Source organism: Carex rostrata, chromosome 17 (assembly GCF_964058835.1).
Source record: "Carex rostrata chromosome 17, lpCarRost1.2, whole genome shotgun sequence".
NCBI lineage: Eukaryota > Viridiplantae > Streptophyta > Magnoliopsida > Poales > Cyperaceae > Carex > Carex rostrata.
Window position 1 is genome coordinate 6,678,430 of NC_135934.1, and position 60,948 is coordinate 6,739,377.

General features: G+C 32.8%; 4 protein-coding genes, 1 long non-coding RNA gene and 2 pseudogenes across 8 annotated transcripts; 2 read left to right on the forward strand and 5 right to left on the reverse strand.

The window, feature by feature from the left end:
* Positions 1–14,757: 14,757 nt before the first annotated feature.
* Positions 14,758–18,811, reverse strand: LOC144568017 (cysteine-rich receptor-like protein kinase 44). The gene is made up of 5 exons (XM_078318235.1): positions 18,436–18,811; positions 17,521–17,731; positions 16,402–16,639; positions 15,789–15,939; positions 14,758–15,348 (listed from the first exon to the last, which is right to left on the reverse strand). Exons 1-5 carry the CDS (start codon positions 18,622–18,624, stop codon positions 14,968–14,970), a joined length of 1,170 nt encoding a protein of 389 aa, XP_078174361.1. The 5' UTR covers positions 18,625–18,811; the 3' UTR covers positions 14,758–14,967.
* A 6,760-nt stretch (positions 18,812–25,571) lies between these two features.
* Positions 25,572–29,014, forward strand: LOC144568012 (protein FAR1-RELATED SEQUENCE 5-like). Its single transcript, XM_078318227.1, has 5 exons — positions 25,572–26,006; positions 26,240–28,236; positions 28,585–28,686; positions 28,757–28,816; positions 28,903–29,014. The coding sequence occupies exons 2-5, from the start codon at positions 26,266–26,268 to the stop codon at positions 28,984–28,986; spliced, it is 2,217 nt and encodes a 738-aa protein (XP_078174353.1). The 5' UTR covers positions 25,572–26,006; positions 26,240–26,265; the 3' UTR covers positions 28,987–29,014.
* A 4,100-nt stretch (positions 29,015–33,114) lies between these two features.
* On the reverse strand, positions 33,115–35,794 carry RUXF (small nuclear ribonucleoprotein F). Its single transcript, XM_078318240.1, has 5 exons — positions 35,612–35,794; positions 35,076–35,163; positions 34,709–34,746; positions 34,175–34,239; positions 33,115–33,432 (listed from the first exon to the last, which is right to left on the reverse strand). Exons 1-5 carry the CDS (start codon positions 35,615–35,617, stop codon positions 33,369–33,371), a joined length of 261 nt encoding a protein of 86 aa, XP_078174366.1. The 5' UTR covers positions 35,618–35,794; the 3' UTR covers positions 33,115–33,368.
* Positions 35,795–44,430: 8,636 nt separating this feature from the next.
* Positions 44,431–54,683, forward strand: LOC144568015 (serine/threonine-protein kinase GRIK1-like). Of its 2 annotated transcripts, none has more exons than XM_078318233.1 (11): positions 44,431–44,799; positions 44,903–45,251; positions 45,836–45,910; positions 47,310–47,429; positions 51,585–51,672; positions 52,011–52,135; positions 52,750–52,845; positions 52,931–52,997; positions 53,093–53,208; positions 53,327–53,405; positions 54,266–54,683. In XM_078318233.1, exons 2-11 carry the CDS (start codon positions 44,913–44,915, stop codon positions 54,391–54,393), a joined length of 1,233 nt encoding a protein of 410 aa, XP_078174359.1. In that variant the 5' UTR covers positions 44,431–44,799; positions 44,903–44,912; the 3' UTR covers positions 54,394–54,683. The 2 variants fall into 2 exon arrangements, with proteins under 2 accessions (XP_078174359.1, XP_078174360.1); XM_078318234.1 differs by having other exon boundaries at positions 44,449–44,794.
* Positions 45,375–45,719, reverse strand: LOC144568024 (uncharacterized). Its single transcript, XR_013515581.1, has 2 exons — positions 45,649–45,719; positions 45,375–45,601 (listed from the first exon to the last, which is right to left on the reverse strand). It is a non-coding gene; the product is annotated as an uncharacterized LOC144568024 (long non-coding RNA).
* LOC144568023 (zinc finger BED domain-containing protein RICESLEEPER 2-like) lies at positions 47,995–50,663 on the reverse strand (annotated as a pseudogene). The gene is made up of 2 exons (XR_013515580.1): positions 48,866–50,663; positions 47,995–48,373 (listed from the first exon to the last, which is right to left on the reverse strand). The product of XR_013515580.1 is annotated as a zinc finger BED domain-containing protein RICESLEEPER 2-like (transcript).
* Positions 54,684–57,203: 2,520 nt separating the features above from the next.
* LOC144568018 (glucan endo-1,3-beta-glucosidase pseudogene) lies at positions 57,204–58,374 on the reverse strand (annotated as a pseudogene). The gene has a single exon (XR_013515579.1). The product of XR_013515579.1 is annotated as a glucan endo-1,3-beta-glucosidase pseudogene (transcript).
* Positions 58,375–60,948: the final 2,574 nt, after the last annotated feature.

A 60,948-nucleotide genomic window follows, 5' to 3' on the forward strand; every position in this document is an offset into this window, starting at 1 on the left:
TCAAATTCCCTATAAATGTTGAATTGTTGATTTTTTTCAAGTAATTTAGGATTTTTATTATATTGATTGGTATTTTTTTTTGTTATGTTGAACTGTACCCGATAAGTTATTGGGTTTGAACCCGATAAGCTATTTGCATCCGATTATTGCCCCGCCCTGACAAAAATCATGTGTCCGCCCCTGTCAACATCTCTAATTTTTTTCTTTCTAAAAATGCGATTGGATTTTTCAAGTTTTATTTTATTTCATCTACCACTAATAAAAGGGTTCACACCACAATAATGAAATTATAATAACGGACCGATTGTTTCTCTAAATATACAATAATTTAATATCTTCTGCTTCTTATAAGACCATTATTTAAAAAAATATATGTTTTCTGCTCACACCTGCATTTTAATATTTCTCCTTTATTTATTTAAATAAATGTATTAGATTATTTTTCACGTAATGATTTCTTTTATTTCCACTATCCAGTAGTAAAACGTTCATATTACAAGAAAAAAATAATAAAAGTGGACCGATTTTTTCTCTTACTGTACAACAATTTATATTACATATTTCTTACTTGTTCATTTCTTTAAAAAAAAACTATGGGTAGTGCTAATCTGAGGGTTCACTTTCAAATATTGAGGGCATAATGAAATTTTTTTCTATGTTCTAAAGTTAATTATTCTTTACAAGGAAAAAATATTTAATAAGGGGAAAGAAATAACTGTCAGATTTAAGCCTCTTTATTTATAGAAATAAGTAAATTGGTTTGGATAAACTTTATCTTCCATGGCTTACATTCATTTGGTCGTAATAAGTATAAATCATAACAAACAAATTGTAATGCATCATGTTAACAAATTGAAAACTAATTGAGTTGAACCAAACCAATAACTGAACCTAAATTTAAAACATAGCCTACTTAACTAGCACTTGTGTAATATAAATTTTTTTTTCAAAAATACATTTAATTTATATTTTCAGCATTATTCAAAGTGGAAAACTAAATTTGTAGATGTATTTTTATTTATTTTCTAAACCACATCTACTACATTATGATCGATTTCAAAGATGTTTACACCTTCATCAAATGTTTTCAAATTTCTAACAATGTATTTTTAATGATTTTATGATAAATTACAAATTAATTTCAAATTTACTCAAATATCAAAATGATTTTAATTTTTAAATTTAAAATAGCAGCCTCCTAAAATATTCTATATGAATAGTAATAATTAAAAATCTTTGATCTACTCAAATTAGAAAACCAAAATCGTTGTTTATTTGCTTTAATATTGAGATCAAACAACTCTTGTGATGTCTTCTAATGAAACAAATCTCTGATTATGCCACATAAATAGTTTCTAAAACGGATGGACCTTGAATCATTTGTGAATATGGAAGGAAATGATATATTTGATAAGAACCATGTATTGTTCATACTATTACTTTTAATGCATTACTAGTATCATACCCGTGCGTTGCAATTGAGACATATTATAAGAAACAAATATATCAATAAAAAATAATAATTACTAAAAATCAAGACACATGTTAATAAAAAATTTATATGATTCTGTATTTTTAATTAACTTTAATTGTGACATCTGATAACAATTTGATGATGTGATGATTCTTTATTTTTAAGTACCAATGATATCAAATAATAGCTCGATTCGAATCTAATATCAAATATCATATAAACAATTCAATATCGACATATAATATGATATCAAAAAACATAAATAAAAAGTGTTATCGTGTGTATGTATATGATATATATACATATACACACACATATTATAAGAGAAATATATATTCACACACACGTTCCAATTTATATTATTCTTTGTTTCCAATTTATATTATTCTCCTTCTTTGTTTCCAATTTAGAATACACACACACACACACACACATTGATATATTATATATTGAAAATATATTCTAAATTGCTCACACCAATATGTATAGAAACAAAGAAAGAGAAATAAGAAAAAAAAATTGATTTCCATTGTGATCCGTATAGAAACGAAAAAGAAGTTAGGAAACAAAGAAATAAGAAAATGGAAGGTAGAGTCTTCTCAATTGAAGAAGAGATATATGGAAACAAAGAAATAAGAAAACGGATAAATATATCGCTAAATTTCAGAATTTGTTCAATTTTAATTGTAACGTATCGTGTGGCAGCACATGTAGTGAGTATGTTTTTTAACTAAATTTAGACTTCTATACATAAAACAGATGCATTTAATCAAAAGAAGACAAATTATGTAATTGGAGGACTGAGATCAAATCCGAAGTTTCATTTTTCAATCGTAGCCGTTGGCGGATCGGACACCCAACGTGCTTAATAATAGAATGGAGATTACAAATTAATTAACTTTTTTTTAATGACAATACGAAGCAAAGATAGAAGACAATATCGAGGGCAAAATTGGTATTAAGATAAAAATAGATTCCTAAGCACTGAATATAGTGTTTTTAGACATGAAAATATCACTGCCCAAAAATTATTTATTGCTCATACTTGCGTTACTTTTATTATTTCTCCTTTCTTATTTAAACAAATTTATTAGTTATTTTTCATGTACTAACTTGTTTTATATCCACTATCCACTAAATGAAAGGTTCATACCACATGAAAAGAATAACAAAAGAGGACCAATTATTTCTTTTTTTGTGAAAGCTACTATTATTGTTTGATTATTATGCTAGAAATCAAAATTTTAAATGTTCTCTATGCACCCTACATGGAAATGCATGGCTACTCGCCCATACAATATAACAATTAAATATTTTCTATTTCTTACTTGCCCATCCGATAAAAAAGAAAATTGTTCATGCCTGACATCTATCCTTTTTTATTTAAACAAATGTATTAGATTTCTTCATGCAGTAATTAATATATTTCTACTATTTACTGAAAGAAAGATTCACACCACAAGAAAAGAATAATGAAAAAAAAAACACTTATTTTTTAAAGATGCCTACATTATTGTTTTAAATGCAAGAAGTCACATTGAAAAATTAAAAAATGCAACACTACGCAATCTACATTTAAAAATACGTCACCGTTGTTTTACAAAAACCACATACAATATAATAACTTAATATCAACCTTTATACTATTGGAACAGCACACTCTTACGTTCAATTAATATCAAACGAAATCTAAACAACCATTTGAAGCAGCATGAAATCGCATTACATGGTTGAAATAAAAAAATTGGGTGAATCTGAAAATATGACCAAGGAGGAGCCAGAGAAATCCCGTATTTTGTGACAGTGGGTTTGTTCCAAATTATGCAAAACCCGGGGGCTTTAGGTCAAATTCCACGGGTCGCTACTCACTTTAACGGTTGGCTAAGCAACGGCTGTCGTCAAAGTTAACGGTGTGAGATGAACGGCTCAGATTTAGCGGTGACTACTAGGATCCACGCTGACCTCACGTGATTAACGAGACGAGACGTGTCTCTAGGCCTACGGGCCATGTAAGACACAGTAGGGAAAGAAAGGATTTCTAAAGTAACTTAAATTTTGTTTTTAGATGAAGACCGTTGGATCAGAACACGGGCAAATCTGATCCGAGTTATAATGCACAGTTCCTTTAAAATTCGTGTTTCTTTAGATCGAACGGCCTTATCCAAATGCAAATTATGGTTTACTTTACGGAATCTCAAATCTGGGGTCGCGGAGTAGATCATGCCGCACAGCCGCTTTGAAGAGAGTACGATAAGTACTGCCTGTTTGCTTAGATACCCTGGAATTTTACTTTATTATGTTATACTCTGCTTTGCGCGTAAATGGTGCTTTGGTCAAGTTCATTTATTTATTTATTTTTATTTTTTTGTCAAGTTCAAATTGTTATCAGACTATCAGAGTATATTCTTTACACAGACAACATATCTTCTGGGAAATCGGCTATTGTGCATAGAAATTTTAATTTTGAAAATAATATTTTATAAATTTTGAATAAAAATTTCGCCTATTTGAATTCAAACAAAAGTCTGGATTAAAAAGGAAAATTGTGCCACCCCGTATCACTTTCGAATTTGCATCTATGGGATATCTCAAACTTTGAGTTGATACTTGAAAAATTTGGACTCTTCAAAACATAAAAATACTGATTCATGCATTTTAAATAGACATCGAACAAAATTTGATTCGGCATTGGATAAACTACAAATTTGAGATATCAAAGAATACAGACTTGTCACTTACTGTATGTTTGCTCGATTTTATGTTATGTATAATCAGATCATCTTGATACGCACTTTTAATGATATATTACGAAAATACATTAATATTGTACATGATGTGTTGTGTTAAGGGACGGAAACAACCTATCAATCAGAAGTGAGCAAATATTTTCTTTTAAAATTATTTTAATTTTAACAAAATTTACCACTCGTCATTCATGTCATTTGTCACCCTATTCTCTACTCACCACTCGGCACTCATTGAGCTCGACTGTCATTTTTCACTTGATAATTGCTATTATAGTCTTCCCTTCTTTCTTTTTTATGTTAATATGCGATTAATAGTGTTTTTTGAACCTACAAATTCGCAATCTGCAAACTCAACGATACATAAATAATTGATTTTTCATTTTTTATTAACGATTTCAATAATTAGATTCCAACACATACAAATTACTAATGAAACATGATGCCTAATTCAGACATAGATAATTTACATGTTTAAAGATAAATAATAGTCCAGACAATTAAAATTTCAGGAAAATTTCAGGTATACTTCTCAAAAACTTCAAAATTACGTATTTCGATCTTTCTCTAAAATTTGAAATTACGCATGTTTTTCTCCAAATTTTCAAAACTCACAAATTTACTCATTTTATATCTTTTATAAAAGAACTCATTTTAGATTTATAAAATAACTATTTTAGCCTTTATTTAAAGTATAATAAAATTTGTAGCTTGTTTAGAAAAGATACCGATCTTATATTTTATCGATTTTTTGAGAGCAAAATGGATATTTATAGAGTGTAAAGGATATAATGAGTATTCAGTATTCGAAGACAAAATAAGTATTTTATAAAGGTAAGAGTATGATGGGTATCTTATAAGATTGATATTTTTTTTAAACAAACTATAATTTTTTATTATTTTAGTAAAAGATAAAATGGGTATTTTATTAATTTAAAATAAATTTTAATATCAAAGACAATAAAATAAGTACATTTGTGAATTTTGAAAGTTTAAAGGAGTGAATATGTAATTTAAGTTTAAAGGAGACTGCGTAATTTTTGAAGTTTAGAGGGGGCAAACACAAATATTTTCATTAAAAATACTGCCCACAACTTTGTTAGTGTATAAAAAATTCTCGTCATACCTTGGCTTCTATTGGTTTCTACTTTCAAACGTTGACCATTCTAGATCAAACTCAATGTCAAGTTTTTTAAATCAAAACAGGACCCACAAGATTTATATTATATAAAAAAGTTCACGTCATACGCTTGCTCCTATTGGTTCTTGATCAAACTTAAATATGCATTAAAGAGCTCCCTATTATTTAGGCTTTACATATCATTTTCAGAGTATGTAAGCTACTATTTAATCAATTATTCCTTTCTTTCAACAAGCATTAATTACTATTTTAGTGCTTAATTTAGGTCATCTTCAAACCTAACCTCATTAAAGTTGTACTTCAAAACAGTTAAAAAAAATATCATGAAAAATATTACTTGGAAAAAAAGTTCCTTCATTCCTAATAAGTTCATCATCAAAGAGTTCCAAAACTTCAGTGATGAACACTTTATGAATTAATTAATTAATTTTGTAAATTAATTTTTTATTTGATCTCTTTGATGGTGATATTATATGATAATCTCGACAATAATTTAAATTTCTATAATTAAGAATAAAAAACAAGTTTATAAGTATGTCGTTAGTCATATCAATAACCTATCTTTCAAATGTCTTGCAATTAGAAATTGTTTACCTTTTGTCATTAAACATCTAAATTCTTTCATAAACAACAAATATGCATAAAATCTCATTGTTTTATATAGATGTGTTCTGAATTTTTAATTAAGGCGAGTATAAAATTTGAGTCAATTTAAAATTTGATTGATCATTCATCATAAAAATAGTTTAAAAAATTCCATCAAAATTTTAAGTTAGTTGATGTAGGCCTAACTAACTTTCCAATCAATATTAAATGTATTACACACAAAATTTAAGAAATTAAGATCGTATCTACAATTTTAACTTTGTAAACAGTATTTCTCAATATATTAAATGAATACACATAATAGCTGAATGTATGCTAAAACTATCCTAAAAAACAATCCTGAATTTAAAACATGAATACCAGCATATACAAGATCCTAACTTGTTAGAAATCAAGGTAAATAGGAAATTTAATGAGCTCCAAAATGTGATGTGAAAATTATTTTAATATTGATTATTCCGAATTTTTTTATCAGTAGCATAAATGAATAACAAAATTTTCATCCATTGCAATCGTTTTCGGACGATTTTATTTTACATCAAAATCGTTGTTTTATTTAGTGATATTTAGCGTTTAAATTTGCGTTATCATATTTAGAAAAACCGGTTCTCTCATAACACATAATAATTCAACTGTTGTGATATAAAACAAAATTGTCCGAAATCAATGGTATAATTCAACTAAAAACATAAAAAAGAAGAAGAAGAGAATAGTATAATTCTATTCCCCTTCTTAAATTCTGAAAAAAAAAAAATACCATTAGAAAGAATATAATTCTTGGATAATGAAACAATGCTCCAGACTTTGTCCCAAATTGGTCCCTTTATAGAATAAGCGCAAGCATTTAAGTATTAGATTTGCAACAATTTTTTGTATTATAATATTTGTCAATACGAGCTGAGGAAAAATTAATTAGAGTGCTTTCTAGAAGTTGAATTTACTGTTATTTATCATCTATTAATTTTGTACGAGAGTACCTCTAGTATGAATTATACTAATTTAATTTTAGGAAGTTGAAGTACTTGAATAAAGCTAATATTATAATATTATAAGTATTTTTACTTCAGAAGAATCTTATTCAAATTATTATATGTTTTATTAATATTAGTATATTAGTCTATTAATTTTAAATATAAATTTATTAAGTTTTATGTAATTAGAAATATACCATTAATAATATGGATGTTCTAAAAATTGCACATAATTCTAGATAATATATCTGTATCAATAACAATGGCTTATTTTATCATGCTAAGAACACTTGAAAGTTAAATTACCGTCTGATTGCTAAAAATCACAAAATGTTAGTTAAAATCTTGTTTATCCCAAGTTCAGATCTGAACTGTTTAATTTAAGTTAGTGCGAAATTAAGAGTGAAAATAGCTAGGCTATAAAAAAAAAATAACATACGATTGGATACGCAAAGAATATTCTTTTTAGTAACTCTGAATATTACCTTAAAACAATTTTAATATATATAAGTTATTAGATTATATACGCCATGATTCATGAATGCATCGAGAAAGATGATATCATTCACTTGCACGCTATTGACTTGAACATTTCTTTTGAAACATGACTTTAACTTTCATTTTCTTTCATCTATATTTTAAACACAAATACAGCTAGTTAGTTCAATTTGGTCCCTCGCTACAAATAAATAATACACCTTTGAAGGTGACACATGCTAATTATACAAAAAACCACGCCATTCAAAAGTCTAAACTAAGTTATTCCTAGTTTATTCGTCAACTTGCGAGAATATGGATCTATAATATGGATCTTTTTTTTTTTTTCCTGGAATAAGGATATGGATGTATATGTTTAAAAGAATTGCAATATCTTTGTTATGGATGATTTGGAATTGAGATCCCTACACGTATCTAATTCAGTGTTGTAAAAAACGTTCATTTATACTGATTAATCAGCTGATTAGTTATTGGCAGTGATCAAACCATCATGGATTTTTTCAATTAGTTTGACGATTATTTTTTATTATTCTCGATTAATTATTTGACGATATCTTATCAATCTGACGACCACATACTATTATTTACACCAGTGCTAATTATCTAAGATTAAATTCAAATAATTTATTACAAATTGACACGAATCTTCGTTTTTTACTCAAAAGTTCCGTGAAGTTCGAATTTTTTAACTGATTCAAATTTTGAATTCGTATTCCCTCAGATAAGAACGGTCTGAATTTAATTCCAGCTGGGTTAAAAAGAAATTCAGTGTTAATACAAGATATCCGTTTTGAGATTTGTGCCTAAGTTAAAAGAACGATCCAGATTTCTCCATTGCACATCAGGTAACCTGAGACTTAAGACCATACAATAGAACCGAAAATATTTAATTAAACCGTTCGATTTTACAAAGAGTACTAAATCAAAATAAATCCGGTTTTGCATTGGTTTTGGTGTCCAGCTATTTATTTCAAATTTTTATGAGAAAAGGTAGTAACTTTTTAGGAGAAATTTTTTTAACATAGTATTATTCTGTGGCCAATTTTGTATAGCCATTTATGTTTTATAACATATTTTTTTTGTTAATAATTATGTGTTTGAGAATAATTCAATATTTATTGCAACATTATTTAAAAAAAATACAAAATATTAAAATTCTAATATGGATCATTACTCATTAGAGGTTCGTTGATCACAAAAAAAGTAAAGAATTTTTATGTAGTTATTCAATTTTAATATGAAGTAGAAAACTATATAATCTCTTTAATGAAAAAATAATTACATAATATTTTATTTTAATAATTCTAAGAATGAGTTCTAGAACTACAATAAATATATTATTTGTAATATATAAATTAATTTTTTAGTACATTGACCTACAATAAATATATTATTTGTAATATATAAATTTACTTTCATAGTACATTGTTTAATATGTATATTAGAATTTTTATTACAATAAAACATAATTATTTATAATAGTACTTAAATCTTATAACTACGTAAGTATTTGAAAAATAAGCGGTTAAACTGGTTGATCCATTGGTCTGATCAGTGAACCGTCAAATTAAACTTTCACCGGATCGATGTCCGAGCCAATTCTGATAACATTGGTTTAAATAGACACCGAACTATATTGATAGGACCCCTAGATGGTTAGCCTGATCTCCAACAGGTTGATTGATATCTCTTAGGGCGTGTTTGGCAGACGGACAGGAATAGGAGTAAAATCCGAACATGCCCTTAGTAACCTTTGAGTACTGATACTTTTCTCTTCCATTTTGGAGGATCATGTTACTCTCCAATCATTCACGCATAATTGAATAATATTATGCACATTTAAATTGTCTTTTAAAAACTAAATTGTACTAGATGGGAGTAGATCTGGCAAATTTGTCAGATAATTAGGTTGTCCGACAAATCAAGTGGATCAGATTGTTTGTGTTCGAATCGGGTCAAGTTGGGTTCGGATCACTTTTGAATTTAAATAAATATCTCATTTTTTTTTAGAGAATAAATATCTCATTGATTAGATCGTATCTAAGTCAACTTAACATGTACAGTAAATTACAATATTGACTGCAAATCAATTAATCATGTGGTTTCAAATCAATTTAAAATGTCGGATTTATTAAAGAGTTATTTCCATCGAATTTGATTTGTCAGGTAACATGAAATGATCCCAATTAATAATTAATATAAACTGTCCTCACGTTTATTTCAGTCTGATAAAATTATTGGCCCACTACAAAATGAGATCTAGAATAAAATAAATGCTCGAATGTTCCTTTTGCTCTTAAGAAAGTATAGTATATTCGCATTTATTTATTTCAATTATGAAATGCAAGTAGTTTATTTTTATGCTTGTTCTTAACGCTGGCCGTTTCATAGCAGATTTTTTATTTATAAAAAATATTTAAAATAATATAGGGTAATAGATGGATAGTCTTGAGATTTTTTTAGACAATTTTAAATGAATCGAATTTTTTTTTTTTTGAAAATAGAATTTTCTGTGACATATTTTTATATATTTATATAAATAAAAATTTATGGTTCCGTAGTTATTATGGGATGAGCAATGGACTAAGTCAATTTGGTTTGAATTAGAAATTTATGGATCTTTTATGTCAATACAGAACAGACGGTTCGATTTTTTTTCAGAGATAACTCAAAATGTTATTACCTCTAGAAAAAACTCAAAATGTTATTAAATACTACAAGAGGAGGGATCCACTTGCAATATTTGTACATTACAACATCTTTCAATAATTTGGTTTTACAATTTTCAAAGTTCAAACAGTCGAGTCAAACCGCTCAGCATGATTTGTAGATTAAAATGTGATTGGAGATTAAATTTTTCATTTTTTATTTTTTATTATTTATTAAATATTTTACAAATCGGTTGTTTTTAGATAATTCTGGATCATTGAAAACAACAATTTTGTAAAATAATAAGTAAATATTAAAAAATTAAAAAAAAATGTAAAATTTCATCTCCAAACACATTTTAATATAGAGATCATGTTGAACAGTTTGGATCAACTGTTTGAACTTTGAAAATTACAAAATCAAATTGTTATCAAATACTGTAACTTACAAATATTTACTCCTCTAAATACAAACATATCAAGAAAACAATATAACAAATGTGGTGGCAAATTCAATTTCAGTGTTAATAAAATACCAACTTATAACATAAGGCTTCTCATAACATTATACGGCGCAACATGACTAGATGCCAAATGACACTGACTCCAAAGCTAAGATTTGCAAAATGCAATAAACAGACATGTTTGGATTGGAATGGGATGGCCTATGGGCATATATAAAAGGAAACAAAAATGGGATGGGAAATTGGGAATAAGGACAAAGGTGCTGATCCTGATTCCTGATAAAGCCATAAAGGGGTGATGAGAGAGAGACTGCTTGCGTTGAGAAGTGGGACTTGAAGGATATGATATGGCATCTTCATCTCATCTCAATATCACACGCTCTCATCCATCAATGCTCAATGCCAATGGCTAACTTATCCTGTTCCTCATGCAACTACATCAATGCATCAATGCCAATGGCTAACTTATCCTGTTCCTCATGCAACTCACAAAGTTCATGTTTGATTGACTGATTGTTACGCAAATTTAATTTAAGAAGGATTAAGTTTCTTACTTACTAACTTATATTTTATATTTTATTTAACAGTTTTAATTATAATAAATTATCGATTAATAAGAAGAAGAAAAAAAAAATCAGAAAATCAATGTCCATCTACGATAGAGTTTTGGATTCCCCAAAGTAACCCAAAATTTGAGTTTGCATCAGGATTGTCTAATTAGAATTCGGGTGGAATGTACGTAGTCCTTTTAATATTTGTGTCAAAAAAAATCAGGCGGTTCATATCCAAATTAAAAATTAGAGTTATTCACATGATAACGAGTCTTACAAGCAGAGGCGGATCCAAGTTAATTGAATGGGATCAATTGATCCCCATTCATTTTCAATTTTATGAAATTATACTTGATTTTCTTTATAATTTAGAATAAAATGCTGCGGTACTGTAAAATTGACCCCATATGCCGTATATAAGTTTGATATGATTGATCCCTATTCACATTTGATCTCCATAACTTGAAAGTCTACCTCCGTCCTTGAGAGCAAGTGTGAATTAAATTAATTTATTTGAAGATATAGTTTAACTTTGACATAATTTCATCTTATTCTTCCTGTTAAATGTCTCGTTCGACAGCTTAAATGTAAAATAAAGAGTTTATTTTACTTCTTATTCGAGGACCAAACATAGTTCAAAAAAAAAAAAAAAAAAAATCAACAGCATCTAAGTCATTTGTTTTGAAATTATCCTATTCCTTGAGAACAATCAACTTATACTATTCCTTATGAATTCGGATATTGACCGTGTCAAGTTAAATTCTAATCGCTCGTTATATCTTAGTATGAATTTTAAGATAGTTCCGTAAATCTAATTAAATAGGTCCGAGTTCTTTACTTTGAATCTTTGATTCGGTTGGGAGTTAAAATCTAATGTGGTCGGAATATCAGATACATGAAAGAATCAAGACTTCTTCCTCATTCAACTTCCAAAAAGCTAATTTTGGAGACCAAAAATTAATTTGACAAGATTCAAATAATTCGGCATTGAAGCAATCAAAGTTGGATCAAAACCCACCAAACAAAACCAACCATATCCATAATTTATAGGGGCTGATGATAAGAATAAGAGAAGCTGCCATTGCCCTTTTGTAATATTTCTATTAAGAGTGTTTGCGAGTAGAGTCCGTATCCCCTCAGGTACTGGAATTCTTTTTTTTTTTTTTTGTAAGAAAAACAAGTACTGGAATTTGTATCCTCTACGTTAATGGAACATCCATTAATAGTTATGGACCATCCGATTGAAATCCACACTAATATTAAAGGGCCCCGTGATGTGGGCCGGATTGGTTCCGATTCTGATTTGATGGTCGAGATACATTAAATTCAAAAAAATTCTCTTTTGAGTTAATGCAGAAAATGCAAACTTCAAATGCTGGACTAAGTACAGTACTCGGGCATGTCTAAGAGCTTTTCATCAAAAAAAAAAGAAAAAAATTACAATACTCAGCCAGACCAACAAAAGTAATACAGTATTTATTTTGACATAGGATATCCATTTTTAAATTTGTGTCAGATTTAAAACTGACAACTCAGATCTCATTCTAGTTTGTCAGGTAGTGCACTCGATATGAATTGCTGTGAGTCAAGAGTTCGTCCGACATCCAATCAAAACTGTTCGATTTGCGTTAAAATTTGTGACAATTTTAATACATATGAATATTAAAATTGTCTGCACAACTCTTAATACGGATTTTTTTTTGATTAAAAAGGCCGAAGCCCATCTTCTATTGAAGAGAACAGTTAAATTACACCCTTCAACGGAAGTTCAAATCAGCTAGGTCCACAAACAATAAACCCTTACAAAACTCACAAGGAAGGAGATCATCAACATGACAAGCACAACCAAAAAAGCTAGAGCAGACAGCAGCTGCCTAGCACAACCAAAAAAGCGAAGCCACACAATGGGGCTGTGAAAAGTATATGTAACTACAAAATTTGGTAAGGTGTCCACATTCATTTTGAAAGGGCTATGCTCCATAAAGCATCAGCTGGATTCTTGGGCGTCAGTAACGGTGGAGGAAGCAACCGCATCATTTGGAAGCCAACTTGCCAAAGGGAGAACATCTAGGTCAGAGGGAAGCCAAAACGCTGTAGCAGCAGCCACCGGCTGTGTCACCCGACCTGTCCAATAGTGTACAAGAGAAAGAATTAGAAAAATGAGATGTCTAATTGATTTTTGTTTACCTTGTTCAAAGCATAAGTCGTTACGGTGCTTCCAAATAGACCAGCATATGGCACTGCAAACTAAGAGAAAAGCAGATCTTTGTTTATTAGGGAGTTGGTTAGCAAACTGGATTACATCTACAAAGCTGGTCCAGGTTATGCTGGCATCTTGGCACGATCCCATATAGAACCATATTTGTTTGGTATAAGAACATGTGACAAACAGGTGGTTAATGGATTCATCTTGGTCACAAAATTGACATTTAGTTGGACCTGGCCAGCCTTTCTTCTTCAGGTTGTCGGTTGTTAAAATCCTATTTTTATGAGTAAGCCACATAAAGATGCGAATCTTAAGAGGTATTGGAACCTGCCACCACAACATTGCATTTCTAGGGAGAATACCGCAAAAGTTAAGAATTTTGTACATGGAGCTAACCGTATACTTCCCATGAGTTTCCCAACGCCAACTAAGCTTATCATTAAGATGAGTATACGACAGGTGGCTGATGATTTCAAGTATTTCTAACCATTCTAGATATTGAATATTATCTAATGCCCTACGAAAAGCAAGTGCAGCTCCTTGTGTATTGATGACAGTTTGCAAGAGAACATCAGTGTTAGAACATATATTGAATAAAAAGGAAAATCTCGAAGCCAAAGCACAGTTTTGATACCAAATGTCAGTCCAAAATAGGACGTTAGTATTGAGGCCAGGGGTATAAGAGACACTAATATTACCTAAAGAAGACAAAGCTACAATATAACTCTTAATACGGATTGAACGATTATGATAAGACATCTAACTAAATTTGATCATATTACATTGGACTGCCCCTATTTTATGCGTGTTTCTTTTGCTTTCAGATTCACAATGCATATTCGATTTTTTGTTTTTTTTTAACAAGGTTACAATGCATATTCGATATTCCCACCTAACACCTTTCTCTCTCTCTCTCTCTCTCTCTCTCAGAATTTACAAACCAAAGTGGGCCCAGTTGACTTATTTATAGGCCTCAATCCGATCCACGTATTAATATATAGTTCAGTTCAACCGCACGTTCTTTGGAGCGCAACGTACAACACTTCCCCTTCCAATTGGGTTTTTTTATTAGGCGCTGTGTCACTAACTGCAACTCATATTTTATTGGGTTATTGGGTTTATACATCCCGTGCTGCTCCGTAAGGGCCCTAATTATTTGGACTCTTATAAATTTAAAAAAGAAAGTTGCAATTTCTTAACGGGCTGAACAGCTCAGCAATCATTTGCATGCAAATTTTCAATTGGGTGTTTCTTTTCTTGCTAGAGGAAAACAAAAACAAAAAAAAGATGAAAAATAATAAGATGAGACTTCAATATTCAATTGTTCGGGAAAATAAAATTCAGAAAGTGAAAAGACATTTTCATCCCTCCCACCAGATCCTCAAATCAGCTACTACCCTAAGAAACATACTATATGGAAAAAAAAAATACTTATACTATACTTGACTACAATATTAAGTAAATAAAAGAAAGGCATATACCATATATACTGGCCATGTTTGTTCTTTTCTTTCATCTTTTATATGTAACAGAAACAAAACTGATTATTTTATTATATATGACACTACAAGCGATTTTTGCGAGAAGACTATAAAAGAAAAGCCATCTTTACAAGAAAAATGTAACAAAAACAAAAATCTATAGCATTCTAACAGACCAGAAATCTATCGGCCTTCGTTAGTAAATGAAATCGAAATAGAGTTTCTCGAGTACTCTTCAGCAATACTGTGCAGATTCGTCGACGTCCTTGTGGTCGTATCAGTGGTACCAAAAGTGGTACCAGTATTATTTGAAAGGCTAGCAGTAGAGCTAGTCCATCGGCCAACCCGGCCATAAACCCCAGGTTTACCGGGAATCGGTAAGGTGAAAGAGTCACTAGAGAGAATTAAATGAATGGTGTTCATGTCAGGTCGATCTGACACAATAGATTGACAGCATAATAGACCGAGCTGGATACACAACTGGACCTGTTCAGTGTAGTTGCAACTGGAGAGTGTCGGGTCGATAATTTCCAGTGCTCTTCCTTCTTTATACAGCTTCCATGTCTAAAAAGGAATAATAAGGTATAAGTTGCACTTTTTTTTATTAGTTAAAAATATTTTCACTAATACTAATAAGGTAGAAAAGAGTTGACCAAATTATTTGACGGAGACACTTGGAAAATTGATATATTTGTTGAGGTTAATGTTTTTGGGTCCAAAATGGGTATTTCTAAATTTTTAGGGACCACAATGTTCTACATCACACTCGTCATACTAAAACAGCAATGGACTGGGTACTAATCAAATTTGATTTTATTGGCTTTTATTTTTCCTTCCTGCTTTTCCCATACTTTTTACTGGCTAATTGAGGTTCTCTGTGCAAAAATACGCTCATTTAAGAACTAAATATAAAGTTTACAGAAGTAACAGTGCTATAAAGATCTGTTGGAATAGAATTTGTTAAAAATATTGCACCAACTAACAAAATATATTCTAGAACTTACATAACTAAGAAGGTCGCTTTTTTCTTCATCCAAATATTTTTCCATATTTTTTCGGCCACTGACAATTTCCAGTACTAAAATTCCAAAGCTGAAGACATCTGTCTTTGCTGATAAATATCCATTCATTGCATATTCAGGAGCCATGTAACCACTGGTACAAAAAGAAAGAAAGATAAATTGAATTACATACAGGACTTTGATATTGAAATTATTTTAAATATAAGCCCCTGCAATTTATTTTAATTCCTTTACAGAAGGCAAATTTGCAAAAGCTGAGAGACATAAAAGATTGCCTTTCAAAATACCAGTAGTGCACTAAAAGTGAAAATTGGAGAGTTATTTTTCTAATAATATGTTAAAGCAACTACAGTAAGCAACTCTTAATATGTATAATGTAGTTTTTTTCTTCTTCTTAGGTTGTTATTGGTAATTTAAAAAACAGTAAAGGTTTTTGATGTAGGTGCCACATTTATCTAAAATTATAACAAAACCAGTATCAGTTGCAAATATTATAAGAAACACCAAAAAAAAAATTAAGCAGAGCAAGAGTGAATTCAATTTTAATGAGTCAATTCAATGTTCAAAAAAGGAAAATTAGAAAATAAAAACTTACTATGTGCCGGAAATTCTGAAAGTTTCAACATGGGTATCATCATCTAAAAATAGTCTTGCCATGCCGAAATCAGATATTTTTGGATTCAACTTCTCATCTAATAAAATATTACTGGCCTTAATGTCTCTATGTATGATCTTCACTGGAGACTCCTCGTGAAGGTAAAGCAAACCCTTTGCAATTCCCACTATTATTTCAAATCTCTTCGCCCAATCTAAGACTGTACTTTTTTTCTTATCTGTGAATAAAAAATAAGATCTTGATATCTCAGATTTTAAGTAGGATTTATAAAGCAAGTTGATATGGAGCTAACTTCAGCTATGCGTTGTGTTCTCATACCCAGCTATACTAAAGTTTTAGAATAAGGGGAATTACATGTACACCCCTCAAAAATCTCGAAATTACATATCCCTACCCTCTAAAATTCATAATATCATATTTACCCTTTTAAATTTCAAAAACTCACAACTTTACCCAATTTATTCACTTTTCTATTAAAACCCATTTTACCCTTTATTAAGAAATAAAATATGCAGTATGTGTAAGAAATATTCGGATGGGTAAATACTTGATAAAATGATGGTTGGTACCAGATCTATACAATAATGGACTGGAAAGATTTGGAATAAACTTTTTACTGATAAATAATTTTTTGATGTATGTTAGACAGTTTAGGAGCTTAAAATGACTCTCTGGCACTCAATTTCAGCTCTAGATAATAAGAAGGGATAAACTAATTAGTGGGCCACAGGTACCAATAGTCAACTACCCCCAAAATAAGACAACAGCACCATATATTTTTTAATTTTTTTTTTTTTACTATTTTTCAGATAGGTAGAAAATTACTTGATCTAAAGATTCTAGACCATTTAAAAGTAGTGATTTTCTAACTATCTAAAAAAATAGTAAAAAAATATTAAAAAATGTAAAATTTAGTCTGCAGGGACATTTACATATGTAGATCATGTTGAACGGTTCAGATCAACCGTTTGAACTTTGAAAATGGAGATATTGAGCCATAGTACGGACCAATATGCACTATGCATAGTACCATAGCCTCACTCCTATTTAATTATCGTTTCATATTTGAGGGAAAGAGGGGGAGATGGGGATATGTACCAAAGAGGAAGCAGTCGAGGGAGCGGTTCGGAAGGTAGGGGTAGACGAGCATTTTCTGGCCTGACGTGACGCAACAGCCGAGAAGCGACACAAGATTCCTGTGCTGCACCCTCAGTAGCAGTCTCACTTCAGTCATGAACTGCTGCACACCCTGCCGAGATTCCAGCGAGAGCTTCTTCACTGCAATCTCATCCCCATTTTCTAACACACCCTTCACCAAAAATATATATAATTCATTAATGCAACAAAATTATTATCCTAAAGTATAAATTACAACCACATGTATAATTCATACAAAAATGTGCAGGGGATTTGAATGTTGATATCTGATTAAACTTGCCCAATTTTGTTTAGTTAGTTGACAAATCCCCAAGTTAACATAAAGAGAAAGCAACTATTCTTGTGGCATATTGGCATGTAACCATTAAATAAAGAGTAAAACCTATTTTTGACTAAAGTGCATTTGTTTACTGTCATAAATCACAGGTTTTGAATTTTTATTTCTACTCTTCATGTTTAATAGAAATATCTCTTGTGGCTTACTTATTTAGGAAAACAAAATGTATATATCTCTGTATTTCATGAAGGAGAAATCAAATGCTAATTTCTTCAAATCAATCCAGCTGCCCAAAAAGATAATTTATCCATGTAATCACCCGCTAAACTACAGTTGTTAAAGAACATAATCCACCAAATTCACAGCATGAAAGGCAAAGAACAGGTGAAAGCAGCTGGCACGTAGTAAAAGCTGTCCAGTATCTCAGTACATTTGTCTTTTCTTTTAATTTGTTGTAGTACAGTACATGTTACAAAGTAAAACAATAATTTAATCTAACAACCCATGCGCCACAACTTAAACAAATTTAGGCCAAAATAAGCAAATAATTAAAAAATTATAAACACGAAGGGTTTTACCTTGTAAACGGGACCGAATCCACCTCGGCCGAGGAGATTAGCCTCAGAGAAATTACCAGTAGCCATCTCCAGTGTCTCTAGCTCCATGAACAGGGTCCACGAGGCCGACTCCTGAGGCCGCTCATCGACTCTATCTCCGGCGCTCCTGCTCGATGTCCAGCAACCACACAGCCACACCGGGACATGCATCAATTGATCAATTGATAAATTGAAGCATAAACAAGTTCGTTTTTTTTTTCCCCGTAAATTCACCGATTGAATATTAAGACAAGACTAACAATTATTCATCGAATAATAATAATATTTTTTAGCAAGTAAGCAGAGGCGATCTATAAAAAGCGGAAATCAAAGCGCGGGTTGATTACTCAATGGAGAAATCCTATCAACCAGAGGTAACCGAAATTTGAATCCAGATCTTGACGGTCCGATCTACTTTGGCACGAATATTAAAGTGACTTGTGCATTCCACTTGTGCCGGTTTGTCACAGTTTCTGATCGGACGGTCCGGATTTAAACTCAAATATTCTGTTACCTCAGAGGATGGGGACTCATTAAATAAATGAATGGAACTTCCAAGAGGCAAAGGTCTATTTGTTTACGCAATCAGGTGAACTTGTCTGATTGACCGATTCTATTTGGAGGACGATCTTGACTTGTCAGTCAAGTCAACGATACGGTGATGTGAAGTGACATAATTATGAGGTCTAATGATATAGTTATTTGACTATTTGTTGGCATCATAGAAAACTAAATTTGACTAAAAAATCCGGAAATTTTTTATCCATAAAAATTATTAAATTCGGAAAAATAAAAAAGAATATTTTATTTCTAACAAATATAGAAAGATCTGACTCATTGAGCCCAATTCAAAATATATTGATCTGACTCAATGGTTTATATTTAAATATTATGCTTTTCTAGAATCATCTGTAGATCAGAGTTTGATTCTTCTCTAATCGGATGGTCCAGATTTGAACTTAAAGAAAAGAAAAATAAAATGAATCTGAATCATTGAGTCTGGTCCATAATATTTGAATCAGACTCGATAAACTAAATCTTTCTATATTTGTTAAAAACAAGACATTCTTTATATTTTTATACGTCTAATTTTAATATTTTCTACGGATAAGAAATTCCAAAAACTCGTTACATTTCCTAAAAGTGAAAACTATATAATTTATGGGGCTAATATTTTGAGAGCTTAAATTACAACATTGAGAACATAGATAGTTTTTTTGTTACATAAGCCGAATTTGTTCTTAAAGATATTTCAATATTCTATTTGAACTCAAATGCACGTTAATAGAAAGTAGTCAATGCACTTATAATAAACTCAAATGGCCTTTTTTCTCTTATGATTATCAATAGTATTCGATATATTTTGTATGAGAAGGGTTGAAATGCTATTTTTTGTGCCTCCATTTTTAAAAACTTTAATAACTCAAAATTTAAATCTTAAAATTCAAAATAAAACTGTTGAATATGAACTACATCATTTTATCTATGCACGTGTAAAAAATTATGACATTTTAACTTTGTTTTAGTTATCATCTTGAGCTTGTAAAAATATATATTAATGTGGATAATTTTTAGACGTTGATTTTTCAACTTATTGATTCATATAAAAGCAAAATCAAATTGTAATAATTTTTTATGGGCACAAAGAGAAAACTAGTATCGTGCCCGTGCGTTGCGACGGGGCCATATTATATAATTGAATAGAATATGAAAAGATTTTGTTATTGATATTTGCACAAAATTAAGAAAAAAACAGAGATCCAAATAATAAATAACAGTAAAAGAAACAACAATAAATGAAAAAAAAAGAAAGATAAAATATAACATGAATTTTTTTTTTAAGTATTATTGTCATTGATCCTCTTCGATATAGTCAAACATTTTTGAAAATAAATAAATAAAATATAAAAAATATATTATAATTGTCCAAATTGAAAAAAATATAATAAAATACTATTTTCAGTTTTGACAAATTAACATAGATTGATGAAAACACATAGCATTAACTTGTTGACAATGCAAGCTGCTGAAACCCAAGATGTTGCTAAGTTGCCTGAAAAACCAATACGTAATAGACTCCTTTATAGAATAATTAAGAAATAGTACAGACAGAAACACTTTCACCAAGTTAAATGTTCAAAGGGGACATGAACCAACGTAGGATGATATTGAGAATGTAAAGCAAAATAAATTTATTGAATAAGCAAACTAAATTTATTGAACAGACACCAGTTCAGGACAACAAAATAGAAAATCCATCCAGGTGAACAGAACCCCCAAGAAAGAGTAAGAAGCACATACAGCTTACAATTTATTTTATTGGAAGAAAAATCATGTATAAAATATGAAATTGACTGTATTGGGGCAGAAATTCTTAGTCACGTTTCAATTTATTTTATTGGATGAAAATTTCATAAAATTGAGTGTATTGGGGCAAAAATCACGAATGTTTTGATGAAATTTATTGTTTATCTTGTTAGATGTAAAATTGGAGAAATTTTATAAAATTGCCTTACAAGTGAAGTAGATGAAATGAAAGTATACTCATAATCGGATGAAGATCTTTTAAATAATAATTAATTCTGAGTTTGTAATTAATTTTTGAGTTTATAAATATTGTTGGAATGGAAGTATATTCATTATCCCTTGCTTCAACTCTAGCATCCAATTTTCATTTTTCTCCTCGTTCTCACTTTCTGCACTTAATGTTCATTTACAGGAGCAGAGAAGATATACTCATCTATTTTGGTATGATGATGTTCATTTAGTTTTTGAGAAAGAGGAGCATGAAAGATAATCTAATGAAGATCTCTTGAATAATAATTAATTTTGAGTTTTGAAATTTTGAAGTTGTAATTAAATTTCATTTAATTAGTTGATATAGTTAATGGATTTTGATGATTGACTTTGTCGTTAATGGATTTTGATTTAGCATGTAATTCGATTTTTTTTTTTTTAAATTACATGTAATGTGGTTAATGGATTTTGATGTAATGACCTTTTCTTTTTATGTACTTGATATAATGGTTCTATACGTATTAATGGTTCTACATCAAGTAGCATGTAATTCGATCATTTTTGTTCCACTGCTCAAGTTCATTTAAATTGAAGCAAAGTGGCATGTAATGGATTTTGATGCAAACCCAAATCTTTATATATCATTGAATTTGCATGTGATTCTAAACACAAATTGAAGCAGGTATCTTAATTTATATTGCGCAAGTACTACTAAAATTCAAAAGCATGTGTTGTTAACTATTAGAGATGACAACCTTAGGTAGCTTTAGTATAGCCAAGAAAAGTCTATTCTTAACAATTTGATCTGATAATCCAAGAAGAGAGAGCACTTAGTTTCTCCAAAATCTTTATAAAATCACTTCAGATGCTATAATTTTGTATTTTATTCTACTGGTACGGGCCAATAGGAATGGCGCAGGTAGGTGTGCTCATCAGTGCTATGGTTGTTAGATAAAATACTACCACACTATTGTAGCAAAATAGAACTGTAGTCTTCACACAAATGATTATCCAAGTATCATTTTTAGTATTTAAATGAAAATGGAACTTATTAATTAGAACTCCCTAAAGAGCTGGCATCACAATCGCACTCATCATGGCCCCTGATTAGAACTCCTTAAAACAACCAAGTACAACACACACTAAATATGACGATATCCTTATTAGCGCAAGAATGAAATAGAACCATAGACACATAGTGCATTAGAGGGCTGCTGGAGAGAGAGAGGGAGAGGGCGCTGGAGGGCTGCTGGAGGCAGTGGGTTGGGATGGAGTGGGCGGGGTCGGGTCGGAGCAGAGGAGAAGAGCACGAGAGCTCATCTGATCTGGTCGAAGGAGAAGAGAACGAGAGAGAGAGAGAGAGAGAGAGAGAGAGAGAGTCACGCAAATCGGTCAGGTTAGAGGTTTATGGGCAGCACTAATAAATTAGGTTGTGATTCTTATCCGTTGGATTTACTGAACGATTGAGATTAAGTCACGCAAAATATGAGATATCAGAGGATACAGATTCGGATCAGGGAGGGAGGCGCACACAGCGAAATTTTTTTACGGGTAAATTTCGCTAGAGGTCACTAAACTTTGTTATTTGTCACGAATTGGTCACTCAACTTTGATTTGTCCCTTTTGAGTCACTCAACTTTGTTATTTGTTCCAATCAAGTCACTCAACGTTTTCCATCCAAATTTTTAACGGAATATTCCTATTCCGTCCAAAAAATTAACGGAATATACCCATTCCATCCAAAATTTTAACGGAATTAGCATATTCCATCCAAAAAACTAACGGAATTAGCATATTCCGTTAAAAATTTGGATTGAAAACGTTGAGTGACTTGATTGGAACAAATAACAAAGTTGAGTGACTCAAAAGGGACAAGTCAAAGTTGAGTGACCAATTCGTGACAAATAACAAAGTTTAGTGACCTCCAGCAAAATTTACCCTTTTTTTACAGATCTTAGAATCGAAATGGTGCGCAGTAAGTATGGCATTACGTGTAGCGGGTAAATATTTAACTAAATATAGACTTCTACACATAAGAAAAAAAAATTAATAAAAAAAAAAAAGTTATGTGATTGTAGGGCTGATATTCAATCCGAAAATTCAACTTTTAATCACAACCCTTGCAGGATCTAGACATTAAGCTTCTTAATAAGGAGGAGAGATTCTTAATAAGGAGGAGAGATAACATAGATCACATCTAACGGTATTATTTTGACGTTTAAGTTTTAAATTTTGAATTATTTAAATTTAAAAAAATGGAGGCATTCAAACCCTCGTCATTTTGTATTTGTAAAATTTTAAATTTAGTTCTATTGCTATGACAATTGTTTTCTTATAAATGCACATTAATTTAAAAAAAATAGTAGATTCAACATTAAAATTGAGTGACAAACTAAGCTATTATCAAATAATTGTTTGGAAATCATATAAATTTCATTATTTTTCTAAATTACATGTTATCGTCAAATTAAATAATATTCTATATATTAATCATATCATTACACAAACCAAAAACATTGCAGTCGCCTTCAGAAGAAAGAAAATAGAAAATATCAAACATCAACAGACTAATAATCAATTTCAAGAATACTAAATCAATTTAAGTTATGAAAATTCAGTTTTTGTGTTGTAAAAAAAATATTTTCATTTCACATAATTGGAACTAGCGCACAGGATCAAACTATAATCAATTTACATTTAATTGGAAAAAAAACTCTAGCATCTTTAATCCACTAATTAAATATATATTTTTTGGAACTTACTCTTTAATTAAATGTTTTCATTTTTCATCTTTCATTTAAAATTAATGATACATTGGTTAAATATATTATCTACTAATTAAGATAAAAGTCATTAACAAATTAGAAATAGTCTTAAATAGACCAAATCTTATAATCTTAAGCAAAACAAGTAACAAGTACACAACATGTTTTGAGAAAAAAAGCCTCCAATCAACACTCTCTCATTATTTTCAAATTTCAAATTTCTTATTTATTGTGGCATTAATTAAATAATTGAAATTTAACATATTTAAAGCTTTAAATTAGGTTATAAGAAAATTTCCACTCAATTTTCAATAATAAAATTTAAGCTTTTAAAGAAACCAAATTTATTTATAAAGATTTTGACAATGATCTAATTTTTAACCATATTGGTTTTATTGTTGATTTTCTCTATTATCTCAACTAAAGATAATTTATATTGATATTTTTTTTATCATCTCAAATGAAGAACATCGTAAAACAGAAGCGCATAACTATATACTTCCCCAAAAACCAGAATGTCATATATATATTTTTTTTCATAACAATATATATAAGATGAAAAGTATTTGCGCAAGTACTGAATTTCAAGTCACACGCAAGTCATATTGTATTGCAACACTTTAGTCATGACAAGAGCAATAATTGTATGATTATTACAATTAACCTTCATGTTTACTTTAATTCGTCAAAAAAAAAATGACTTACATAGTACTATATTTGTAACTGTTAATTTACTTCTTCTTTTTTTTTTTTTTAAAGAAGTTAAGTTACTTATTAAGATACTATATTTTCTTTGGAGCGACTTTTTTCTTTTGATATACAAGATAGAGTCAAACTTCTTAATTTTAAATATTCAGGATGAATCTTTCAACATATTTTAACTACAGCTTGTTTCCCAAAAATGCTCTTGAATTACAAATAATAATCAGCCAATAACCATTCTCTAACTCATTTCGAAATGAAAAAAAAAAACATTCTCTAACTATCATTATCCATCCACCACCACAGGGAAAAAAAATTTATAATTGTCTAAGCTCCCAATATATTTTTATACATATTACGATAATAAATTAAAAAGGCCAAGCAACAAAAAACTCATTATTAGATGCTACAGAAAAATTATCCACAGACTTTGGTGTGGGCTCCGTCTCTTTACGGAGAAACACTAGTTTAATTTTCAAAAATAGCATCTAAAAATTGTTGAAGTATACCAGAACTTTTTAATAAAATAATATATAATACAAAAAAATGATTAACAACAGATAAATTGCAATTTTTGAAGTTTAAACGACCCACCAGAGCCGATATATATATTTATATAGAAATTTGGTTGGTGACAAAATTATATATTTTTTTATTTATTTATTTTGAAAGAAAATAATTGTTATTGGTGGTTAAGGTCGCATTTTAAGACAATATATTTTCTTTCTATCTAAATAAATAGTTAAAACTCTTGTTTTTTTAGCTTATTTTGTATACGATCTTTCGTATACGGTCAAGCGGACAAAAAATAAACTAAGCAAATAACGAGATCAAGTTAATTTTAATTGATATGATTTTATGTAAAATAAGTTTGAGAAATTAAAGAACGTTTATGTTTATATTCCCCCTCAAGGAGGGAATCAAATTGATTTTTTGAATTTAACATTTTGAGTTTTAGATCTTTAAAATATTAACAGAAAAATAAGATGGGCCTTGGGGCAAAAGAATATGTCTGAGAAAAAATTATTTGAAATGTAAGGTCAACAGGCCCAGAAAGGCTCAATACAAAGCCCATTTGAACCATCCCTTCCATAATCTTTCGCAATTATCTCCATTGCAGTTTGGAAGTTTGCAACATTGCTTCCAAGGATCGAATGGGTCCCGTATCCTCTGAGTTATCTCAACTTTTCGGTACCTATCTAGATGAACGGACAGTATTAATATAAAATGGGTTGCTTTAAGATTCGTGCTGAACGGTTGTGATTTTGTATGGATCAACTCAAAATTTGAGATATTTTAGGGTTGCGAATTCGCTTCAAACCCCAATTCTCGATATCCATCTCTCCGACGCCTTTCCTCTTCCAATTTGCAAACCAACCAACAAACGAAGAAATTTTTGCTAAGGAAATAGCAAGATTCACCCTTTTCTCATCCGGATTAAGCGAAGCCCTTTTCTCGTTCTCTTCGTCTTTCGTCGTTGCTAACAACGACGGCGAAGCGCGGTGAAGCACGGTGAAGCGCGAGTAAAATCGCCGAGAGTGGATTTTATTTTGTAATTTTTTCTTCCAGGTTCGAACCCCCTTTTATTTTATATTTTTCATTAATTTTTTTCCTATTTTTTGTTGCTGAAATAAAAAACCCTAGCTGATGGCATTGATGGTAAATTAAGTAAACTCACTGACAATTTTCGAATATTATCAAATCAATTCTTCTCAGTACTAAAATCTTTCTAATCTTAAATTATTTCAATTCAAAATCGTTTCTATTGATTTGAGTTGAAGTTGTATATTGTTTTGGCTCAGATCATAGTGTGAATTGGTCGGAAAACATGGGGACAAACAGTGCGGCAGAGTGGATTCCTCGAGTGGACATGGAATTCAACACTGAAGATGAAGCATGGCGTTTCTGGATTTCATACGGCCAACGTATGGGATTCAGTGTAAGAAAGTCATATTCAAACAGGAGCCCGCTCGATGGCAAAATTACCTCACAATCCTTCGTTTGCTCCAATGAGGGTTTCCGAAGAAAAGACGAAAGACGCAGCTCTAGAGCCGGTAGAATTGAGACGCGAACGGGTTGTGCAGTTCGCATGACGATCCGATTGATTAGAGGCACAAAGAGGTACAAAGTTACAGAGTTCATTTCTGGGCATAATCACGAAAGCAAATTTGGGGCAGTAACTGAGGTTTCCGGTTCTGATACCGAATCAGTTAGAAATCTCGAATTTACTCGTGAAGATGGAAAAAATTACTTGACGGCTAAGAGTCAAGGTGCTCTCTTTTACGGGGAGGCCGTGAGTTTGCTGGGTTACTTTATGCAACAAGGTTTATATAACCCTGATTTTATGCATGTAGAGTTGTTAGATGCTGAGAACCGAATTGCTAGCATTTTTTGGGCGGATGCAAAAATGCTAAACGACTATGTGTATTTTGGTGATGTTGTTACCTTTGATACTACGTATTGTTCAAATAAGGAATTTAGGCCTTTCGGTGTGTTTGTTGGATCGAATTATTTTAGAGAGGCTGTGGTATTTGGAGCGGCACTATTGTACGATAAAAGTGTGACATCCTTTGAATGGCTATTCAACACCTTTTTAGAAACACACAAAGGAAAGAAACCAAAAACTATTATTACCAATCAGGATTCGGCAATTTCACAAGCGATAACAAATGTAATGCCGGAAACAGTACATGGGTTTTCTACTTGGCAAATAATGGAGAGTGCTACTAAACATCTAAACTCAGAGCTTATTGATGCATTTAGAGCTTGTTTGTACGAGCATGAGAAAGAAGCAGAGTTTGAAACAGTGTTTGCTGATCTCAAAAGCAAAACGGGTGGAGAAGACACTTGGTTGGCATCTCTATACAATGAAAAGAAAAAGTGGGCTTATTGTTTTGTTAAGAACCTTTTTAGTTTGGGGATGCGAAGCACGCAAGCAAGTGAAAATTTAAACAAGGCACTGCACAACTACCTAAGGTCAAATATGGATCTCATTGGTTTCTTCAAGCATTTTGCGAAGGTAATTACTGAAAACCGTGAGAAGGAGATTGTGTTGGTGCATGAAATACCGAGAATCAAGGTCAAAGCTCCGATTCTCTATCAAACAAGCAAGTTGTACACACCGAGAATCTTTGGAATCTTTCAGGATGAGTATGAACTCTCTGTAGCAGCACTAATTGAAGGCCCCACTGAGAATATTTACACTGTCACAATTTGTGATTTGGATGATGATAATTGCTCTGACAAGTCTTATAAAGTTTTCGGGAATCCTTCCGATGAAACCGTTGCGTGTAGCTGCTACAAATTTGAGAGTTCTGGGCTGTTGTGTTCTCATGCACTGAAGGTGCTCGATGCGATGAATATAAAGTTGTTGCCCGAAAAATATATTTTGAAGCGGTGGACCAAGGAAGTGAAAAATGACATGGTCGAGGATACAAAGTTGATTATTGCGCGTCGTAAATGGGAGCTCTGTCGCAAATTTACGGAAATAGCCTCCAGAGCGGCTGGTTCGGAAGAGTTATCCACAATGGTTGATAGCACATTGGATACACTTGGTAGGAAGGTTGAGGTAACGGCATGTGACCTTTCTATCATAGGCGTCGATGGTTTTGATATGGTTCCAGGGATTGAGAATATGAGTAAAAAACGACCTTGTTTGGAGAAGAAAAGGGGTAAAAAGGTCGGGGAGAGGAACAAAAGTAGGGTTCAGAAACCGCAGAATACAAATAGAAGAAAAACTACTAGTGTGAGAAAAGAAACAGGTGGCGCCCAAAGTGAAGCTCCACAACACCTTTCTCAGGTATAGTTGAGGTGTTTTCCTCAAAAAACTACTGCATTTGCAAATAACTCTGCACAGCTTGTTGAGATGTTCTATAATTGTACAAAATCATAAGGTTGTCAGGAATAAGTTTGGGATTATAATATATGAAAGAGTATTAACTTTATAACAATTTGGTTGTTTAAATAATGAAAAAAAAAATAGGGGCAATACGGACAGTTTTTGCTTATGACTTGAAACCTTAGTTCTAGACTCAGGTGTTATTAACAAATAATGAAAAATAATAGGTTCTACATTTAGTAACTGGAGTCTGGAAATATAGTATACCTTCAAATATTTTGTATTTACTAAACCTGAAATGTTTTTTAGGGAACTGAGGCACCGAATTTAAGCAGATGGGTGAATTATGCGGGAATGTCTCAAGTGTCTCAAGAATATCGATATGGTGCTAGCTATGCACAGCCTTCTATGGTAATAAATTTTTAAATTTAAATTTTTTTAATTTAGCACCCGGCTAATCTTACAAATATTTGTTTCCTAGGATTGTCCGACTGATGGGTTTTATGCACCGCCTAATCTTGCAAGCACACCTTCTTTTCAAGTAATGCGATAATTCTTCTCTGTGTTCTATTTTGTGTTGTTAGGAAATGATTTTTGTTCACATGTGAAACACATTTTCTTTTGTAGGATGTTGGTGCAGGAATAAACCTAGATTTATCTTCTCATCATGGTCAAACAAATGCGACTGGACCTATGAGGCTGGGTTTGTAGAAGTACATTTGTTTTGTTGTTTGTGTGTGTGTGTGTGTGGGGGGGGGGGGGGGGGGGGGCGGGGGCGTTGGGTGTTTGGAGAGAAGGTAGGTCCTCTTAGTGCTTGTTTGCTCTGTGCATGAACTCAGAGAGTATGACATTATGTTATTTTGGAGTGATTTGTTTTTAGGAATCTATTAGGTTAGAATGATGTGAACATTTGAACTAGGCTAGAATCGTAATGTTGTAAGCTAACATGTTTAATTTTCTCCTTCAAAAAAACATTTTAATTTCAATGAAATGTAACGCATTTCATGCGTGCTACTATTTGTGTACAAATTGGTTCTTGGCATGGTAAGAAACTCGAAATCAATTAAGATGAACAACCAATCGCTTTTAATTGGTTTTGACAATTTTTGTTTATTCTTTTTTTCCTATGATACCCAATTTGAAGGTGAAAGTTTTTAAGACAACTTAAGCAGTCAGATAAAATAATATCTTGTATCGACAAATCAACTTCTAAAATTTCCTGCCATGTAATCTTAGCCATTCTTCTTCATTGAAAGACACGAAATTTATAAAAAAAAAAAATGTAGTGTTGCCAGAAAATTCATCTGATATATTTTGACTCGCCCTGTGAATACGAGATTAAAATGGTTTCCATATAATTAAGAGACGGAGAACTAGATCGAGACAACTTTAGTTTAAAATAATTTTATCAAAAAACAACTGGTTTTTACTTAATTGTATCAAAAAAACTATATACCCTCAATATTATTTTAATTAAAAACCAACCCATTAAATAAAACTATGTTCAAATTACAAATACTAATACACAAAAATATAACTAATAGTTTTCAGATTGTTAAAATAAAAAAACAAACAACATTAGTTAATTTAGCAAATACTAACCATAATGAATATTGTTAAGTCAAAATCTTTATACTTAACAAAGAAATTAATTTTGAGTTAACTGCTATATAATATATGATTATAGTTTTCTCTAATATCTAATGTTCTGAAAAACAAGAAATCTTTCTATTTATCCAATGTTAACTGAGTTTGTAAATCTCATTGACGAAACTTTCTAATAATTATTTCAATCACCTATCTCGTATAGGATCCAACTTCTATAACCGTTAAGTCATGCAATATATGATTCTCGTTTGTAATGAATGATTAATTGCCAAAATTTTGCATTATGCATGAATTATGGCCAAATTGGTTTCACAAAGTGAAATGTTAGTCATAAAATTAGTTCGATCGGATGGCATGGCCAGACAGGTATGATAGCTCATGCCACTTTTGGCACGATTTCGCTTTTTTTGCGTGATTGTTAGAAGCGCTCTGACTCTGATAGCATATTTCATAAGCAATTATGATTACAGCTAAGAATCATGCAATTAGACAACAAATTCCGTAACTAAGGATATAAAAAATCATTGCACAATGTGGTTCTGTCACGATACGATATGTGAGTCGATTACATATTATGCGTGTGTCCCATGCTGTATTCATTCACGTACCGTGATCACATCTCAAAAAAACAATACAACAATGCACACAAATTAATATGATCATGGAATATGATTACGTGTAAACACGTTTAATATTATACATTTTACAAAGTTCACATTTTTTACATTTTTTTAAAATTTTCTTCCTTCAACAAATATTAATTTTGAAAGAAAATATTTAAATGACTAAAATAACAAGTCAAAACGTTACTAAGATGTCGTTATCATTTGCATGCAACAATTAATTTCTACAATTTTAATCATGACACTGTACATATAATCTTCACTTGATTACGACATACCACATGATTCTAATCACAACACGATATTCCTACCAATGATTCATAAAAGTAACTGTCATGTCAAAAAATAAACAACAAAAAAAAAAATATTCCTACCAATGATTCTTAAAAGTAACAGTCATGCCAAAAAAGTGAACAACAAAAAAGCCGCACACTTAGGGCCCGTTCGGCAGTCCAGTAGAGAATAGGAATGAGTATGGGTTTTGAAAATTTTGAACTGGATTTTACTATTTACCATGGGAATAAAAACTTCAGTCTGAGAATTTTTTTTTTTTCCCACGGTAAACAGTAATCTGCCGAACGGGCCCTTAATGTAATTCTACAAGGTAATGAGCAAAAAAATATGAATGAATTATTTGTGGCAACAGTATATAGGCAAGACGAAATAATCGAAATAAATGAATTGTCTTCATTTCTCTCTGATTTCATGACATAGCATATTCTTTATGAAAATTAGTTTTTCTTCTTAGCAATGGTAACCATTTCTTATTACTGGTAACCATCAGCTTTGGATCTTTTTTCTTCTTTTCAAAACTTAACAGGAGATACCAAACGTCCCCCCATGGCAGAGACCTCGCTGAGCTCAAATTTCGACATAATCTTTCTGATCGTTTCTCTTCTCCAATAACCGCATTGTTTACACCAAGGAACCAGCTTCCTGGCAACCAATATGCCAGTCAATTCTTCAAACCTTTTCAAGAGGGTGACAAATTTCCCAGATCCATCTCCGGCATTCTGTCAAGCGGCTTTGAGGCGGTGTCTTGCAATCACGACGTTTTCTGTTTTCTCCGAGATATGATTTTCATAGTGGGCAATCCTGCAACTTCCTCCTGGCCTGTTGTACGCTATGATATTCCTCCTAGATTTTCTTCATATAAATATCATGGTGTTGCGCTTTCCTATGACCCGGTGATCTCTCTCAACTTCAAATGGCTCTTGCGTTTTTAAGGTCGAACATAACATGAAGGGAAAATATTATATATTGTTTCGTATCTACTGTTTCGAGACTTGTTCCTGGACAATATCCTCTGAGTTCATTTAGTGGTGTTATTTTATAGGTGACCACAATCACAAATCATTTTTAGAAAATGCACAGTATGAACCGTGCAAAATCGGAGGTGGCTCAGTATGCTGGACAGATAGATTTGGGCATTTGGTGGGATATGATATCTCCACTTACACTTACTGGTATACCCCACTACCAATGCGTTTCAATGATGGACATATATTGAGTTACGACAATATCGTATATTTTACTGGAATAAGTGCTTATGGTGTTGCAAAGGTGTGGAGGTTAGAAGAAGAACATAGCTAGATTTCAGAAGGAGAAGCCCGCAGTGAGGAACTCTGTCAGTTTGTTCTCCATTTGTTTGCATATGAGTGTGTAAGGAAAGCTCTGTTTATAGGAGACCGGCGGAACGGGGAGTTGTTTGCATTGCATCTTTTGAGCTCTAGGCTAGAGATTATTTCCGAGTTTCCTGATCCATTGTTGGACAATACTCATGAGGTTCACCGCAACACTGTAGCGCCTCTCTATGGTGCCAAGAGAGAAATGGATGGTCCTACCAGAGAATTTCGCCAGATGGGATTGAGTGTCCGTTGGATCTGTAGGTCTACTTCAAGGTGTTCCCTTTCAGAACATAATTTGAACTTTATGTTGACACTTGGTTATATATGTTTGGCTTCTAAGTGGATATATTGTAGTAACTCCAATTGATTTGTAATTAGGTACTTTTACTGGTATATAACCTGTGACCTTAATTGTCAATTGTGTATTGGTCCGAGAGATATCGTGTAATTAGGGATCATTTCATCTTGTCATCAGGTTATAGTAATTCATGTTGGTTGTTTGATATATATTCTTGGACGTTAGATTTTTATAATTTTAATACTCGATTATCTTATCCAGAGTGGAATTATTTGGGAACTTTACAAAATGCACAACATGTTATTTGGGAACTTTACGTGAAAACCCCCCTACAAATAACGAACCAAAATCTATTACAAAACTCTTTCTAGTTTCACTAGAAAAAAAGAAAAGAAAAAGAAGACCTTTTGTAGGTAATTTGCCGTTCCAAATAAATTCATGAAGTTTAATGATCAGTAGATCAACGTCGTAGTTAATGCAAATGAACAAAATAATACCCTTTAGATATTCAATTGTATATTTTATAACAAACGATTGTTGCTTTTTTAGATATGATGCCTGGTTTTTCTTATAAGCTTCGGAGATTAACAGAACTCTGTGACCCTAGTTCAAATTTTCAATTTCATGATGACATTTTCTTTAACTGTTAGTAATAAAATCTCTCTTTACAAAACAATGATTATTTGAAGCTAAAGCCATAAGTTAATAAGCAAATCATTTCAAGTTGAGACACATAACAAAACTAAACTACTAATCCCATACAAATTAAATAATCCATGCCTCTGGTTTGAAGCCTAGTCATACCAAACATTCTCCATATGATCTAAATTTCCAACAATAATATAGACTTAAGAAAATTTCTGGCTAAATCATATTCTTCAAATTAAACAAAAGAGGTAACAATCTCTGCCACTCCCCAAAAATATAAACTCATCTTCACTCAGCATCCTCAATTTCCTCATCCTCTGGGACACCACGTAGGTACAGCACATTGTTACACCTGCACCAATAAAATATCATTAATATTCGTTTACTTGAGCTAACTGATCCATTGTATGTCTGAAAAATTAATCCTTGCTATAATACCTCACCAATGGCGATCTAGTAAAAGGGAACATTTTCAAAAGTATTGTGCTTATACATGAGTTTCTATATAGTTTAGAGTAAAATTGTATGGGTATTGTAAAATTGACCCCCGTACTTGCATGAAAATTTTATATGATGGGCCCCCAATGTGTTTGACCCCCAACGGGCTTAAACACCAAAAAGTATAAAAGGATTCAAAATTGACCCACAAAAAACTAAGTAGAGCTTTGGCACCAGGATAGGTCAGTGGGACACGGTGCTTTGTAGATCATACAACTTGCGTTTTACTGTATTCATTTTGGAAAAAAAAAATGTTTTACATGTTCTCAACCAACTCCCATAGCATTTTGGATTATTTACAAATTAGAAAAAAGAGTTAAAAGAACAGTTTAAGTTGGACTAAAACATGGCCAAATTATCCCTAACCCATTTCTCTCAACTCTAAATCACTTCAACAATTCAAACCAACCTCGAACCAAACATGTAGAACTTAATCTGTTCAATTTTAAACATTTTAGCATAATTTTAATTTACACAAAAAAAAGAACAGCTCATTAGGAGCGGGGGAAAATTGTCAGAACCTTTGTCATATTAACCTAAAGGTCAGATGTAATTTGGAACAAAGAAAATTGGATCAAAAGGTACTAAACACCTACCTGATGAGAATTTCACCAAGATTTCCAGAGAACTGTCCATCTATGTACTCCTCCGTGTTAGCAAGCTGCACACAAAATCAACCTCCGAATTAGGTTTTTATTCAAAACAAACCACACGGCAGTTATAAGGGCCACAAATTATGTATTACTTTATATACTGACCACATCAATTTCAATTTTACAAGTACTACCTAAACTCAGAAGCTTGTGCAATTATTCAATTATGTAAATCAGTTTTTCATGAAATCTAGATGTCAAACCTACCCTAATCAAACTGTAATAACTCGATTACATTTCAATAAAGCTACGAGTGGAAGTTCATTTTTTATAGTTATTTCATTATTTAATACTTGCTTGATATGTTTCATTATAATAAAAAGAGAGGTAATTCATAGCAATTCACAAAGAATACAATTTTTCTGGATAACAGTTTAAAAATAAAAAAAATTGGGAGTTTAAGTGGAAATTAATTTGGAGGTTGTTATGTTGTAAGTTACACGAAAGAACAAATATCAAAAACATAAAAAACATTACCTGCAAATTCATGTATGAATCCACTGAGACAAGATAACCTGTCAGAACAGAGGGTAAATTAAACAATGGGAGAAAAAATTATTCGTTTCATTAATACATGTTGCAAAGGGCTCAAACTAATCCCCCCAAAGAACGTGAATACATCTCAAACTTTCTTAATGGTTAATTAAATAAAATTCCTGGACTAAGGAATCCTTCCTTACTATTTCTGTCAATATTAAATGCGGAGAAATAGCCATATAGACAAAATTTTCAATGCTATATAGGGGCATATGAGGTATCTCTAGTTATTCTGGGGTTAAAATGATGTTACCAGATATTTTGTGTACAAACATGAAATTCAAGCAAAAAATAGATGATAATTTACCTTTATACTCCATGCCCCACTTGAGCTTTACAATTACTGGCTTCCCGGTGAGGTTGGTCAAGAAAGGCTTCGGATTTACCGGTACAGTCTGTATTTACATATTTGCACATCAGTACCTCAAAAACAAGCATAATATTAATATGTATTGTTACCCGACAAATAACTGAATTTGTCACTCAACATATATCCTTAACATACCAATTAATAGCACAAAATTCGGATACTATACTCCTGTGCAATACTGTACCAACACTATGCTCAAGCTAGAATGTACAAGCCTATTTTTCGGGATTTAGTGCTAGGTTGATGGTTATATCGCCTTTTTCTAGCAAAATCATCAAAATAAAATACCAAATGATACAGTCCTGGTTTATTAATAGAGAAACAGAAAAAATAAAATAAAATAATCTGATCGTTGCTTTCAGGCCGGTAAGGTAACACTAGAAACCAATCTAAGCGACAGAGTAAAAGAGAAAAACAATCCAAAGACGACACAACATATAGAAGCACAAGGCGGAGAGAGGAAGGGAGATTACCGCCATTAAAGACAAGAGATGGAATGGAAGGTTATCTCTCTGGCGCTAAATTGGTGCCGAGGCTGAGGAACGAAGAGAGAGGTCGGAGATGCTTGTTCTAGGGTTTTAGAAGGGACAGATCGGTTTGTGTCGTGTCGTGTCGGGTCGGGTCGAACTGTTGAAGTGGGACTGTGATTCAGCCGTTTAACCAAAGGAATTCACGTATCACCTCCGGATTCTGATCGGACGGTCCGGATCGAAACAGAAAATTAATGTTTCCTCAGAGGGATATGGACTTGTATCAAAGAGGGGAATTCAGATGGATAGATTTTCTTCACTTTACGGTTCGAGATTTAGTCCGTTTGAGATTCGGACCAGCACAGGGGCAGTATTATTAGACTGTGAGATTCGTGCCGAGTTAAAAGGAACGGCTCTGCTCTGCTAATTGTAAAGATTCCCTTTTCAGGTACATGGGAGGATGTGAATTCAATTCGGATCCAGTGCAATATCTGACTGTATGGAATGAGATTTCAGTTAGTTCGTTTTAATATGGCACTAATCTCAAAGCAAATTCCTTATATTTTAATTTTTTAAATGGACACTAAATTAATTTTGATCCGGTTGGGTGTATTTTATGATGAATATATAAAAATAGGGAGCGGGAAGGGTACTATGATATCACATAAAATTTAGAGCGATGTTTTGACGTTATTTGATATGTTAATAATGTATTTGTGTTAATTTTTATGTGAATATTTATTTTATTATCTGGATAAAATATATATATATAGAGGGGCTAGGTTCAAAACGTTTTTTCCTGGCCCTAGGAACAAATAACTCGGTTTTCTAATTTTTAAAGTTCAAATAGCCGATCCAAATCATTAGATGTTTAATCTATATTAAAATGTGCTTGGAGACAAAATTTTATATTTTTTTGGAATTTTTTTATTATTTATAAAGATGGTTTGAAAGTCACTGTTTTTTAAAGGTGCGGAATTTTAATAAAAACAGTGATTTTCAAACCATCTTAATAAATAGTAAAAAAAACTCCAGAAAATATAAAATTTGGTCTCCAAGCACATTTTAATATAAATTAAACATCTAACGGTTTTGATCGGCTATTTGAACTTTAAAAATTGAAAAACCGAGTCATTTGTTTCTGGGAACAGGAAAAAACGTTATGAGCTTAGTCATTCTCTCGCTCTCTATATATATATCATCTAATAAACAAAAGTACCTATTAGTATCTGACGGTATATAGAGAATAAAAACGGTGTCCTAAAGAAAATCATGGTTTTAATATATATTCCAAAATATTAAACCTAACTATGCTATAATTATTTAAACCTCTGTATATTAAAGCGATTCGTTTTAAAATATATTCCTAAATATTAAAACCAATGCCATAATAATTAAACAAAACATCAATAAGTAATTGCTAAGGTGTATTTATGTTAATGATAATATCATCACAAAATTGGGTTGTTCGTTTAATATAATGTATTTAGCGACTTATTTTTTTTTTATAAAACAAGCCAATTTTAAAAAAAACGACTAATTGGGTTTGACATTCAAATACTCAAAACTGGCAATAATTTGGTGCTTCGGACCATATAATACAGGAGGAGTGTATATCAAAAAAACTGATGCCAATTTCTTTAACGGTGCATGTTTAAATGCACGGTCAAAGCAGCTATTTTTTTTTTTAACAACCAGTAGGTTAATTCAAATTTAAGATATCTCATATAATGTAAATTCAAACTACAGTGTATACACTATTTCAGGGGCGGAACTAGGAAATTGAGATTGAGGAGCTGAAAAATCAAATGTAGTGCAATTTCATTTTATAAGGAGACTAAAAGGTATAAATACATATGAAAATTACAAAATTTAATGGACTAAAAGTATAAAATTTTAATTTATAGGGGTGGCTTAGCCCCCTTTGCTCTCTACTATGTTCCGCCACTGCACTATTTGTGAAGACAGGTGACCGAAATTTTTATTTCACCGTAATAAAAAAAAAACTAAAATATCTTTATTTGGTCAGAATTCGACAAATACTCAGGCCGCTGGATCATTCTGTGACCTCAAATACTAGAATCTGCCAAGACGTTCCGCAGTTCATAATAAAGTCTGCATAGACGTTCTGCAGTCTCAATTTTATTTTTTATTTTTACAGAAAATTTCTTAGCTAAAAAAACAAATGCATTGGCTTGTGTTCTCCGTTTGGCTGCATAAACTTTTGTTTCATTAAAATCCATTTCAATAAAATCAAAATTCTGTTTAATGAACGGACCCCGTAACCAATAAACTATTTTGCTTTTTTAGTTAATAAATCTTCTTTAAAAAAAAAGTTTGGGTCGCAAAACGTCTATGCGGACTTCAGTAATTGAGACCACATAACGCTTGTACGGTCCGAATATTTTTCGAATTCTTATCAAACATAGGTGTTCTGATTTTTTTTTAATGCTAGAAATAAAAATTTCAGAACGGCTGATCTGTAGTCAACTTTTTTTTTTTTTTTTTTGGATTCGGTTGGATCCAAACAGGAATAGTACCGGAATATGTCATAAATAAAAAAAATTAAGTTTAGTTATGAGACAGGACCGAATTAAATTATATGTTTTGAATAATTTCTTAAAAAAAATATTTTTTGGGATATATTATACGTATCATACACCAGTACAATACACATATCTAAAATATTGTGGCATTTCGACTTTTATTTCGATATGATCAAGAGCTAACCAAATCAATATATCAAATTTTGACATTTAACCTCCTTCTCCACGTCTATCCATGCAGGGTCAAAATCTTATAATTTTTCATATACACGTAACAGAGATCATGTAAATTACATCTAATTATTTTATTTGTTGATCTAAGTATAAATTGAAAAGTTAATAGAGATCATATAAAATTATTATTTGGCACCAATAATTATTGCATTAATTGCATATTTGCATTGGATCTCCTTTCATAAAAATATCGCATTTTTCGTATGAAATTGTATGCTTTCGATGATACATTTGGCACCAATAATTTGGTGATAGATATTAAAAAAAATTATGCGTTCGAAAAATAGATGAAATTTTAAATATAACAAAAAAAAGGCAGATACCAACTAATAATATTAACCTAAAAAATAACTAATTTAAAATCGCTCCACATCATAAGACTACGGTCAACATCTAAACAAACATATTCAATGTAATCAGTATTTACATAGTTCAACAAACCTAAGGTTAAATATATGATATTGATTAAGAAAGCACCACAACGTGTCTTTGGATTTGCCAAGTTCTTGTCATTATGTCACAAAATTTGGTTCTTAGCGTGCTCGGTCAAGAAATTAACGAATGACTAAGTTCATCCTATAATTAAAAAAAGTTATTTAGTTATGTATATTTTTTTGTTATTTTTATTAAATTTTGTTGTTTGTTTCTTTACTAATGAAGTATTTGTTTAATTAAAATAACAAATATACATGATCTGCGGGATATTATTAGATATTTTATTAAATTTAGTTTCACTATAATAAATTTATGTACTCAATTTTGATTAGCCAGTTTATTTATTCCACATACCGTGCCCCGAAATTTTGGTTACAGTTACAAGTGTATTTGTTTGTTTAAGTATATGAATAAAAAATATGATTTGATTGCGTAAACAAAATTTTTAAAGCCTTTTTAAATTTCCGAGGTTATCATGCAACTTTTGTTTGTAAATTACAAATAGAGGAGTGGAAACAAAGGCACTGACTAGGTGCTTGAGAGTAGCCAGCTCATGAATTATATTTACACGTGTTTGGATTGTCAAAGAAATGATAAAAAAATAATAATAATTGGGCTATGTCTAAACAAAGAGTGCTAATGCGTATAATGTTAAAAAAATAGTTAATGGTGTAATATTCAGAATATTACTAATAATAAAAATATTGTTTAATTGTAATTTGATACGAGCGAGGCCACGGTAGTATGGATAGTGCAAATTGATCCGTACTATGAATTAATATTTTTGTTTTCAAAATTTAAAGAGTCAATTTGAACCATCCAATATGAATCTTCACATAAAAATGCACTTGAAGACTAAGTTTATATATATTTTTTAAAATATATATAATTTGTTTAAATAGATAGAAAATCACTTGATCTAAAGACTCCAGACCATTCAAAAGTAATGACCAAAAAAAACTAGAAATCAGATAAAATATCTAATTTTAACTATAAAGTACATATCTTATACTAACATTAAAAACCAGATCATAAAAGAAGTAATTTGGAGCGTATATTTTTTTTTATAAAAGACATTTATATCTTTAACTAATAACTCACATAATCCAATTAAACGACAACAAGAAAAAAAAAAAAGATAAGAAGCATTAGCTGTGTCCAATGGAAAATTAGGTTTGTTAAAAATTATGATTTCATTCATATAATGGAGCACTAGTTAAATACAATGCAAGCATACAAAAGCCAAAGGTAAATGTTGGATATAATTAATTGTTAATTTGAAAGACAAATAGAAACAAAATATTGCATATAATCGATAAAATATTTTAGACTTTGTTCGCACAAAATCGTATGCACAAAGTTTCAGTATAGCAAGCTATACTTTTTAACCTTAATTACACTTTCAACTCAGATTGCAAGTATACAATCATGTCGTGTAGTATTATCAGGTATCGATCATCAGGGATGGTTTGAATATTACTGGACTCTACTTAAGTTAACTAAAATCTAAAAGTGAGAAATGATAATTTGATTGTACTTAAAACAATAAAGATTTTTGGTTTTGATCTTAGAAAGAATAAATAAAAAAAAGGTTTCTAGGGTTTCTGACTTCATCTCAACCTTGCCTCTTAGTGCTCGGTCTGTGCACTCTCATGCACGGATCGGGTACTGTCGTACACGGTCCGTGTGGCCCTCGAGTAAATACAACAGTTATATGTTTCTGTGTCGGCAGCTCTGTGTAGGGTTTTACTGACCAGACCTAATGTTCCCAAACCTCAACTGTCGTTTGTGTTGGGTTTTGCGCGGTGCTAACCGAAACCCCTTTGGGCTTAAGGTGCGGAATGACCGTAGAACAAAAATTTCTACGGCCAACTTAAGCTCAGGATTAAACGGGGTATGTCAGGAAACTTTCCAAGGCGGTCCACCTTCAGTATTCCTTTGGCATCAAAACCCAATTTAATCCTTTTACAGATCTACTCCATGATTGATTTCTAAAACTTTAATCTACTTACCAATTAAATAGATTAATATAACATATTTATACCTTGTTTCCAAATCACAGTTGGAATGCAGACCGAGCGAGTAGAGCCTCACCAGGAAAGGAATCGACTCGGAGTATCACACGTGTGATACCTCTATCGGTTATCCACCAGGACTAACCGGAGAGCGGTTTATTTCTTCTGCCAGAAATACCGTAAACCGCGGAATTCTGCAAAAACACTATTCACGGGGAAAAAGACGAAAACTCGTAAACACGAATTTTCGGTTGCTCAGTTTCATCAATATGCAAAACTGACATACCGCTAAATTCGGTAAAATACTATTCATCAATCCCGTAAATATACTCCACAACAACTCGCAAGATTATACGTCAAGTACGTATAACTTTCTTTTCTCAACCGAAACACTATTTGGGAGAGAAACCGAGAAAGAGAGAAAATACCGATCCGTTTCGACACGAAACCGGTACGAATCAATTAGTTATTTAATCCTTTCATGCACCCCTCTATTTATAGCCTCTAAAATGGTGTGAAAAGACCAAAATACCCCTATGACAAGGCATGCCACCTAGGGGGTGAGGTGTCATGTGGATAAGATCGATGACGTGTCATCTGGATAGGATCGATGACATGTCATGCGGATAAGCACGAATCTGAAAAGACCCGAATGCCCTCGGCCCGAATACAAATAATATTCGTATAATTATTCTGAACAATTATATATATTTTTCTTCGGTTGTTTGTTTCGGTATCGATGACGTGTCATCTGGATAGGATCGATGACATGTCATGCGGATAAGGACGAATCTGAAAAGACCCGAATGCCCTCGGCCCGAACACAAATAATATTCGTATAATTATTCTGAATAATTATATATATTTTTCTTGCAGTTGTTGTTTCGGTAATTTATACAATGTGTCCTGCACATTTATAAATTTACCGGTTAACTTTTATACAACGTGTCATACACGTTTATAAATTAACCAATGTTTTTTGCTTGTTATTTTTACATAACATTTATAATTTAATTATAACATGTATAATTAATTATAACCATCTTATCATTGATCATAACCAATTTATAATCAATCAAAATAAGATTCTCCGATTAACTCCTATATGGTGTGACCCAATAGGATCTGTGTTATGTTGGTAAATAGAGTTAAAACCGTTTTAACTTCTACAATCATGGGTGGCGTCTGGCAACACATCATGACCATCCAATTACACAGATGATGCTGTACTGTACAATATCACGATCCAGTAAACAATTTACTTGTGTCTGTTCTTCTGTCTCATAGCTATCAGATTAGTTTCAAGGTAGATGTGTGTCATCCTTGCTAACTTAATCTTTTCTTGATCTTGAGCAGATTATCAAATATAATTACTCTTGTAATTATACCGCTAGCAGATAATCTTACTCTATCAAGGGGCCCAGTGATGCTATAGCTCGTATAGAGATACGAGGGACAAATAGTATTCTTGGTAAACTATCACTTCCTCAGCTAAGCTATACATATGGAAAAGCTACCGTTATGACTGCTTTTTACGGACAGCGGTGGATAACAATCACACATACATATTTCTCAGTGGGAACGATAAATACCTCATACTTTAGAATGTGACACTGAATGAAAAACATTAATGACACGAACACAATTCTATTTAATGTTTCATTCGGGGTCTGTCAAATACCATGTTCCTAGAACATGTATCTATGTGATTAAAATGACATCTCGTGTCAGGTGGTTTGTAAAACTTAACCATCTTTTAATCCACATACTAACCTTATAGCGGTAATTAGTGTTCCTGCTAATTACCTTGGTTAGTGACCTTTTAAGATTAAGAGTATATATCATCTATATTATGGAGTTTCACAATTTCAGTTATGAACTCGAAATGATCCATAAATTCAATAATACTCAAGGCAACAAAATGATATTAATCATCCAATTCATGAACAAAGCTTTATGATAAATTATCGTATTATTGATTTCTAGATTATTACAAACTAACAGTTTGTTGGTTCATTAACTTGGTATGGAATTGCAATATTTGCCCTCGTCAGGTTCTAGACCTCAACTGTCGTATATTGGTCCAAATTACCTAGTTGCTTGTTTGGTATACTAAAGGTAACCTCTATCCGTCAATATGAAGAAATGTTCACCTGTCAGCTACTACTTGGTTTCACCTTTCGGATCACTAATCCCACCTCATGTACTTAGTTTGGTTGAGAGATTATAAGGGCCAAAGTATCTTCTAGATGTGGCCATGCATCTAGTGGTAAACCAATAAAAATCAAACAATTTAATCTAAAAAATTAAAATAAAACACAATCAAGCAAACACAAATTTCAACACAAAAATTCAATAACTAACATGCAAAATAAAACATTCGATTACATCACAACCCTAGAAACTAAAGTGTCTAAACTAACATAGTCAAAGAGAAAACAAAAAAAATAAAAAAAATAAAGAAATGATAAAACTCCAAGAAAACAAGCTCCAAGCCGAGCCTCCTCTTTCCAAGCCCTCGAAACAAAGTGGAGAAAAATGAGGGTATCTCACAGATGGCCTCCCCAAAGGGGAGATCCCCCAAAAGGAAAGATGCCCTTCCTCCTGCTGCCTTCCTCTCCTTTATAGCTATTTTGTGACTTGGGAAGCAAGCAATCAAGAATGGAAGGTGAATCAATCAAGATCTTGTGCGATATGACAATAAATTTCAGCTGATGCCTTTCTAAAAAAGTTCCTGCGACTTGCACATTATAAATTCTGATTTATAACCTTCCTAGAATTGTAGATCTCGTTGTCTTCTTTCCAGCAAACCTTTATTTGCCTAAAACGAAGTTCGTATGGCGATATGGCAAAAATACGAAAAGATGTCGAAAGCTGGAATTTCTATATTTGCTCTGTCTGCTTTCTGTGCGGCCCGCGTGGAGTCTGCATGGTCCGTGTCCTATCTCTGTTTCTGCTGTAAGTCAAACTTCAAATGGGCATAACTCATTATCCGTAACTCCGTTTTTAGCGTTCTACCACTTTTCGGAAAGCTTGCGAGAAGATCTATAATTTGCTCCATTTCTTGAAATTTAAATAAACTTTGACAATAACTTGATTTTTGGTACAATTCTAAAATAAATTAAACTAAATTATACTAAATTAACCTAAATGCATGAAAATTGATCAAGTTATTGATATGAAACCTTAGACAAAAATATATATAATTTATGCTCATCAGACTTGCAGTTTTTGTAAAAACCAGATCACAACAAAAAAAGTAATTTGGAATATATACTTTATTCTTATAAAAAATTAATTTATATCTTTAATCAATCAATCTCACAACTTAATTAAATGAAAAAAAGAAAGAAAGAAAGATAAGAAGCATTAGCTGGCCCAACGCAAACTACGCGGGCCTAAAAAATGTTCGGTAAAGATTTAACAGAGTAGCTTCGGCTTCATGCGGCATAAGTAGTGAAGTACCATACGCAGCTTGTTTTTATTCTAAAGGGCCGTGCGCTGCATGAAACCAAAGCGGCTCTGTTAAATTCTTCACCAAAATTTTCTAACCTACTTAAATCAATTACCGTGCTTCTCTCATCCGACGACGGCCAGATCCATCTTTCTTTTTTTTCTCCTTCCTTTCTAATTAGAGAAATTTAGATATATACCCATGCTTCCTTTTTAATTAAAAGGAAGCATTTTTTTCACGCGTCGGCGCGTCGCTGCCCCAAATCTCTTTTCCGATCATCAATCACCTCCGCTTTTTACAATCAAATCCCAATAATTGTACAAGAATTGGCGTATCTCGGACGGACGGCGAGTCGGAGGAGGAATCTACCAGCCAGTGGTTCACCCGGCTCCGATTCAAGCGTTTTTGCGCCAAAAACGCGAAGAATCGGTTTGGAAAATTGCCCAATTGGTTGCGCCCAAGACAATTGCATGATATGTTAGAACATCCGAAGTAATTTTAAGTAAGGTACTTGACATTCACATTCACAAACAATAGAATTGGGAATTGGGCAAAGGGGGGGGGGGGGTTAATTACTTAATTATTATTCAATTTGAATGTCCTTTTGTAGGTATTTCTGCATGTGTGGTAGCTGGTTTTGCATGTCTGATCTCTTAGAGATGGGTTGTTGCGGTTGTTTTGGTTTTCTAAGAAAACCATCCAAATTGCAAAACCCATACATGATCCCGGATTCGTCTTCTAATTTGGGGGATAACCTCTTGGATGATAGCATGTGCTTTGACAATGGTAGCTTTTACAACAATGGTGGTGATTCGGATTTTTTAGCGGATGCTGATGAAAACGGAGTTCAAAGACCTACCATTAAGCGGTCAGAAGAGGTCCTACAACAATGGGCCGAAAGCGGGTTGATTTGTAGGCAAGTACCCGTCAAAGAGACCCATACAGCTACTTTATTTGAGGTGCATATATACATAATTGAAATTCCTAGTTTTTTAGGGCCCGTTTAGCAAATGCATGGAATAGTGAAAAAGTGGAAAATGGAAGAGGCTTCTATTCCATATTATCCTTTTTTGTGTTCGACACGTTTGGAATAATGGAAGAGTGGAATTGAGACTATTCAAACATGTGTAGAAGTCACTCTTTTTCAATTCCACCTTTCCCATGGAATAGTGGGGATGGAATAGAAAGGACTAAAGTGCAAAAGAGAAGGGTTTGAGTGCATATTTCCATTCTAATTGCACCTTTTCACACTTTCTCATTTCCATGCAATTCCACTCACGTCCGGCAACTATTCCATCACAGTTCCATACTTTTCCCATATTCCCACAGTTAGCTTACTACACCTAAGTCTTTTACTTTTGTTTTTTGATAGTGGTGAGACCACCCTTATCACATGTCAAGGATTATTACTGTGGTAGTTTGAAAAGTTAACTATTGAATAACATGAAAGTAGTACTTCCCAAAAGATCTATCAACAAAGCAGATAATTGTATTTTTAATTGTATTTTTGAAGTTTATGTATGGCTATATGTTATCATTGTAGGATGAGAATGGAAATAAAATGGTCAATGAGTATGTTCGCCTACACAGAATTGGAGCTGGCAGTTATGGCAAAGTGGTATGCCATTCTGTTACTGACATGAGATTTATAATATGCTTTGTGTGTGCTTGGTTCACTTATCTGTGTATGGGGCTGATGGTTATAATTCTGGTTTTGCAAATGCAATTGACCTTAATATACAATGAAAATCAAAGTTTTTCATTCATTAATTCAATAACTTTTTGGTCATGTTTGGTTGTGGAGTAAAGTCAACGAGGATTAAATTGCTTACTCCATGTTACTCTTCATATTTTACACCTTGTTTGGTAGTATAAATTATTGCTTAAATTAATCCATCAAGAGGAGTAAGATGTTAGGAAGTGAACATTTGCCTATGAAAGTGGACACTACAGGTGAAGTTAAATCCGCCAGGAGAGGTGGAGTAACTTACTCCTGATTAACTCATCTCTTGCTCTATCTTACTCCTATTTTACTTCTCGTTTGGCGGCTTAAGTGTGGAGTAAGGGATTTACTCTACCTCTTATTCAACCAAACGTGACCTTTAACTACCTCTTATTCAACCAAACGTGACCTTTAAGATTAGGAAAGTTGCACTAGATGAAATGAGACGAATTGATGAAGTGATCCTCTGATCCTTTTTCTATTTTTCTTACATTTTCTCTTACAGGTTTGTTGGAAAATACATCTCAGGGTCGCAGACTTTGTCTGCGATCCTATTTGCTTTGCAGATGAAGAATGCAATCTTACTACTACTAAATTTTTTTTGTTTCTTGTTATTGGAACTTAAGTTCTGAGTTTTCAAGTTACTAAATACAAAAAAAAAAAAACTATGTGAATAAAAACATCCAACATTATTGTGAATTCATATCACTTAAGGTAACAGAATATTCTGTTTAGAGCTGGACCGTCCAATCAGAATCTGCATGAATATTAAAGAGGCCCCTTTCATTCCAGCTCGGGCCGGACTGGCCCGGATTCTGATTGGAGAGTCCGAATCTAAACAGAAATATTCTGTTACCTCAGAGGATATGGACTCCAATATTGTGCTTAGAACAATTTTTCTACTAATTTTAATAATTTAATAAATAAAATGCAATTGCTTTGTTTTGTGAAAATTTCCCTTTCCATAATGTTAGAATAACTACTTTCCTCAATTGTTAAATAATCTAACATACTAGAATAAATTTTGTTTAATGCTCCTGTCATTTACAGTAACTTGTAACTATACTTTTAGAGAGTGGTTATTTTTTTAATATTGACCCAAACCCTAGCTCTGATTAGGTTTCGTTTCTAGCCTACCCCAACTTGTTTGGGACTAAAGGCTTGGTTGTTTGTTGTTTGACCCAAACCCTAGATATTTTTGAAATTTTCATGCCTTTTTTTATGGCCTTTGGAAAAAGAAGAAGTTATTTATTATTTTCTTGGAGAACTTTGTTGAAGGTGAGTCTGTTAACAGGTGTTGTATCGGAGCACCAAAGATGATAACCTATATGCAATGAAGGTTTTCCATAAATCTCATTTGGTGAAATTACGAGTCGCCCCATCAGAAACTGCTATGACTGATGTTCTCAGGGAGGTTAGTACCTCTTTTGTTACAGATTAAACTGTTGCCATTAATTGTATAATTGGGCTTCAAATTGGTCTAGTCAGGTTCAGATTGGGTTGTAAATTTAAAAAAAAAATTAGATTTGGTTCAGACTCAATCTAATGGTTCAGGTAGCATTATAAACCACTAGCAATTGAACTTGGATTGTGGTTCCAAGTGAATATATGATTAGAGGTGCTATCGGGTCGGGTCGGGTCCGGGTACTATTATATTTGGACCCGGATCCTAAGAGTGTTCGGGTCCAAATTTCGATCCATATACTTATTTGTTTCAAATCGGGTCGGGTCCGGATCCGGATACCTATCTACCCGTAGATATTTCGGATCCAATCTTTCGGTTCTGGGTAGATAGATACCAGTAACTTGTTTGTGGATTATCGGGTCCGGTTCGGATACGGGGCGGTTCCGGATTCAGAGCGGGTATAGATCACAACTCCAAAGTTTCGAGAAATTATTTACATTTAAATATAATTATAATTTCTTAAACATCTCATATAATAAATCATTACAATATAAATTAAAAACTACTACAAAATAAAAATTATACTATTGATCATGTTCATAAATAATAAAATATACCATGCTACATAGCAAAATAAAAATAATAACTCTAAATTATTAGTTATCTATCTAAATTAAAAAATACTATCCTATTGATTCAACATTTGCAAGTACATTATCCCAATTACTATTTTGCCAATCGCTGTAACAAATGAGAGCTTCAATTGTTGATGCCTCCAAACTTGCTCGTTTGTCATCAATTACTCTGTTACCTGTGCTAAAAGCGGATTCTGAAGCTACTGTTGTGATAGGAACAGCTAGCAAGTCCCTCGCAATACAAGAGATGATTGGGTACTTCTGTTCATTGCTCTTCCAATACTTTAGAACATCAAAATTATTTTCATTTGAACGGACCTGTAATAAAATTAAAAAAATGAGTTTCATTGCTCAAAATAATATATTTTTTTTCACAAAGCAAAATAATATAAATTTTGGTATTTAAGCTAAATCCCTCTGAAATAAGGGCGTGCAACTTGCACTACATCAAATTTGGGTCAATCTCTAAAAGTACATTAATAAAATTAACTAATTTTCTTTCATAAAAAATTGTATGGAAATTATAATAGAATAAAGTAAAGAACTTGGACAGAGTAAATTCTTTATTCGCAAGTACAACTAACCAATCTATTATCACATATTTTCATAACGTACCTGTACTGGTACTGACCAAACTGGTATTATATTAAATTCAGAACTTCAACTTTATATAATGCTTGCTTGATTTCTTAATATAAATCTAGAAAATGAAGGAAAAAAGAAGATAATGCAAAAGAACTATTTTCTGACCATATGAAAGAGACTAATAATTTGTGTGTGTATATATTTTCTAATGTTATACTTAATTACCTGCTCTTCCAAATATTCTTCTAGCTCCGATTTGAGCGGTAGATCGTCTGTGTTATGAATAGATTCATCTCGGTAGTACTCTTGCATGAAATCATCATCAGAATCTTTAGAATTTTGCCTCTGTGATAACTCTCTAACAGATGCAACATGAGATGCCTCAACTGGTTGTACAACTTCTTTCTCTGCTAACTTTTTGTACCATTCAAACAAGCGTTGTAGAGCACTGTGAACACGATTAACATGAGGCATGTATGCATCATGTTCGCTGCCATAAATTTTCTTATAGCAAAATTCGACGAAACGCATCTTGTGGCGAGGGTCGAGGACAGCTGCAATAGATAGCACTTGAGAGTAATCTTTCCAATATTGATCGAACTTTTGCCTCATACCCTCTTGCATTTCTCTTATTATGTGCTCATTTCTTTCTTTTCTCAGATGCATCTGGATCATGCAAACATTATGGAAGTACAAATTTGCCGTTGGGGTTTTTGATGCCGAAAAAATGTTAGTGACATCATCAAATATTTTCAGAAATTTGCAAAGTTCCATAGCAAGGTGCCAATCAATCTCTGTGGGTGGTTCTGCAAAATTTTCAACGGAATGAAAATCTTTAAAAACAGCTTTGAACACTAATGCTCTCTCTAGCATTAGAAAAGTGGAATTCCATCTGGTGACAACATCAAGTAAAAGTTTCTTCTTTACATCTAGCTTGAGTTGTTTCGCAAGATCACCAAATATCTTCAAACGCTGTGGGGAATATTTAATGAACTTGACAGCATCTCTAATTCGAGAAACACTCTTATCCAACCTTTTAATTCCTTCTCTAACAATCAAGTTGAGGATATGAGCAGAACATCGAACATGAAAAAATTCACTGTTTAAAGGAAGTGAGTCCTCAATCCGCTCATGTAACAGATCCACCACTCGTCCATTAGTTGAATGGTTATCCATTGTAATGGTAAAAAGATTATTTTCTGTCCCATTCTGATAAGCATTTAACTAGAACAGAAGTTAAGTAATTACCGGTATGCCTTTCATCAAGCTTTATAAAGTTTATTATCTTCTTTTGCAACCTCCAATTTTCATCCACAAAATGTGCTGTCAAGCTCATATAACCAATAGTCTGGTTGCTGGTCCAGGTGTCGGTGGTTAAGCATATTCGACCACTTGATTTGGAGAATGAGTTCTTCACTAATTCTTTCTCCCTCTGAAATCGAGAAATCAAGCGATTGTGCAAAGCTTGTCTCTTAATTAACTTCAACTCTGGACGAATAACATTCATCATTCGAATAAAAGCATGGTGATTGGCAACATTAAGAGGCACCTCGCACATAGCAAAGAAATCAATAATTGCTTCTAAAGATTCTTCTTGGTTAAATGTATATATCTTCATTTCCTTTGAAACGTCACCCCTGCCATTCTGAATTATACAATCACCAATTTGTCTTTGTCCCCTTTCTCTAATTTTTTTGATGCTACAAGTTCTCAAATGCTTCAATAGTGAACTAGTACCTGAACCAGAAGTGTAAACTAGTTTTTTGTTACAATAGTTGCAAGCAGCCTTGTTGACAACAGGGTCAGGATCTTCGGTAAACTCCTTCCATACTGCAGATTTTTTTCTTTTTTTCTCATTAGAGTCTTCAATAATATTTTGTGGAATTTGGGTAGTATTTTCAGAATTTGATTGTTGGTTATTTGGAGTACTCATGGTGTAACAAAAAATATTGAATTCAGTTTTTTGTTAATAGTTTTTGAATTCAGGAGGATGGAGGAGATATAATTTTTAGAAAGTAAAATATTAGAGATAATGATTTTGTTTTCTATAATTCAAAAAAATCTATGAATTAAATGTAATAGAAGAAAAAAGGTATAAAATAAGCTGGTTATGGAAGAATGAATTTGACATTCATGTGTCATGTGTCACATGTGTATAATATAGAACAGAAATTAAAGGGCGTAATTAAAGAGCTAGTTAAGGATGTAATTAAAGGGTAGTAAAACATTAGCATAAATTTGGTTAAGTTTTATCAAACTATATCTCAGCTGAAATATATAATATATTATCTAACACAAAAACTTGATGCAGAGTTATTAATATATATTTTATCGGGTATTTATACGGGTATCGGGTCGGGTTCGGTTATGGGTCGGATAATTAAATGATACCCATATCCTATCCATTACAGTATCGGTTCCGGTTCGGATCCGGATCGGATATTAAATTATTAATTTTGTACCCATACCCATAATTTAACCGGTTATATTTTTTAAACCATACCCTACCCAAATTAAACAGATCCGGATCGGTTCGGTTCCGGATCGGATCCGGGTAATCGGATAAAAGTAGCACCTCTATATATGATCATGTTTTTTTTTTTCTCCTTGTGTACTTTGGAAATAAATCATTGGGCTAACCAGTGGCCTGGATTTCTTGGTTGTTCAATTAAATCTTAAATGAGGTGTTAGATCTGGTTTGGTTGGGTCCAATGTTATGATGCAATTATGTTGTTGTTTCGGATGAATTTTGTTACATGTTTTTACTAGTAAAGTTCAAAGGAAAAAAAAAAAAAAGGCTTAACTAGCCCTAATGCAATACAATAAGAACACTGGTGTTTGGTGATGTTGCTGCCTGCCATTTTTGGTTGGCACGTTTTAACTACTAGACTAACTGTCAGTCATTGTTCATTATTTAACATTGATTTATTTTTTTATGTGACAGGTATATATCATGAAAATGTTGGATCATCCAAATATAGTGAATCTAATTGAGGTGATTGATGACCCCAAAATTGACAACTTCTACATGGGTATTTTATATTTTCTCTACTATTTTATTTGGTCCGTATACAATATGCAGGTCCAGCTTTGATATATAAAATTTGTCTTTTTTGAAGCACGATTCTGTTAATACAGTTTTCGACCAAAATTTAAAATACCTGCTGACTCATCTATATTATATTGTTCTGTTATTGGTTTGGGGTTGGGGGGCTCTCTTGTGTATAATGTACCTAATATATCATATTGTTCTGTTATTTGTCTACCGACCAATGACCTAACAAACAAAGCTGAAAGAATATTTAACTTTAGTTTTGTTTCTATCTATATTTTTTTTTTATACTTGGAATATCTTTTGTCTGTTATGTAGTTCTGGAGTACGTTGAAGGCAAATGGGTGTGTGATGGTTCAGGTGCCCCATGTAGTCTTGGGGAAAGTACAGCTCGAAATTACCTCAGAGATATTGTTGCCGGTCTAAGTTATCTCCATTCCCATGTAATTTTTCATCCATATATACTTGCATCAGTAGTTACCATACATTTTTTTTCTTTCTCATTTTGACCCTGTCTAAGTTTTCAGCCAGAACTCAGAAATGCGCCTAATACATATTGATTGCATGTTTAATGACAAAACATAAATCTTTGAAATTTTAGGGACTAGGGGATGGGCAATACAGAATTTTTGTTGTGTTTTTAGAAAGTATGAAATAACACAAATTAAAAGAGAAGCTAATAGTATCTAAGAGCATCTGCATTGGGATTTTTTATTGATTTCTAAAAGCATGCATGGCATTTCTTTTCTAATTTCTGGGATGTAACATAATTTCTAATTTAGAAAGTTTTATTTTAAAGAAGTCACTTTCTAATTATATCTATTGGCTCTCGTTCTCTCTCCATATTAATAATTGCTGACGTGGCCACTAAAAGAAATTAAAAGTTAATTGCACAAGTGTAGAGGATTAGAAATTAAAATTAACTTAATTTCTATTTAGTGCTTGCCAGCTATTTTTAATTTCTTAATTTTACTGATGTAGATGCTCTAATAAAACTGTTATTATTTGTTCTCATTTTTTAGTATCTCCATTCTCCTTTTTTGTCTTTTTCGAACAGAATATAATCCATGGTGACATTAAGCCAGATAACCTGTTAGTTACAAGCACTGGCAGAGTAAAGATTGGTGATTTCAGTGTTAGTCAGGCATTTGAGGTACCTTTTCCCTTCTTCCTATTGTAAACCTTGACCCTAACCCTAATTTTATCTTGCTCACCTGAAACAAATGATTGAAGTACAGGGTGATAATGATTTGCTGAGGAGGACGCCTGGCACACCTGTCTTCACTGCACCTGAGTGCTGTATAGGTTTGTCACAGTTTTTTATACTCTTTCTTTCTTGGGTTGAGGTGCCTTTCCGTCTCTTGTTTATTTAAATGTTCTTTTGGTTGCCTATGCTTTAGGTGTAACCTACCATGGAAAGGGCGCCGATACATGGGCAGTAGGGGTGACACTCTATTGTATGGTTTTGGGGCGCTATCCTTTTCTAGGTGATGGCCTTCACGACACTTATGACAAGGTGAAATTGCTTCCATTTCCAATTGTCGACAAAATGTTTCTTTTGAGTATGACTGATAAACAGTCTTTCCATTTCTGACTGATGATTTTAATCTTGGATTACTCCTGTTAAAAAACAGATAGTTAAGAATCCTTTGGTCGTGCCGGATCATATCAATCCACTATTGAAGGACTTGCTTGAACAACTTCTTTGCAAAGGTTGGCTGAGTTTTGCTTGCTTTTTCTTCCCCCTTTCCCATTTGCTATTTTCCCACCTCTGTAGATAGAAGATTATATATTAAGTCAGTGACTCAACTTTCTACTTTGACTGACTGGGCTTGAGAACCAGTTGCCAGGGAGCAGTTTCATGTTGCAGTTTTATATGTATAACCCTGCACAGTGAGAAATACTGAGCATACCCTACAAAGCACTAAGATAGATCATTCAGGGCGTTCGATGGGGCATCGGATCAAAATCGGTCCGATGCCTGGTTGGAGCCATCCGATTTGCATTAAGATTCGTGCGAACTTGATCCGCACAAAATTTGAAGTGGTGTGCACACATCTTAATGCAAATAGGATGGCTCCAACCAGGCATTGGACCGATTTTGATCCAATGCCCATCATATGCCCCCCTTCATCATTTAGACCCTTAACAACTGCAAGCCATGGTCTTCTACACCCCCTTTTAAATATACCTCGGTAATGCCCTTCTATTTTAAATAACACATATACGAGGAAGAAGATTGATAATATCAAATTTTATGTTGAGGCACATGAGGCTATATTTCAGAATTATCACACTGTATAGGGGTTGAGTTCTTGTTTTGATGTGGATAAGGGCACCAACTAAAGCGCACCAGGTCGTCATGCAAAAATGCCCATAATTGTGGATCCTGCACAAGTTTAATCTGTTCACGGTTCATACTTAGGTTTGTACTTGGCAGAAGCAGGGTTCATTTATGTCCTGTGTGATAAATATCGATAGGCTTTGTATACATGTTTTTGTCCATTTGTTGTTCCTCTGATATTTGCATTTGCCTAACATTTGTATATGCATATTTAATTTTTGATGTTAAGATCCAAATCAGCGCATCACATTGCAAGGAGTTGCAGAGCATCAATGGGTAGTAGGGGATATGGGACCCATACCGGACTACATCTGCACATGCAAACGCATTTGCACTGAGCAAGACGAGCCTGCCTAGAAGCTTGTTAGCTGTCTTTCTGGATTTCTATATATGAATTGACTAAAGTTTGCGGTGCAGTATGGTAGAGAGACAGATGTAGAGAAACAGAGAGGGAGGGAGAGAGAACACAGAAAAAAAGCTTAACAAGGGGTGATGCAATCCCCAATTGTACCTTTGCGGTTTGGTTTGCTGGTGTTATAACTTGTATAATATATTGTGATTTTTGGTTGAATGGGTCTGGTGCGTTCGGAGTATACTAGTATATCTCTTTAATGGAGAGATGCATCTCATGATAGAAAATTCTTCAATATTTACTCTCTATCATTTTTTTTGGGTTATGTTGACCATATAAATTATTCATGCATTGCTAGTTTGAAGAATTCATCCTACTATTTTTCCAATTACCATAGAAATGATGCAAGTAATATCTTGACGAGGTTTTTCTCTAGTAGCTAACTCAAGTCTACGAGCCACAGTGTAAATCCGGATTCATAGTGAAGTTATTTAAAATGTGGTACGAGTATAATGAGAATATAATTCGGACAGCTTTTATTTAGATATTGTTTATAGATATATATAAATTCAGACTTTAAAAAAAAAATGTAGCAAATAATATAACATTTTAATATCGTCCAGTTTTGTAAGTAATAAATTCCACTGTGTAATAATACCTGACATTTCCCCCATGCAATGGTACACCTAACTATGTAATAGGTAAAAAGCTAATTTACCACCTAACAGATTAGCCAATTGAGTACCTTCAGTAATATTTAAAGTAATAATGTCTCTTAGTGAAATTAAATTTTAATTCCCAATTTACTTAAATTTAAAACACATTGATTTATAAAGCAATGGTCTCAATTGCTTATGACCGTGGCTTACAACTGCAAGATTAAACCCGCACCTATTCTCGGATATACATTCCCCATCACCAGCAATGCTTGCTTTGATGATTGTTCTCTGTTGTCGAGCAAAGTACCCGAAATATTATCTCTAGGTAATCATTGGATCAAGGCATTACTCTGTTGAACTATTATCTTCAGCTCATATCATTACCACCTGGCATGAACTAGTACTGAGCAAGCTAAATTGTTTACACCTTTTTTTTTTTACCAGTGATAGATTCAGTACATTCTAGATAGAAGGAACCAAAGAAAACCAGTACAAGATTAATGATATAATTAATTGTAGTATGAATATCTCCGCTTGGCGATTTTGAACAAGGTCACAACCAGCTTAAAATCCGCTTCTTTATGCATATAATAGTTAAAATAAGGCTTAATATAATGTAAGAGTATGATTTTTATTTAAAAAGAAAATGATTTACATCAGACATTCCTTTGCATTACATAACATGGCGAGCTTATATACTGTTGAGCACTAAATGCTCTAATAAAGAGGTAAGCAAATAAATAGAGAATCACATAAGAAACCAAGACAACAAGTAAGTAAGTACAAGAAATTAGAAATGACACAAGATTTTACGTGAAAATTCTTTCGGAAAACAATCACGGGAACACTCACTAAATTAAAGAGTCTTACAAGTACAAAAAGATTAGAAATTCTCAATAGCACTCTCTCACACACTCTTCTGCAAGTTGTAAGAAGAAGAGAGTAAACCCTAAACAAGATTAAGTGAAGAGGCAATAGAGACAGAGAGCAGCTCAATTCAACTCACGAAATCCTCTCTGAATGAATCGGCACACTTCTGGAAGTTAGGCTGATCCATTTTAATTAAACCATAACAATTAGCATCGGATTACATCATTGGCCGATAGGAATGATATTCCAGCTGCTTCAATTGAACACCTAAATAGGCACCATCGGTTCTGTTGTTTACCGATAGCAAAGCAACATACCAAGCGTCGGCAGCTTAAATAAAAGCCAATTTACCATCGGTTTATAACCTTCTACCGATAGCAAAAGGGTCAAGATGTCAACTGCTGACTTCTTCTACCGATGGCAAAAGGCATCAATGCCAACGATTTGAGTTTCCTGCCGATGGCAAACGCAAAACGGGCTGGACCTGTTAATTGTCTTTAAACCAACATATACTTCCTTTGTTCGATACACTAGTTTACTTGTTCCTTAATTTACTACCAATTGCTTGGAAATTACATATAATGGTTTTTTTTGTTGAGAATACATAATGGGGTACAATTAGTAGCCTCTATGTGATTTACAGTATTTACCCATTTCCCTTTCTCCACTATATTCCTCCATCCGATGCATGCCAACAACAAAAAAAATCTTAACGGCTATTATTTTTCTTCTTAGCAATGTTTGTAACGGCTTCTAATGACTCTCAGGAAGTATTTAAATCCTGCAATCTGTAGATTATACTCATGAGAAAATAATCAATAAAGCTTTTATAAAATTCAATCAATAACGGCTCTAATGCCTCTTCTATTGTGTTTTACTTTGGGTATAACATAACTATAACATAACTAGCAAATTTAGATCCGAACCATCCGATTCGAATCCGGGCCAGTCCGGTCCCCTTTAATTTGACGTCCGATTCAAATCGGACTGTCCGGATCTAATCCAAAAAAATTGGGATACTTTAGGAGATCCGAACTCTCTTAGGAAGGAGCGACTTGATCACTCGGCGCACTAAATTATCGATGTTTGTCTCGTTTTTAATTAACTTAATTGATTTTATTCTAATAATTTAAAATTATTTTACTTGATTTAAATCAAATTTTGTGTTGTTTATTTTAAAGCCCTCTTTCATAAATTATGTAAATATTCCAACAAAGTCATCAAACTGTTCTGATTTCAAAAAAAATCATCAAACTGTTCAGTGATCAAAATCAAAGTAACACAGCTTGAGAAAAAGAAACAATTATAATTTCATTTAGTGAAGTAACTTCACTGATTCTTAAAATAACAAAATAAATTAAATGATACAAGAAGCCAGAGAAGAGCTTTTAACTGAAATCAATATTGTAAAGCTTGCTACCATCTAAATTGAAAATGCCAAAATGCTTTTCAAACTCCCCACCACTCTTTAAATTTTCATCATACAAATCAAACAAATATACGTCCACAGGTAAACCCGGCTGTCTCGGCGTACCAACTCCATTTCTCGTTCTCTCCACAATTTTCCTGTTATAAGTTTCTGCATTTTCTTTTGTTGCCACTATATGACCTGCTGTAGGCCAACCTGTCTCAGTGACAGCAACTGGTATCCCTTTAAACCCTTCTCTTTCAATAGCCGCAGTGATAGCATCTATCGTGGCATCAAACAAGTTTGTGTACACCAAATCACCATCTTTTACTGGTACCGCATCGGGACCGAGTAATGCATAACTTAAGGGAACATTTGTGGGGTCATTTATGTAGCTAAAGAATGGGTAGGTGTTCACCATAAATGGTGACCCGGTTTGGTTCAAGAACTGGAGCATCGGTACAAGGACCGAGAGAAATTGTTGATCAAATGCCCCGGCCGAGGGAGGATAAGACAAAGAAAGCACAGAGGAGGCATGAGCAGATGACAATTTAATCTTTTTATCAAGACCCAATATTTGCAATGCATTGTAAAGATTATTTATTGCTGGTACGAGGTATTGTGAATAAAATGTATCTTTGTAAAGTACCTCATTTCCGACCACTAAATACCTGACATGATCCGGAGAAACAAAAGAGAAAATGTTGGATTTGAGCCAATTTTGAGCAATGTTGGCATCTGAAGTGGCAAGGTAAGTTAAATTCTCATTTGGTACACCAATAATTAGCTCAATGTCGGTTGCATTGAAGGCGGATAGTACGGCCGGATCAGGAAGAAAGAGCCTTGCTTTTGAAATGCCGTTTGATTTAAGAAGAAGAGATGCAGCATGGGGAGAGGGAAGGTTGTCTCCGACACGGCCATGGCAAATACCGATCTGGTTTGCATCAGCAGAGGCATGAAATACAAATATAAAGAGGAAGAGAAGGCTGAGAGCCTTTAACATGTTTTTCTCTTCTTTTTTTGAGTAATTATTTTTGTTATTGTTTGTGCAGGTTGTGGGCTTGTGGCCCAGTTTAGATATTTATTTGAAAAAGAAAGATTTTTGACCGTTGATAAAGTAAGCGGGGTGGGACATGGGGATGAGTATTTTATGCATCTTAGCTTAGCAACTCCTTTTCTTACTGCCTTTATTATTTGAATTTAGTTGGTATCCAACGAAGAGGTATTAAAACAAACGACCGTTGAATCGTTGATCCAGCTTTTTATATTTTTTTTGGTACAACAGTACTAGTTGTGCAATGGGGACAGTCTGATGAGGATTAGATCAAATTTGATGTAATATTTGCTCAAAATCGTTCAATTTGTATCAAAATTTTTGCATCTGTTTTAGATTCACAAGATGTATTTTTAATATAAATTGTCCGTACATGTTTTTTTTTTGATAAAGCTGATAGAGGCTATCAGGATTTTTACAACCGTATCATACAAGTCTTCCAGAGACCACACAGCTACAGCCTACCGTTTAGCCTACCAGTAAATGGCGCTTATCAGTAAATCTGAAAGCCCATAAAAAAAAACATATAAATTGATGGTAATCAACAAAATTTTCTCCACAACTTAGCTTCCTTGATGGAGTGATGTGCTATCCATTGCGGATCAGTTTCAGTTCCATCAAAAATTTTCCTGTTCCTGCTACGCCATATGAACCAACAGACTGCAAAGAACAAGGACCCCCAATGTTGTCTAGATATAAATCTTTGACACAACCTCAGTGAGTTATATGTTACCAATTGGACGGAGTTACCAACAGCTCGGATATTGAAGCCTAGCGCTGTATGCATTGTCGTCCAAACTCTTCTTGCCTGTCTGCATTGGAAAAATAAATGCATTGCTGTTTCAAAGGGGCGTTCTTGGCAGACCTCGCACTGCATCTCACACTGCAACCCCCTGTGCATCATAACCTCGTGAGTTAGAAGCCTGTTTTGTAGGAGAAGATATGCAAATACTCTGACAGTAGGCGGAATCTTTAGGTGCCAAATGAATCGGAAGTCCCACTTCGTTTTACCAGCGGCTACCACTGTTTTGTAGTATGAATTAGCAGTATATTCATTATCGTTTGTCCATAGCCATTGTATTCGATCCACAGCTTGACCCAGTACTACATTCACCTGACAAATTCCACTCTCAATTGCCACTTGAAGTGACATTTTTCTGTTTGAGCTGTTGGGTCTAATTTGAGCAGCCATTGTAGGATAGGTCCATGAGTCAAACCAATAGGAGATCAACTCACCATTCACTATACTCCATCTGACTGACATATCAAACAAAGGCCTTATTTTTTGTAGCTGTGACCAAAAAAAAGACCCTTCCCTTTTCCAAATTTGGTGTGATTGTGCAGAAGTGGTTAGATTGTATAGCTGTGACACAGTTTGGGTCCATAAGCATTCCGTAGTCTTATAAACCCGCCACCACCATCTCAATAGTAGAGCCTTGTTTCTAATAATGAGATTTGCTGCCCCTAAGCCGCCTAATTCTTTTGGAAGGCAAACTATCTCCCAATTAATCAATGAAATTCCCTTCCTTTTGTCAGTTTTACCCCACAAAAAATCCCGTCGTATCTTGTCAATCCTATTAATTACCCAAGTTGGTAATAGAAAGGATGACATAAAATAAATCGGGATTGAACTCAAAACCGAGTTCATCAGTTGTAATCTTCCTCCTCTTGAGATGAGTTTACCCTTCCACCCATCTAGTTTTGATTCGATTTTTTCTATCAGGGGTAAGAACAATTCTTTGTGTGGCCTTTTCAAAGTTAGTGGTAACCCCAAATAGATTATTGGAAAGTCAGATCTAGAGCATCCAAGCACTGCCGAAATAGCCTGTAGATGAACAGTAGCTATGTTGACCGGTATCCACATGCTCTTTTCGAAATTAATAGAAAGCCCGGATACTTTTGTGAATAACAGAAATAGTATTTTTAATGAGATAATGGTGTTAGGCTCTGCATTGGCTATGAAAACGGTATCATCCGCATATTGGTGAATAATTACCGCTTTTTTTAATTTTCTCGATAGTTGGGTCTGAACTGTTGCATTGAGAACATCCATCATTCTGCTTAGGACATCTACCACTATATCGAACAACATGTCTTGATGCGAATTGAAGAGCTCTGGTTAGACACTAAATTGAATTTGATTTTGATGTCCATTGAAATAAGAAAGGTGATTCTCTTGTGTTGTGATTATCCAGAGCCACCAAGTACCAACCAATAATTAAAATGAATAATCCGATAACATGGACCAATTTTATTTAAAATTATCTTGCTGATTGAAGAGAGGAAAAAAAAATAAGAAATGCGATTTGTTTCTATAGGCAAATAAGTAATTTGGAATTTTGATGAAGAAATAAGCAATTTCAAATTGGTGCTAAGTATAACATCAATAACCCTTTTTCTTTTGTGATTTATAATAGTCAGATCTAAATTTCTCTCTCTCTCTCATCTCTCTTTGAAAAAAATTCTATAGGCATAGGCTACAATAGTAGTCCGGATCCTCTGAGGTAACTCGAATTTTGAGTTTAGATAGCGTCGTCCGATCAGAATCAGAACAAATTGAACCGGAAAT

What these genes read in the sequence shown, in the direction of transcription:
- LOC144568017 (XM_078318235.1), bottom strand. Translation starts at nt 18,624, where the DNA reads ATGCATGTCCCGGTGTGGCTGTGTGGTTGCTGGACATCGAGCAGGAGC. An exon ending in CCTCGACTGCTTCCTCTTTG is followed by an intron (nt 16,640 to 17,520) that starts GTACATATCCCC and finishes TTTTATTCACAG; the next exon opens with ATAAGAAAAAAAGTACAGTC. An exon ending in TTCAGAATTTCCGGCACATA is followed by an intron (nt 15,940 to 16,401) that starts GTAAGTTTTTAT and finishes TTTTTGTACCAG; the next exon opens with TGGTTACATGGCTCCTGAAT.
- LOC144568012 (XM_078318227.1), top strand. Translation starts at nt 26,266, where the DNA reads ATGGGGACAAACAGTGCGGCAGAGTGGATTCCTCGAGTGGACATGGAA. An exon ending in GCTATGCACAGCCTTCTATG is followed by an intron (nt 28,687 to 28,756) that starts GTAATAAATTTT and finishes TTTGTTTCCTAG; the next exon opens with GATTGTCCGACTGATGGGTT. An exon ending in CAAGCACACCTTCTTTTCAA is followed by an intron (nt 28,817 to 28,902) that starts GTAATGCGATAA and finishes TTTCTTTTGTAG; the next exon opens with GATGTTGGTGCAGGAATAAA.
- RUXF (XM_078318240.1), bottom strand. An exon ending in ATTCATACATGAATTTGCAG is followed by an intron (nt 34,240 to 34,708) that starts GTAATGTTTTTT and finishes TTTTGTGTGCAG; the next exon opens with CTTGCTAACACGGAGGAGTA. An exon ending in CTTGGTGAAATTCTCATCAG is followed by an intron (nt 33,433 to 34,174) that starts GTAGGTGTTTAG and finishes TTATTGGTGCAG; the next exon opens with GTGTAACAATGTGCTGTACC.
- LOC144568015 (XM_078318233.1), top strand. Translation starts at nt 44,913, where the DNA reads ATGTGTGGTAGCTGGTTTTGCATGTCTGATCTCTTAGAGATGGGTTGT. An exon ending in TAAGTTATCTCCATTCCCAT is followed by an intron (nt 52,136 to 52,749) that starts GTAATTTTTCAT and finishes TTTTTCGAACAG; the next exon opens with AATATAATCCATGGTGACAT. An exon ending in TGAACAACTTCTTTGCAAAG is followed by an intron (nt 53,406 to 54,265) that starts GTTGGCTGAGTT and finishes TTTGATGTTAAG; the next exon opens with ATCCAAATCAGCGCATCACA.